The sequence below is a fragment of the Vidua macroura genome, chromosome 3 (genome assembly GCF_024509145.1).
Source record: "Vidua macroura isolate BioBank_ID:100142 chromosome 3, ASM2450914v1, whole genome shotgun sequence".
Classification (NCBI taxonomy): Eukaryota; Metazoa; Chordata; class Aves; order Passeriformes; family Viduidae; genus Vidua; species Vidua macroura.
In genome coordinates, this window is record NC_071573.1 from 479,134 (window position 1) to 548,433 (window position 69,300).

The 69,300-nt window shown below is 52.4% G+C and overlaps 2 protein-coding genes across 4 annotated transcripts; one reads left to right on the forward strand and one right to left on the reverse strand.

The window, feature by feature from the left end:
* Positions 1-5,234: 5,234 nt before the first annotated feature.
* Positions 5,235-16,774, forward strand: DSTN (destrin, actin depolymerizing factor). The gene is made up of 4 exons (XM_053973877.1): positions 5,235-5,343; positions 13,727-14,034; positions 14,266-14,342; positions 15,426-16,774. The coding sequence occupies exons 1-4, from the start codon at positions 5,341-5,343 to the stop codon at positions 15,533-15,535; spliced, it is 498 nt and encodes a 165-aa protein (XP_053829852.1). The 5' UTR covers positions 5,235-5,340; the 3' UTR covers positions 15,536-16,774.
* A 3,750-nt stretch (positions 16,775-20,524) lies between these two features.
* Positions 20,525-44,470, reverse strand: RRBP1 (ribosome binding protein 1). Of its 3 annotated transcripts, XM_053973370.1 has the most exons (24): positions 44,389-44,470; positions 38,228-38,929; positions 35,372-35,520; positions 35,057-35,179; positions 34,125-34,277; positions 33,533-33,651; positions 32,602-32,755; positions 30,816-30,954; positions 30,292-30,479; positions 30,090-30,127; positions 28,835-28,925; positions 28,143-28,235; positions 27,702-27,794; positions 27,520-27,600; positions 27,339-27,428; positions 26,812-26,904; positions 25,836-25,907; positions 25,640-25,735; positions 25,101-25,184; positions 24,187-24,285; positions 22,548-22,631; positions 21,995-22,093; positions 21,403-21,546; positions 20,525-21,109 (listed from the first exon to the last, which is right to left on the reverse strand). In XM_053973370.1, the coding sequence occupies exons 2-24, from the start codon at positions 38,907-38,909 to the stop codon at positions 21,071-21,073; spliced, it is 3,003 nt and encodes a 1,000-aa protein (XP_053829345.1). In that variant the 5' UTR covers positions 38,910-38,929; positions 44,389-44,470; the 3' UTR covers positions 20,525-21,070. The 3 variants fall into 3 exon arrangements, with proteins under 3 accessions (XP_053829345.1, XP_053829343.1, XP_053829344.1); XM_053973368.1 differs by lacking the exon at positions 24,187-24,285; XM_053973369.1 differs by lacking the exons at positions 21,403-21,546; positions 24,187-24,285.
* Between the last annotated feature and the right edge of the window lie 24,830 nt (positions 44,471-69,300).

Genomic DNA, 69,300 nt, shown 5'->3' on the forward strand with positions numbered 1-69,300 from the left:
TGCAGGCTCTCAGGGCTCTGCCCTCCCCCGCCGGCGAAGGGGCTGCACACACAGCCCTGTGTCACGGCAAAAGCTCCGGAGCACAGTCACAGGGAGCGCTGCAACGCCTTCGGGTAATGCGGGCAGAGACGTTGCTTAAAGCTTTACCCACTGCTTCAAGGCCTCGTTGTACTCAACATGAGCCTCCCTTCTCAGACTGACAGGGATTTAAGATTTAATCCCTGTGTATGCAAGGGAAGTATATCATTGTAAGTTCTGTACATTGCCTGTTTTGAGGATTTAAGTGAAAGCTGAGCAGTGGCCAGCCCTTAAGCTGATTCGGGAGCAAGATGCATTTCATTCTCACCATAAAAAGTATTTCAGACTTTAGTGGCAACAAAACCAAAGGGGAAAAAAAAAAAAAAAAAAAAAAAAAAAGCCAGGTAGGAGAGTAGCTTGATGACATTCTTGCTTACTTAAATTAACATGAAGCTGTTCCACCGCTGAGCTGCCTTCTTGTGTTATTTCCTCCTTTGTCTTTCTAGTGGAGAAAATGCCCCGGGTGTAATGAAGCACTGAGCTAATTTCCCCATCCCACTCAATCCAGGCCAATTCTGATGAGGCTGATAAAATTCACCCAGTTTTACAGCAGCAAGCAGGGTCAAATTTAAGTCTGTTTGCTTATGGCCTGCAGTTCTTACCATGCAGAAGTCATAAGGATTGCAACCTGCAGCAATTGTGGAAGTTGACGGCAAATTAAACGTAATATGAGTTCTGGCATTCATCTATAGCAATTTAGGAACAGCCTTTTCATTTCTGTAAAAATAGCAAGTATTGATAAGCAACATGTAGCTCTGATCTGCACTAAATCTCAAATTGCAGTACAGAAAAAGCAAGAACAAAGTTAACACTTCAAAAACAGGAAACTAATGCAAAGGGGGAAAGCAGCTTGTCCAGACTCACTCCGTGGTCTAGGATAGGGCTTTGGACCAAATACCAGGCTCTGGTTCCTGCATCCTGTCTGCTGCACCACCTCCTCAGAAAAGGGATGGAGCAGCACAGCTCCTGGAAATCTGGAAATCACCCTTAGATTCCCCTATCCCCAGATTTCCCTTTAAATTTTTACTCCAGTGCACCTGCTAAGCAGAATGTTTCATCAATGCACAGCCATGGGCTCCTCGTGGGTTTTTTTTCTGCCAGTGAAATAGCTATGACTGTAAGGTTTACAGAGACCTTCTGTTCCCATCTAAAATTATCTTTGCTGATCCTTGCGACGCCAAGACCACAGAGCCAATATTCCACAAGCCCTGAGAAAAAGGCACTGTATTTCAGGCACACTCAGCTAGTGTTGTTACAGCAGCATCCATCAGCCACGACCAAAGCTCTGGGTCACCACCGTGCACCAGGGGACACTGCCTGAACCTTTGCTGCATCAGACAGCGCAGAGAGTCAGGGTCTGGGTGCTCTGTGGCTGTTCAGCCAAACAGGAGCCTCGGCGATCCCTGCTCCAACTGCGAGATCAGGGCAGAAGTGGATGAAAAGACCGCAGGTGGATGCAGGCAGATGGGGGAAGCGAGGCTAAGAGGGAGACAACAGCAATTAGCATAAGCAGCGGCAGCCTCGGCTCACCAGCTGCTTTGCCGATTGTCTGCCTCCCTGATTTGCAACAGCAAAGCAGCAATTTGCCGACGAGCAGAGTCAGTAGCCAAGGCTGCCCCTCAGGACTGAAACTATCAGGGAAAACAAACGATTTCCATGGCACAAAACCATGGCTTGCAGGGCTTTGATGTAGGAGTTTGCCTAAGTAAGGCATGGAGCATGCAGCTCAAAACAGACACCAAATACTTCAGAGCGAAAGGCTAAAAAAGGAAGGTTTTAGAGGAGGAAATGAGTCAGTAGCTTGGAGGACGGGAGGGGGAGTTCAAATAGCTGAGGCATATAAAGTAAGCAAGCATCTCAAAAGCTACAAAGTCAGCAAAATGGATGTATTGATCTCAGGTTTCTGTTGATGTAGACCACGGGTGACTTTTTATAATGACCATGCTGGATTTTGAAGCAATCCTTCATTGGGCAGACATTTGCCAGCTGCAGTTCACACCGGGGTTTCTGACAGGAGCCTAAGTGGTCACCACCAGCTACAGGATTGCTGGAATCTATCAGTCTCCCCTGGCTGAAGGATGGATTTTTTGGGGGGCCGTGTGTGTGTGGGAAGTTTCAGGCTGATTGCAAATACCATTTGCCTGAAGAGCAGGAGGGGGATTCACCTTTCATGATGGTTCATCCACATGTACAGCCTCAGCTTCCAGCCTAGCTTATTTATAGCACTAACACTGTGAGAAAAAGGGGCAAAGCTGGTTCAGTGATGAAAAGCAGAAAAGCTAGTAAAAAAAACCTTCTGCACAATGCAATTCCTGTCTGTCATTGCGACAACCTCACATTGCACTGAGAGGCTGGGGACAAAGAGGTCTCACCCCAAGAAGGCTTTAGCCTCGCTCACCACACACCAGAGGGTGCAGCAGGGTGTGCAACACACTAAGCCAGAGGCGTTGGTGTCAGAATGGAGGAACTTCCTCACCTCTGCCCGGGTCCTTGTCCCATCCAAAGGTGGCACTGATAGAGAGGGGAACTCAGAAATAAAACCAAAATTTCCTCCTGCCCTCCCCAAACCAGGGAGCTCCCCTGGGTTCAGGCTCCAAGGCAAGAGCTAGAACAGCTTTGACAGGACCCTGCTGCAAGCCCGGGCTGAGGGAACCCCAGCACTACAAAGGCTCGGGTGATGCTAAAGGCACATGCGGAGAGGCTGTCAGGTCAGGAGCACTGGGCTGGAGAAGCAGGCTCCCTTTCCCTGCAGAACCAGGCACACAGGACTGGCCCGCGGCAGGGGTTCCCAGCCCTGCCATACACACTGGTAATCCCCAGCAGGCAGCCCTGGGGCAGGGCTGGAGCTCCCAGTGCAGGAACAGCAGGGCTGTGGAGCCCTGTGCTAAGGCAGGCTGGTACCACCATAACCACACACCCGTCCGTGTATTTTGGTGCACAGATCCTGCCTCAAAGCACCACATCCGCTGTTTATCCTCACTGGGCTATGCTGTTTTGTCTTCTGGGGAATTAAACATTTCAAAAAGCCCTTGTGGTTGGTGGTGAGTGAGTGCCCTTCCCAGAGCAGGCACATCTTTCTCATGAGGCAGGTTAAAAGTGCAAGTTTTCTCTTACTCTGCTGGTGAAGGAGTTCTTGTCCCTGCTGAATTTCCTTTAACCAGTTAGAAACTTTCTCAACCCACTGCAACATTTCCAAAACCACCTCTCAGAACAGACTGAGCCAAGAGGCCAGTTCCACCTCATTTGCCCTTATAAGTACACAGCATGAAATAGCCCCAGCTGCTCTCGTGGCCTTGCATCATCTCCTCCCCTCTTCCCCAGGATGTCTCACTTCTGTACCCCTCTGTCAGAGCGAAACCCATCTACAAAGAGCAAGCCAGGAACACTAACAGACAGATTACCCACATCAATTACGACTAGAAAGCTCAGCTGCCCCAGGTTTCTGCTACACACCACCAGAGACGGAGGTCTGCTGTGGCACTGCCACATGGCGCTGACCACAACTGCCTTGATTTCCTCTCCAAGCCACAATCACAGCAGAGGCAGGACCAGAAGTTGTCCAGAGAAACTTACTGACATGACTGAAGCTCTCCCTATTACACAGGCACTTTATTTGACTTGTTTTAGAACTACATTTCAAAATGGAAAAAAAAACCCAAACACGTCCCTGTTTATTTCTTGTTAATACTTCCAAAGTAAGTCAAGATTTGGGGTCAAATTTAAGCGTTCGTTGATTAAATGTATCAGGGAACTATTCACTCAGGCCAGTTGGAGTCTGAGTCATGCTGGTAGGTCTTTTTGCTAGTTTCATTACAAATCTGATGCAAGAGCTTTTGCAAAAAAGGAACCCCTAGCAGAAGTAAGTCTGGACCCAGCACAAGAGCCTAATGAAACAGGATGACTTTTTCAATGCACCCATCTTCAGCATGGAGTCTTTCAGCAACTTCTCTCTCATGTGAACAGGCCTAAAAACATCTACAAGGAGCATCTACTGGGGTGTCCTCCAAAGAGGGGATAAATAAAATAAAAATTAACCCCCTTTAACTAGAACAGCAATATGGATGAGAACTGTAAGGTGTGTGTAAGCGTTGCTCACACCTTTAATAGTGAAGCTTCATGATCATACCCCAGGCCTGCAAATCGAGTCTTGGTTTTGTTTCCTTCTTACAGGAAGGCACATACTCAACAAATAAGCTTTTGATGCTGGCAGCTTTTTGCTCATTGACTCAAGCCGGGAACATCACTGCAGTCAGGATTCGGTGATAAAAACCTAACTTTCTATACATTTCGTACCATCAGCAGATGCCTTTGTACTCTGATTACATGCAGCCCGAGCCTCGCTGGCCAGAAACATTAAGGAACGAGTATTTTCGTCAGGGCGAGCAGGACTGCCATGAACACCGAGGAGCAGATGGTCGGAGCGCCCCGGCCTCGGCAGCAGCGCTTTCTCAGGGCCGCCTTTGTTCCCAGGACAAGCCGCTGGTTGTTGCGGCCGCCGGGTGAAGCAGCGCCGGGAGCCGGGATCCGCGGCTGCCCGCGGGAAGCGCCGGGCCCTGCCGCAGCAGCCGAGCCAATCAGCACCGCCTGCCCGAGATCGCACCAAAGTAGGTAGTGAAAAACCCTCGCAGGAAGGGAAAAAAAAAAAAAAAAGAAAAAAAAAGAAAAACTCCCACACTTCCGCCCGGCTGCCCGCCCCTCGCCGCTCCCGCAGGCTCCGCGCCCGCCCCAGAGCCACGGCCGGCCGCTCCCCGCTCCCCTCACGGCCGCCCCAGTCCCTTCCAGCCGCGCTCCCAGCAGCCCGAGCCCTGCTCGTGCCCGCCGCGCCCGCCCGCCCTCCCGGCTCCCCGAGCGCCCCAGCTCTGCCCTCAGGAGCTTCCCCGCACCCACCGGCGCACCTTGGGGCAGCTAACCCCGCCCGCCCGGCTGAGCGCGCGCGCCATTGGCCGGCCGGCACGTCAATCAGCCGGACTCTCCCTGTGATTGGTTAACTCGGCAGGGGAGCGGGCCCCGCATGGCGACGGGTTCCCGCCCCGCTCGCGCGTGCGCGCGGGGCTGGGGCGTCGCCACGCGGGGCTCCCGCCATAGCAACCGCTTCCTCCTCCTCCGGGCACGGCGGCCGTGACGTCGGCAGCGCTTCCGCCCGGCTCGCGCCCTCGCAGCTTCTCTTCCTGCCGCCGGAGCCCGCGCCGCGCCCAGACAGCCGAGGGAGCCGCCGCCGCCGCACCGCGCCCCGCCGCCCGCCCGCCGCGCCCCGCCGACGCCATGGTAGGCACCGCGCGCCGCCGGAGGGGCCTTGGGCTTCTCCGTCGCCCGCCTCCGCCTTCATCCCTGGGGGAAAAAGGGGGGAGGCGGGCGGCGGTACCGCCCGCCGCATCCCGGCCGGCTCTCTGGCTGGCGGCGCCGCTGTGCCTGGCAATATCGTGCCCCCTTTTCCTTCTCCTTCCCTTTCTCCCGGTCCTTCCCGTTCGCCTTTGAACTTGACGCGGCGGATCCGTTCTCCTCCCTTCCCCCCCGCCCCCATCCCGCCATGAGGCGACGGAAGGTTACTCCCACCCCGCCTTGAAGCGATGGAACTGTCCTCCCTCCTTTTCCTCCCCCCCGCCGTAAGGTAGTGGTACGCTCCGCGTCGCACACAGGCGCTGGGGGCGGGCGCGTCCATTCGGCCCTGGGAGGGGGGGTTGGTGAGGAGGGCGCGGCGGGAAAGGGCCGTGGGGGGGGGGGGGAGCTGTTCGCGGCGCCTCCCCGCACTGCGGGGCGCGGCCCGGAGGGGACGGGAGGCGGCCCCGCCGCTCCCCGCCAGGGGCTGGCCGGGCGGGGGTCGCAGCCTCGCAGGAAGGCACCGGGCGGTGTTGGTGCGAGCCCGCCCTTCCCCCGAGGCCGGGGGCTGCCCTGCTCGGGAGGAAGCGCGGACGCCGCCTGGGTCCCGGCGGGAGCCATCTTCCCACGGCCCGGGGGTTCGGGCCTGGCCTAGCAAGCGGCGGCGGCTCCGCGGGCAGCGGGGCCAGCGCGGGCCCCCCCAGGGCCCCCCGCCGCCGGGCCCGGCCGGAGCCCGCAGCGCTGGCGGCGGACAAAAGGGGGAAGCGGAACCCGCGGAGGGGAATCGCTGGTTGTAAAAAAACAGGGTGTCGCAGCGGCCGCTCGAGGAAGCTGAAATTTTGAGGTAGTTGCTGCAAGGACTTGAGGTTTTTTTTCTGTTTTTCTTCTCCGCACAGTGCTGAAAACATTCATCCAAGGCATAACGCTGGAAGCAAAGAAACAAAAAAGTATTGAGCATCCGCACTGATTTGCTTGTGTTTCGTGGCTTTCAAAAAAAAAAAAAAAAAAAAGTGTTAGGGCTCTCCTTGCATAAGTGGGGCAGAACAGACCAAACGCGTGTTCAATTTCATGGTGGCTCATTCTGTTTGCTTTGCCCATGCTCAGAGTTTGCATCTCTGTTTAAATCGGGAGACAGAGGTTGGCAAATTTGCCTCAATTATTAGCTCATGCAGTTTTAACTGCTGCCCTGTTTTTGCTTGAGTCATGCACAAGCACTTGTCCAGCAACACGCACCTGCCTGGGTTATGTACCTGTATTAGAGGTGTTAAATATTGAGGCCTTCCCTTGGTATTTACCAGTTCATTGAACGTGTGGTATATCCGGGAAATAAATTTTGGTCCGTAGGGGTGGCAGACAGGATGTACTACTAATGTCCCTGCTTTCTCCAACACCCAAGCTGGAGCATCTATGGCTGGTCTGCAGCGTGGAGCAGAGCTGATGAGAGTTGCAGATGAAGCTGCTAAAAAGTCTGATGAGACTCGCAGCTCTTGTTGGAAAGAGGCTTGTCTCAACAAGCCAGCTACCACCTCTGCAGTATGCAAACCTAGTTAAGTGTGACTACTCAGCATGTCAGGCTTCATCCTGCTTTGGAACCAGGGAATTCCCAAGTCAGTCAAAACTACTATTTCTCAGAGTGATCTCCTTTTTGCAACAGCGTTTAGGTTGGCTTTTCTGAGAGGCTGCAAATGAACTTGGTTTTAGGCAGAGTGGAGGCCTTCTGGCAAAGTACAGTAGTGCCAGCAGGAGGGCATCCTTTGGTATCAAAAGAGCTTGGATTTTCAGCTTTTGTGTCTTGCCACAATGTTCAGTTTCTTTGCTGCTGGATTAAATGAGTCCAAGGTCTTTGGAGTACCGTGCAAATGATTTTTCTTGGTTGTTAGTCAGTGCTGTTCCCAGATCTGTGTAATTACAAGGTACATATGCCTCGTATACAAGATAACAGCCTCATGACAATTGGTGCTGTTGATGTCTGGCATGTTCCTACTCCCTTGGCAGAATCACTATCAAGAGGTTCCTGCTGGGCACGATGGCTGACCTAAGCAATCCCATGTGAGAGAGCCTGAATACAACCAGGACTTGCTTGTGAGGCTCTTCTCAGCCTTTTCCTCACCTGGCTGTTCAGTATGCACAGCAGTTTCCTCGGGACAGGAGGATCCCTCAATAACCAGTATCAGGGATGCCCAGAGCTGGCCTTCAGAGCCTGATTTTGAGGGTGACATTTAAGTTTTAGGTTCCTATAAGTGCCTGGAGGGCCACAAGAAAACTCTTATAGGCATTTAGACTCATAACAGCTGATTTGTGTGCTGAATGTGTTTCTGAAAAGGTTTGATTTTCTGCAAGAGTCCTGTTACACAGCAGCTTCCACCTGTATTACCTTAAAAACTTACATTTCAACACAGGAATGGGTGCTGCTCAAAACTTCTGCCCTGCTACTAGTGGCCACTGCAGTTCCTGTTTTTCAGTACTGTTGCTGGGATTGCCTTTTGTGGGTATTGCTTGTTCTGCCTACCTTGATAATTAAATTGGGAGTGAACTTCATGGTGGCTCAGAGAAGGAGATAATTTCCTCTTTGGCTAAAAGCTGAAGAAATGACCTTCAGGAATTCAAATCATAGTGTTTTTTCTTCTTTTTTTTTTTTCTTTTTTTTTTTTTAACAATTGCTTTCCTCCTCATCTCTCCTTGTCTTGTCGATAACCTTTCTTCTTGTTGGGGGGAAAAAATAAAAGCTGAATAGAGTTTTGATTCTCTCCCTCACACTTTCCCCCTGCCAAAAGAGACCAAATAATGCAAAATACAAACTTGAGTCTAGCTGGCAAGATCTTTCTACAACTGATATGCAGATGTCTCTATACTTCTTGCTGGTTTATGGTGTGCAAATAATGGCCTCTTATACAACAGCAGTAAAAGGCTGTTAGTTCTGTTTCCTGTCAGCCTTCAGGTCCAAGTTGAAACCTTGGCCTTTCAGATGTACAGGCTGTCCCCTGCAAATGGAGGTGTCTCTGTCCAGCCGTAGGTAAGCAGGGAATGTGGGCTTTTCCAGACTCCTGAAGTCACTGGTGTTCCCACACTGTTGCTGGTCTCTGGGATGAAGTTAAAGTAGCTACTCCTTGCATTTCCTCCTTGCATTGCTGCCTTTCCTGCTCAGTAAAGTGGGGGTGTTAACATCAGATGTGTTTTCTTGAGTGCTCACCAAGCAGTATTTAATATCTCTATGGTTTTTTGACCACACACACTCTCAGTTGGCTTGTCGGCCTTAGGTGACACCTTTCCAGAGGCCCGATTTGCAAAACTCTTTCAGCCAGGCTGTTACCCTCCCTTTCTGCTAAGTGCTCCCACAACTACCTTGGCTTAGTTTTCCCCTCAAGTTGCTGGTGATGGCCCAGGACATTCCAGTGTGTGGCCGTGCAGGGGACAGCTCTGTCCCTGAAGGGTGCTGTCCCAGACCAACTGGGTGGAAATAGGTTTAATTGAAAAAGTATTTATTGCAGAGATGTACTGTGACACATTAGTGAGTCAGAGGGAAATGCCACATGGCTCCACAGGCAGCTCTGGCAGTGGCAGGGAATTTCAGAGGTAGATAGGAGGGAGGGGAAGCCAGGCATGGGGAAACAGGGTTTGCTGAAGAAACCAAGAACCAAATACATGCCAGTAATGTGACCAGCAAACATGGGAGCACAGCGTTCTCAAATCTGCCCTTGCAGTTAAACAAGGTGTGCTTTAATACATTCTTGGTGTCAGATTCTGGAAAAAATTGATGATGCTTTTCCAAGAAGCAAATGTTTCCACTTAAGTAGCTGTGGATAGTTCACCTTGATGTGTACAATGTTTGTGCGTGGTTCCCAGATAAAACAAGTCAAGAACTGCATCTTGGAATGTCTCTGGAGATAATGCTTGCCCAGGCACCACTATGGAGAGTTCTTGGTCTCTAATCACAGGAGGGAAAACCAACAGCCTGAAATTATCAAGACTTAAATTTAGTCCTTCAAACTTGTCTTGAGACAAACTAAGTCATTAGTTTAAGGTCTTAGCTGTCTTAGAGTTGAGGAAGATGAAGACTCTTCTTAGGTGAAATATTTTAAGTATTCAAGAAATACTGGTCTTCACAGTATTCACTTCCTAACAAAAGAGAAGCTGAATTTCATTGTGTCAAAGTTGTGTTTTAGTGCAGGCTCACTACAACTCCAGTTTATCAGGTGTCTGGCATGTCTCACTCCTGGAATGGCTTTTCTGTATGTGGGGATTTTCTTGAGAAAGCTTTGGATTATTCTTCAGTCTTCCCCAATTTAGATTAAATTTCAGTTTGGCTACTTGGCAATGGAGGCTAAATATTGGGAGCTCTTAGTGGAGGCAGCTGGGTCTGGTTCCTGCAGCTGGACAGAAGGCTCCCTCTTTGGGCTGCCCAGTGGAGGGAGGGCATTGTGCTCTCCCAAGGCTTGTGCAGAGCTTTGCACTCGAGGCAGGAGCGAGGCTCTGTGAGCAGGAGCCGCTGTGTTCCTGCAGTCCTGCTGACAAGGCAGTGAAGGCAGTCCCTGCCTCAGGTGCCTGCAGCAGGCTGGCTGAGCTCCAGGGGGACACTGCCACAAGTGCCACGGGCTAAGGAGTGAGGGGCTCAGCCCCCAGCGTGTGCTGTGTCTGCAGCAGCTGCATGGACGTGCTGGGGGACAACTCACTTGTGCTGATTGCCTCAGAGAAACTTCTTCTGTCTCTTCTTTCCTGAATGTCTCCCTGAGTGTGCTGTCCTGGCATCATTTTCCCATCTGGTAATTAGGTGGCTTGCCTGCTTGCTGCTGTCTTGTTGCAATTAAGGGTCTGTCCCCTACAGTGAAATGTCACCAGCTGGCTGATAGTCACAAATCCCACAAGTGCCTGCAGTATGTGCTGCTCACTGAAGCAACCCCCGTGTCCCAGTCCAGAGCTGGATAACTGCTTCCATCCTGGAAAGGAACAGGACCAGGCTGGCTGCTGGAGCTCTACAGTGTTCAAGCCACAATGCACAAAATAATAACCAATGTGCTGTGTTGACTCCTGAGCAGTGCTGTAAGAGGCCAAAGAGGGAAAATCCAGACTTAACAAGTGTTTACTCTGTCATTACTGGGAGGGTGGAGGCTTCTCACCAGCTCTTCTTCTGGACAAGGCAGCAGGGACAAGGTTAAAATGTCGCTTGAGGACACATATTTAGAGTCTGGAATTTCTCCTTGTTCCAGTGCTCTTAGCAGTCATCCTATTGCTGTTCTACACAGAGTGGTTGCTGCTACCTTAAAACAAAAGCTGCCTGGGGTTTGAGTTTTTTCCTTTTTAAGTATGTTTGTGAAGCCATTTGTGGCTGGTACAGGCCCAGGGTTGAAGAGGGAGCCCTGCAGTTTTCGGAGGGAATTGGTTTGTTGCAGTGTCTCATCTCAGCCCATACTGTAACACAGCTATAGGGTGTTCTCAGATGGAACAAATCTGCATTGTCCCTGGCAACACAATGGCTGCTAATGTCAGCTTGTGTGATGAATCCAGGGGTTGTACAGCAGCTGTGAAAAGGAGTAGCACCAGCTACTAACAGCCTTTTGCTTTGGAAAGCTAAAAAATCCAGTTGTCAGTATTGTCCCTTCAGCTGCTTATCAGCTGAAGTTTTACAGTGAATTTTGAGTTTCCAGACTAAATACTTTCAACATTTTTGGAATCTGAACTGACTTGCCAGCAGTGCTCAGATTCTTTTTAAAGAAACAACTTGTCTCCTGACTTGGAGACATGTTTCTGGCTGTGTAGTACCACAAGCAAATGCACAGTTTGCATCAACCTGCAGCTCTGTTGCTGCTGCTTCTGGCTCTAAGCTGAGCATTAACCTGTGCTTTCAAAGTTAACGTGACTTGGTGCAAGGGAATTACTTGTGTGTTTGAGCAATGCTCAAGAATTTACAAAGGTGGAGGTAGGTGACGTGTACTGCTTTTTCATTATAAATAGCCTCATTTCCATGCCAGTTCAGACTTTCTGTGCATTTTCTAAGAACCTCGAGGGCTTTGTGACTAAAACTCGAGTCTTGCCACCCATTGCCAGCTACTTAGGTACCATTAGTTAGAAAATAAACCTCGGGGAGAAAGAGGCTTCTCTTGAATTCACTGTGGATTTGTCCTTAGTGAATGATGAAATAGCTGTAGTTCCTGCACTGTTTGCTTTATTAGGTTAACTTTGTGTTATTTAGAATCTTCCCAAAAGGGTTCTTGCCCACACCAAACACTGGGACAGGAGGAGAAAGACCTTTATTCCTCATTAGCTCTCAGTCACACTCTGACAAAGTACAGTGTCTGTATGGAGGAGGTGACACTGGAATGAGTCACTTTGAGCCCATGTTTGCACTGTAGCTTGAGTTTATCCTGGAATAGGCTTTCTCCATGTACTTTCCTCACCTTATTGGTGATACACAGAAGGATGGCTGCCTGCCACACAGCTGAGGCATGGTGACTGAATTGCTGTTCTCCTGTCCCAAAGTCAGTGTAAGCAATTCTGCATAGCTTACCACTTACAGACTGATCATGCATTGTAAAACTTGAGGGAGGTCCCCTTGTATTTAGGTAAACCCTGAGAAAGCACTGCTCTCCACCCTAAAGAAAAGCTGTCTCAGATTGCTGATGTATGAGATTGTCCTGGTTTTCCGTGGCCAGCGCTTGGGAGCTCTAGATACCAAACTCCATGGTAATAGATTCTGCCAGCTGTGCCACCTCTCCTCACTGGGTTAGCTGGCTATACCAGCCACTCAGAGTTACAGGAGGAGGGATATTGGTAGAAAGAGGAGAATCTGGGCTTATCTGAAGTCCTCTGTGGTAGGCACTAATCAAGACTTTAAAAAACCCCCACACATTAAAGGAGGTGTCCATTCCATAACCATCTCTCAAGGACAGCCTGAGCACTGAGCAGGTCCCCTGCACCTCTGTCCCCCTGGTTTTGCAGCTGAACTCTGCTGTTCCTTCAAAATGCAAAAGAAATCCCTTGAGCTCACATTTTGGGGCTGAAGATAAGTTTAAAAAAATTACGAAGAGCCTTTAGCCTTTTTGAGTTGTGTATTTCACCTGCTGCTGTACCTGACTTGGTGCTGCTGACTGTGCTCATAGCAGTGACGTGTCGTGGTTTACACAGAGGGAGTAAAGCAGTTTTCCTTCTGATAGATGGATATGAGTAATGTCATTTGAATTTGTAAGACAAAACAGCAGTGAGGGAGGAAGCAGGATTCTAAAGGAATCTCATTGTTTATACTGTGTGTAGCATTTTGAACAGATAGAGTTGTTCAGTGCTGGACAGGCTTCAATTTGGTCTTTACTGCTCTGGCCATGATGTCCTTCCAGCAGTGCCTGCTGGCTTCCCACATTTGCAGTATTCACTCTTGCACAGCTGCTTTTAAACTCTCCAACTTGGTGCAGTCTAAGAACAAAACTCATATGTAAATGCTTCTACTTCCCACTTTTTTTTTTTTCTGTCTCATTCCCAGAAAAGGATCAGACTGAAAATGCAGTTCAGCCTTTTGTCATTCTTGCTAGGTCTTGTCTCTGTATACTGTGCAGCTGCCTTTACATCAGATTGATAATGCTGCATGTGCACCTCTTGTTCCAGCTTACACAGGGGAATACGATACCACTCACTACAATTTCCCAGCTGACTCCAAGGTGGGGGAGAAAGGTTGAGAAGGGTTGAGCTTGCTTTAAAAACTGCTGGAGTAGGTGCTGAGAAGAAGAGACTTTAACTGTTAAGACTTGCAAATTCTCTGTTTGAAATACTGAATTTGGAGCAGCTTCCCAAAGTTGGCTTGTTCAGCTAAAAACTACCACTGCAATCCCAGTACCCCACTACATTTCCCTTGATCTCTAAACTAAGTCCATGTGACAAGTCTGGAATTTGGCCAGCTTTACCTCTGTTCCTAAAGCTGCTAGCAAGCCTGCTGGAAATGGCTGGGAAACTTTGAACAGAAGATCCTTGTGGGCTTGTCCAGCCAGCCTGAAACGGGGAAGAAAATTAAGCTGCTGTAAAGCCAAAGGATCTGCCGCAACTGAATCTCAGAGAACAAGGGGTTGGCGTGCCTGTAAAACTCCCCCAAAACAATGTTGTGGTGTAAGTGGGATTGTGCCTTCTTTGGACTAGTTTTTGGCTTGGCAGCCGGCTGCGGGCAGCAGGGAGACTCCAGATTCTTCACTTGGCTTTGGAAAAGGGGGGCTGCAGCCTTTTCTGACGAGACTCTCATGCCACAAGTGACTGTTGCAAGAACCTATTGTCTTCTAGCCTTGGATTTAAGGCAGTGCCATAATGTAGCTGGGAAAATTAGGGGTGGAAGGCCTGAAGGTGTTTGTGGTCTTTGCAGGCCTCCGGAGTACAAGTGGCCGATGAGGTGTGCCGTATCTTCTACGACATGAAAGTGCGGAAGTGCTCCACGCCCGAGGAAATCAAGAAGAGGAAGAAGGCTGTCATCTTCTGCCTCAGTCCAGACAAAAAGTGCATTATTGTGGAGGAAGGCAAAGAGATTCTGGTGGGAGATGTCGGAGTGACAGTCACCGACCCTTTCAAGCACTTTGTGCAGATGCTTCCTGAGAAGGATTGCCGCTATGCCTTGTATGATGCAAGCTTTGAGACCAAGGAATCCAAAAAAGAAGAGCTGATGTTTTTCTTGTGGTAAGCCACCTTCCCAACGCTCTCATTCCTAGCATGCAGTCCAGGCTCTGTGGGTGAGGTCTCAGCCTTTGTGTTGCCCAGGCTGGAAAAATGGCAGGCTTAAAGCGAGCTGGGCAGCCTGATGATGGAGCCATGAGATGTTCCACTTGTCCGTGGTGGGTAGGATACTGCTTCTGTCTGGGGTGGATGTTCAGTGTCACTAATTTCGCTCTCTGTGATGTCTCCCACTAGGGCACCAGAACAAGCACCTCTCAAAAGTAAGATGATCTACGCAAGCTCCAAGGATGCAATCAAAAAGAAGTTTCAAGGTATGTAATGCATCTAATGCTCCTAACTCTGCTGTGTTCTGGGAGTACACAGCAAGGCTTAATTAGTTTAAGTTTTGGGGTTTTTTTTGTCGTTGTTGTTGTTGTTTTGAGATACTAGTGAGAAGTGAAGTGTCATGTGACAGAGCTAAAATGAGCTTTGGCACAAATTTACATTATCTGACAAAATTTCAGAGGCACTAGGACAGTGCTCAGGACAAGAGCAGGTTTTGCAATGTGTGATGGACAATACGGAGCAGCACATCTGCACCATACAGGCTAGAAACCCTAAGATTTATATCACCACACTGGATTTTGTGCAGGGCTGCCTCAGTGGCAGAGCACTTCCATCCCTGTGTCTGTTCAAATGCAGTCTCATAAACTTACTATGCTGTAGTAAGTCAGTCTGGCTGATAGCCAGGTAGCACTCTTCAGCTTCTCAGGCTGCCCTGGGCCAAAATCTTGCCCTGTGCAAGACTGACAGGATCTTTGTGCAGCAGTGCCAGCCTTCACAGGATGGAATGGCCATGGGAATATGTTGTGTGCTGCACATGTGGAAATAGAGAAAAAGAAATCCCGAGGAAATTCTGCTCTTCACCATATAAGGCAGACATGGGTTGGGCTCCCCAGCCTTAAAAAGGAAAATAAAGCACTGTTGGTTGTGTAGCCCAGCTCAGTCTCTGCCTGTCGGGTTTGCAGTGTGATGCTGTCAGCCACCTCTGCAGAGGCAGCGGGAGCTGAGTGAGCCCTCTGTGTGCTTGCCTGGAGCTCCCTCCCCTGCTGTATCCAGGGCAGCACAAGAAATGAGGGATTTGCCCTAAGAGCCTGCCGTGAAAGGCCAACAGCCTGAGCACTGAGCTAGTGACAAATTTCTCCCTTCATGTCCCTTCAGTGACATTTGGTGTGCAGCCAGATGTCCCCTGGGATGTGTCAGGGAAAAACCGTCAAATTCCCTAAGCTAAGGCAGGACTTGTCTGCTTGAGTGACTGCATTGCTTCTTCTAATATTACTACCAGGTATGTTTCTTTGATTGCTTACCAGCATGTTGAAATACTGCATTATTGAGTGTTTTGCCTCTTTTTTTAGGCATAAAGCATGAATGCCAAGCAAATGGGCCAGAGGACCTGAACCGAGCTTGCATTGCTGAGAAGCTAGGAGGCTCCCTAGTCGTAGCTTTTGAAGGAAGTCCCGTGTAGATGTCATACAGTGCCACAACTCTACAAGCATTCCATGTTTTAATAGATCAGTTATATAAAGCAAACATTCTAGGCAAGGGTTTCACTAACAGTAGGGAAGCTGTCTTGTAGAATAAAGTAGATTTTGGAGATGTAGCTTGTATGTACAAATGACCCTAAATAAATCAAATTAAGGATTTATCTTGGTGTATTAATATTTGCATTGGTTGTCCAGCCCAGTACTGTCCCCAATGGATTAACACTAAAGGTCTCCAAAAATTTGAACAGTGTATCATGAAAGGTGGAGAGGTGAGAACGATCTGGTTCCTGTTCTTGCTTTTCTAAATAGTATCAAGCGAAATTCAAAAACTTTCCCCTGTAACCATTTAAGACAAAACTTAAAACCTGTAGTTTAACTTCAGCTAAAGCAACCTGTTAGCACCAAAACTGGGTTAAATTCTCAGTTGCAGAGCTGTACTAAAAAAGCCTAATTATGAAGCTAGACTTAAAACAGACACACTTTTTTCTGGAGAAGTAGTCCTAATCCACTCTCGTAAACTCACAGTACAGTAATAATATTTAAAGGTTCACTTGTTCTGTAGGTTCAATTTTCTTGTTATGAAGTGTCTTGAGGTCTCTTTCCTCCTGAGTGATTCTATAGAAATTGCTTTTTCTGTTGACACAGTTTAATTTAGAAGTACCTTTCTCTAATATACACTGACTAGTGGATCAGATGCTTCTGAGGCTTTTATAAATGCAGGTTCGTATATCAGAGCTCTCCAGTTATGAGCAGTAAAATGAAAAGGAACCACAACTTAAAAAATGGTATTTTCAGCCCCAGTCTTTGGTCACTTGGTCCATTTGTCCATAATTACTATTGATTTAACTTAGTAGAACCAATCAGCCTGACTAATATGGCTTGATCTGGGCTTTTTGTCTGTTAGCTTCTTTAATTCTGTAGAAATGCATGGAAATATCACCTACTAGAAAGTTTGACCTGAAATGCCTTTTGTATGGGGGGTAGAAAACATTCCTGTGCCAGCTACAGAGATCTTAAAAGCTTCCATGTTTCATCAGTGGTTGATTAAAGCTGTTTCCTTTGTGTAATGTGTACATGGGAGTTGCATAGAGTTTTCTTGTATGTCTGTAGAGAAAAAGAAAAAAAAAAACCAAAACCCTTAGCCTCCAGTGCATTACTGTGATATGTTCTGTGCGTGCCAAATTTGAACAGCCTAAATAAATGGGCTTTCCCTCCCCTGGGTCAGTGACTGATTGCTCTCCAGCCTCGGGATCAGCCCTCGTGCAGGGGGCTGGCACTGCTGGATCTGGGTAAGCACTTGGGAGCTGCTGTGCCTTCTGCAGCGACTGCCCTGCTCTGATCTGGGGAGCAGGAGTGGGGGAAACAGGCTGCAAGGTGAAGCTGGAGAGATCTGGGGGGAAAGCAGGTTTGTCTCTGCAGTGTGTTCCCTTTCGGCTCTGCATCCCCTGCAGGCTGCAGCTCCCAAACAGCACCTCTCTGTGCCTTTGGGCTTTGGGCCCAAATTCCCATGGGCTGGGGCCCGTCCTGGGAGCCGTGTCCCTGTTTGCAGTCTGAGCAGCAGGAGCCCAGCCATGGTTGTTCTGCGCTGCTTTCCCCGCGGGGACTGAGGGGGCTTTCTCTGGCCAGGCCCGTGGAGCCCAGGCAGCCACAGGATGGCCCTTCCTCCCTGAGCTGTTCCCAGCTGTGCAGGGACAGAAAGCTGCAGTGTCTGCTCCTGGCAGAGCAGTGCCAGCGCTGTGCTGCTGTGTCTGGGGGCCAGGGCGATAATGGGCCATTAGCTAACGGGGCATGTGCCCTCTCTGGCCAGGCTGGGTGGTTGAAGCCCTTCATTAAAGACAGGCATTGACTGGCCGCTCTGGCTTGGCACCCGCGGGTCACAGGGCTGGGAGCACAAGGTTTCTGATGCAAAGGGACCCATCGGAGTGCAGCTTCCTGATTCTGAGCAAAGCAAACTGGCCTGGATTCTGCGGGGGCTTCTAGCCTGTCTTTCAGTCAACTGGGGCCTCACCCAAGTGTGTAATGATCCTCATAAACAGCTCCTCCTTGCCCAGGTGTCTGCAGTACTGATCTCTGTCCGAAGTCCAGGTGGAGATAAGGAAACCAGTGTGACACGCCGGGAGTGGTGCTGCCTGACAAACAGGCAGCTCCTAGCCAAGATCCAGCTGATAGCTGGTGCCTCCAGGCTGCAGGCATCTCTTTATCTAGCCCAGGTGATGCTGTGGTCACTTCTGCCTGAGATTTCCTTCCTTGGTCAGAAAATGGAGCAGAAGACACTGCAAAAGAGGAAGGATGTCAGACCTGTAAGGTAGGAGAGCATTTCCCACAATCTGAAAGCCCTTGGATCAGAGACTTGGGTTCAAAGTCCCAGAATCTTAGTCCTAGAACTGAGTGATAAGAGGTGGCACTTTGGGCCTTGGCTGGGTGTGGTGCTATAGCTTCAGGCAGCTGGAGAGCTTTCAGGATTCTCACAAGAAGTCCCAAAGTGAATTGATCTTTATGCTCCAGAACTAACAGCAACTCAGTCCTCAGAGCTACAGTGCTGTGGGTTTACACACATTGTGGGGTTTGCTGGCCAAACTTCCCCTCAGGGTTGTTTTTCCTGCTTTTTGAGGGGATGAAACTTGTGACTGTTTTTAAGTTTTCTCCCAGACCTTCTAAAAAGGCAAGACAAGCAGGGAGAGACAACATGATGAATGCTTCCTATAACTTGGCTGGTTGCTGGTGGAAGAAATCACTTCCTAACAGGGGCACATGAATAAATAGGTGAAGGAGTTCGGGTGAGGGAGGCAGCTCAGTCACACAAGCTCAGCAGGACTCGCTCAGGTAATGTGAACATTTTGAAGTACACATGCAGGCAATGGTTTCCCAAGCCATTTTTGTCCATTTGGCCTGTGAGAAGATGAGAACAGGAAATGGAGACTGATAATTCAGGCCTAAGTGTAAACAGCAGGCAGTGTAAATGTAATTTACAAGAAAGGTTAAATTTGAGTGTCTTCAGCTGTGCCTTGATAAGCCCAGGTACCCAGGCTGAAAGGTAATTGCCGGCATGGCTGAATCAGCAGAAGGATCCAGTGTTCTTATTCCAAGTCACTCCAGCTGAGCAACTGCTTGATCTTTATCAATAAAGGTAGCTGCCTGCAGTGCTGGGGCTGCTCTGAGTCATGGGCACCAATGCCCATGCTCTGAGACAAGCACCAAGCCTCTCCTGTAGGAAAGGAGGTGACTCTGGGTGGGCACAGGGCAAAATCCCACCAGCTGTGGGGAAAGCAGGGGCTGGCCAGGCCTCAGCTCCGTGTGCTCTTGGGCAAGCTGTGGCTTTCTCCTGGCCCCTCAGGATGTCCTTCTCCTTCCATCAAGGTGCCAAGGGAATTAAAACATGGCAACAGTACCATTCCAGGGGTAAAAAAGTCTGATAAACGTCTTTCCCCAAAAAGAGTTCTTTTATTTCAGCTTTGCTTCACAAGACTAGTCCTTCTCTCTCTTCCTAAAACAGCCAGCTCGGTGTTGTGTGCCAGAAGGGCATCGTGTGCCCCGGGGCTGGGGACACTGGACCTGCTCTGGAGCCTTTGGAGCCCCCCTGGAGCCAACCTGCTCCGTGGTGCACTTGGAACACCGCCTGCCCTTCCTGCACTGGCTGTTCTGGGGCCTGTTACTGCTTCTGTGGGCAGGCCTGGCTATCTGCTGTCTGTGCACAGCAGCTCACAATAAAGGCAAGAATTGTTGCAAAAGCATAAAAACTGCAAAACCAAAGGACCCGCGTCACTTCCCGGCACCTGCGGCGGCTGGCCCGTCCTCCCCGTGGCTCCTGGGGTGAGAGCCACCCTGCCATGCTCAACAGCCCCTCCAGCCTGTGGGTTGGGTGGGGGTTTTGTGCAGTCCTGACACGATGCAGGCGTTCCCTCGCCTTTGGGGAGCTTCCATCCAACAGGCCAGGCGTGCTGGGCTGGGGCAAGTGGCAGTGCTGACAGGCTGGGGTCACCAGTGGCCCTGGATTCACGCGTTCCTCTGCGTGTGCCACAAAGGCCAGGAAGGTAATCCACAGGCTAACCCTGGCTGTGGGGCAAAGGTCTGCTTCCTGAGTTTGTCCCTCCAGGATGGGGAGAGCAGCCCCTCTGCCACCTGTGCTGGGGCCCGGAGTGGGGGCACACACACAAGGGTGGCTCTCAGCTCCCCCTTTTCTTGGCCCTTTTTCTTACCTGGTCCCAGCTGAGGCACACAGTCCTCCCCCACCTTTCATCATGGCCCCAAAAGCCACAGTGTTGGGGAGGGACAGGATGTCCCAGTCCTGTGGAGTCTCAGGTGTGCAGTTCAGGGGTTGGTCACACACTGGCCTTCCCCAGGAACAAAATGGAAGCAGCTCTGCCCCTCATCCTCCTTCCTGGCCTTGGCTCTTTGCAGGGGCCTTTTCCTGCCCTCTCTCAAAGTCTGCTGATGCCAGCACTGGGCTCAGCAGCTTTATTGTGAGGAGACAGGCACCAAGCTGTCACGTGCCTCTGCCATTTCCTAAGAAACCAGCTTGAAAATAAAAAAGAAAGGGGAAAAAACCCAATAAAATAAAATTTAAAAAAAATGAAAAAAAAAATAAAAAGGAAAGCAACAAGAAGGGAGAGCAGAGGGCTAAAGAGCCTGACAGTAACCAAGGGCCAACACCACCACACAGCACCCACAGGGACAGATTACAGGGGAGCATTAAGATTTAAAGCAAGTAGGAGGAATGGTCCCTGTCCCCACCATGCCCCTACTGCCATGGCAAAAGTGTCAACCCCTCTGCCAAACCCCACACAGGGAGGCCAGCTCTGGACCATCAGTGGGAAAACACAGTGGGAACAAATAGTTTCTCTCCTTTGTGTGTAGTGAATAAAAACCAGGGGATGGCTTCTGTGAAGCAGTGACCCCAAAGCCCTACCTGGCTTGCAAACTCAAAAAACACAAACTAACCTCCAAGAAAAATAAAGCAAGGACAAGCTCTCTTCACTACATCATTTTAATTGCATCGACAGCCAGAAATACACGTGCCAAGAGCCACCCGTCCAAGAGGGCATCCTTCCATGGTGGGTCTTACTGTCACACTCCTTTCACTCAAAAAAAAAAAAAAAAAAAAGAAAAAAAAAAAAAAAGAAAAAAAAAAGAAAATAAAAGAAAAAAAATAAGGAAAAAAATATAATTATAATTGCACTGGTTGACGTACAAGCACAGTCTTCCCTTTTCACACACTGGTGGGTTCTGCTGGAACAGGAGGGTGAAGCCCCAGCACGTGCCCAGCGTGGCCACAGCAGCTCCCCAGGAAACGAAGAGTTGTACAAAACAGAACGAAGATTTTCTTACAAACTGCAGTGTTTACTGGTTGGTTTTTTGGATTTTTTTTTTTGTATGTTTTCTTGTAAGTTTCAAAACTAGGTTTTGGGTCACTAATGGCTTGTATCTTTTATCTACAGTAAATTTAGCATAAATTTTTATTTTTAGGAATGTGTAAGGCATTTTGGTAAGTTAACTGTAAGGTCCAGGGTGAAGACTCATCAAACTGAAGTCCCTTCCTTTGAGCTGTCCTCTTTCCCCTGGAGAACAAAAAAAGAAGTGGGTTACTCAGCTGGGCCTCACCCTTAGTGATGCTCATGGCAGCTCAAGGCCCAAAGCATTTCACAGATGGGCCAGGTCCTGCCTGTGGGGCAGGGAGGACCTTGACCACCATCTCGTGTGGGCTCAGCGTTTCCCAAAAGCCACCCAAATGGCTTCTGGCAGCAAGGACCACCTTGCCCCCACTGTTAAACCCCTGCCGACCCCTGCCAGCTGCACACTGCCCCAGGGCCTCCACCAGCACCAAGGGGAGGGACATGGCCACCACCAGTACCATTTCCTGAAGCTGTTCTTTCAACTTCTTCACCATTTCTCTCTCTTTGGCCAGTTGGTCCTGGGAAACCTTCAGTAGCTCCTGTAGTTTGGTTGCTGCCTGGCCCAAGTCCTTTGTTAATTTTTTTTCTTTTTCAAGCCTTTCCTACATGGCAGTCAAGAGAAGGCACCTGCCTGAGCCTCCCTTTGCAACCTGGTGACCTTCCCCCCTTCAAAACGCCTCAGGCCACCTCGGGTCTGCACCAAGCTGTCTCAGTGACCACAGGCCAGGGGAACACTCAGTCCCCCCCTCAACAGGGAGAACAGGCACCCCCCAAAGCTCTCTCTGGCTCCCTGGAGATGCCGTGGGCTAGGACTGGATGGTTTCCCAGTGTGTGAAAAGCCCAGCCTGTGAGTGTTTGCTCAGGGCATCACACTGATCTCGGCCTGCAAGGATGCAGTGGCTGTGGCCCTGCTGTCCTTCAGCCACGCTGGAGCTCTGAGCCCTCTCCTGCAGGGTAACCATGGGATGGGCCTCGCTCCTCAGAAATGATAAATCGTGCTCGTGGTCCTGCTCGCACGTGACTTTTGCTGTCGTGGCACAGCCAACTCACCTTGAGATGCTGGGCCTCCTCCTTGTCTGAAGCTGCTGCATGTTCAGCCAGTCTCAGCTTTTCCAGCTCTGCTTGCAAGCTGCGTGCTAAGCTCTGGGCCTGGAAAGGGACACGCTCGGTGAGCACAGAAGCCAACAGTGCCAGCATCTCCCACACATCCTGCTCCAGCCATCCCCGAGTGCCCGCTGGGTGTGTCCTGCTGAGGAGCTGGGTGGTGCAGACACACAGGGCACTGCTTCCACCAGGGAGATGGCACTTCTCACTTGGAGCAGCAGGAAACCCAGCTCCAGCCCGTCACCCTCCAAGGAAAAGGCTGGCACAAGACAGGGGGGAACTGGGAGAGCTGAATTTGGGGGGCCAGTGATGCCACATGGCTTTAGCACAGCTGCTGTAAGAAGTTCTTCAGATGTGGGAGGGAACGCCTCACAGTGATGTCTGAGGTGTGGGCAGTGATGGGGAAAAGCCTTCAGATTAATTAATTCCTGGGCTTCATTAGCAGCCAAGAATCCAGGAAGGCTTTGCAAACCCTGGTGTCCTCCTCGCCCACACCCACCTCCTCCAGCTCCCGTGCCAGCTTTTGCCGCAGCATTTGCTCCTTCTCTGCCAGCGTTTCGTTCTGCTCCAGCTGGGTTTTCAACTGTGTTGAGAAGAGGGGAAAACACCCAGAAATAAAATTTTAAAAAGATTCAAGAAATGAGCTAGCAGGGACATCATCAAGAGAGCTGGGCTGGACAGAAGAAATAAAACCAGAAGCTTTCCCCACAGCTCCAAAGGGCAACAGGTACAAGCATCCCCCCTCTGCAGGGATGCCAGGGCTCACCCCCAGACTGGGGTGACCCCGGGAGGTGGAAAAGTCTCCTCCAGCCCGGGTCTTCAAAGAAAGACTCAGCAGTCTTCAGTCACCCGGTCTCAAGGCAGTTTATTGTATGTTATCTAAAAGATTTTCTTCCTGAACTGCTGTGGTTCTTTCAGCAGGTCAGACAGAGGCACACACACACACTGACACTGTCTCAGACTCCTTCCCTCTCTGCATCTGACCCTTTCTGCCTGCCCCAGGGGCTGGTGCCATCTTTTATATCACACATTACCTATTAAATGTTTATAGTTTTTCCCCAATGCCTATCACCTATATTGAACAGTGACTTTCTACTCTAAACCAATCTGTGAGTGCCAACATCAACCAAGAACATGGGGGATAGGAAGGAGAAAGAAGGAGGACAGGGCACGCCCCAATCCCTCCATCTCAGAACCTCTGACCCCCATGTACAAAACTCAGACCCCTCTGTACAAGGCCTAAAACCCCCCTGTACAGCACTCAAAGATTCTTCCTTTCACTTTGTGACTACTTCTACTATAATATCTAAACTTTTGTGATTTCTTGTTCTTCCTGCAAGGTTGGTAAATTGTTCCATGGATCAGATTCAAAGCCACAGGGGTTTCTGGCTGCCTGCCAGGGTCTCAGAGGCTTCTGACCTGGGCCTGGAACATCCAAGAGTGTCTGAAGGACACTTTGGGTTCCGACACAGGGAGATTGCTGATGCCAAGCCTGGGGCCTGCCTTAGCACTGCCCAATTCTGCTTGCTCCTCAGGCAGCACCAGCTGGGATGTGGGACGAGAGGCATGCCATAGAGCAAGATGTGCCTGGCAGGCCCCCATGACTGGGAGAAGGCTCCACAGTTAACAGGATTGAAGGAGAAAGAGCACTGCCTCTGGTGAGAGGTGTCAGCCTGGAAGGGAACAGCTGCTGCTAATGCCCTCAGCCCAGCTGCAGCAGGGTTTATGGAGCCTCTGTAATCCTAATCCTCCCTGGCTGGGAAGGGATCCTGGCACAGCTCTGTCAGGGTGTTGTCCCCTTCCTCTGAGGAGACTCTGAACCCCACAGGTCACTGTCACATGGCAGTGCTGGCCCAAGGGCTCTCAGCATGTCCTGCCTGCATCACCCAAAGCTTGCCAGAGGGCTCCCAAGGGGAACAGCCTGGTGAAATCAACTGCTACGTTCCCTGTGGGAACAGGACACATGGTTAATGGGGGGGTGCTGGGCTGGCTGCCCCCCAAAGCAGGATGGAACACAACAACACAGCTGTGACAGCCCTGAGCAGAGCTGTGTGCAGTTCTCCATGCGCCGAGAGATGGTGACACAGGACGTGGGACGTGGCTAAGGGTCAGAGCCTTCCCAGGAGTGGCCTCCCCACCGTCCCCTCGAGGGCTGCAGGCTCACTTGGCTCAGCTTGTAACCCCACTACTTCTCCCTCCTGTACGTGGCTCTTTGCCTCACTCAGCTGCTGCCTGACCTGAGGGATGAGCAGCAAGCCTGGCTCAGTGACACATCCCTGTGCCACAGCCCTCACACGAGCCACAGGGGCCTACAGACAAAGCCTGCCAGCTCTTTGGCTTGCACACCAGCTGGAATGCTTGGAAAACCACCTCAGTGTCTGCCAGAGCAGCAGAGTGGTATCTGACCTGGGAGCTGCAGGCTCAACAGCTCCCAGGGGTGCAGAGCAAATGATTCTACCTCATCTGGAGGGAGGAAGGGAGGGAGGGAAGGAGGGAGGGAGGGAGGGAGGGAGGGAGGGATGGATGGATGATGGATGGATGATGGATGGATGGATGGATGGGGGATGGATGGATGATGGATGGATGATGGATGGATGATGGATGGATGGATGGATGGATGGATGGATGGATGGATGGATGGATGGATGATGGATGGATGGATTGATGGATGGATGGATGGATGGATGGATGGATGGATGGATGGATGGATGGATGGATGGATACCCAAACCCCTGCCCCAGAGTGTTGTTGTGGTGACAAGTGCCCAGTGGTGGGGCAGCTGGGTTTTTTTGCTACACACCACTTGAGCAAGCCTTGCTGCTCTCCCTTCCTTCCCACCCCACCACAGGAGGAAAGACAGGCAAATAAAAATCTCCTCCTGGGTCCCAGCAGTCGGCTCTGACCGTGAGGAGCCCAGCAGCACCAGGTCAGCCCGTGCAATGGCTGTGCCTTCCTGCCCTCCCCCAGCCCACAGGAAGGGTGCTGGCCCCACAGCTGCTTTGCAAGCCAGCCCCAAGGACCCAGCAGAGCATCTCCCAGGGTCCCTCCTTACCAGGGCCAGCTCCTTGCTCTGCTTCTGTGTTTCAGTCTTTGCTGCCTCCAGCTGCTCCTGGGACTCTGACAAGAGCTGCCTCAGCTGCCAAGGAGGAAAAGAAAGGAAAAAAAAAAAAAAAACAACTCCTTTTATGCACTTGGTTTATGAACTCTTTGGCCCAAGGAAGTTTTTTTATGATGCAACATCTTCCCAAAGAGGTCTTGGTGTCATCACATGCTGACCTGCCTGCTGATGCCTGCTGAAGCAAATACAGCCATGGGACAGGTCTGTCTCACCTGAGCCACAGAAACCACACAGGCTACCTAGGAGCAGCAGACAGCACCTCCATGACCCATCACCTTGCCCATGACTCTTAGCTTTAGGAGTCTACAACCCAGACTGGAGCAATCTCCATCTGTTTTCCTCTTTCTTTGCAAAGCTGCAGATCCCTGGGGCACTTCCCAGATGCCCAGGATACTCCTCAAATCCTCAAAACATGCATGGGTGGGGAGTCAGGGTTAGAAAAAGCTGAAGAAGGCAGCAGCCTCCACACTCACAGCTTCAACTTCTTTTGTGTAGTTCTGGCGCTCGGAGCTGGCTGTCTCCAAGTGATTTTCCAGTTGTGTTTCCAGAAGAGAGGTGTACTCCTTTAGCTGCATTAAAAGAGAGGAAAGCAGGAGGCGGTTGATTGCTTGAGGTCCAATATATCCCAAACATCCTATGGCTAAAGTCTGCCCTCCCCAAAAACCTCACCTGATCCGTGCTCTGCAGATCTGCTTTCAACTTCTCCACCATGCCTTCCAAGGATTTCAGCTGCAGGTGTGACTGAAGCAGAAAGGATCAGAGAAGGACACTGAGCACCTCTGGCTCAATCAAAAACTGGCTGCTGTTTGACTCCCACCTTTCCCACTTCATCCTGTACCCATCCAAAGGTAGGATGGAGCTCTCCTTTCCCAGGGAGGACAAGTCTAACATACACAGGCCATAAATGGTGGAGAGCAAGGCAACAGCTGTTGCCTGCAGCATTTCAGGTGGCTGCAGTTGGGTTTCAACACCCGAGAAACCAGCACCAGACTCAGCACAAGCTTCCTGCTGAAAGCACTTTTTGGTCTGGAAGCAGCAGTTTTCCAGTGAGGTGGCAAGGACTTCATTGTAAAGGGAGGCCAAGCTGCCAGAAAAAGCACTTAAACCCAGGCTGGTTTTTGAAGAGGACTCTACAGATGCTGAAGTTTTTGGAAAGGAGGAATTCACCCCCTCTCCACTAAGAGGCAGGATTGCTCTGGGAGCTGCCCTGGGCACCAGATGTTCTTCCCATCACGAACACCACCAGTGGCCACGTCACCCTGTGCAATCCCACACCAGCCCTCAGCAGTGAGCCAGCAGTGGGCTGAGAAATCAAACATCTCTTGTACAACAGCTTCCCCCACCTCCCTGCAGTCCCAGTTAACTCCAAAACCCCACGTGATGGATGGGGAGCAGCCAGGCCATGGAAAACAGCTCAATCGCAGCTCTGCATTCAGGAGGGAAGATTCTACATGAGGTGGGCTTTTTGTCAGCTGGCTTGGTGACAGGAGGGGTAGATTTGGGAAGAAAAGGAAGCTCCTGTGTGTCGGTGTTCACAGCTGGCAGGAACGCTGAGGGACACCAACCAATTTATAGCCAAGAGATTCCCCTTCTCCTGAAGTCCAGCTCCAGGAGCACCAAACCCAGCTGGGTCAGCAACACGCACCTTTTGGAGCTCCTCTTCAGAGGCTGTGAGCTTTGCCTTCCACACCTGCTCCTCCTCCTCCACGCTCTTCTGCAGGTTTCGCAGCATCCCTTCCTGTGGGCAGAGCCTCAGCTGAGCCCCAGCCTCCCTCAGCCCCCACCAGCTGAGCAGGGCAAGGGCTGGAAGCCTCGGCACACGCAAAGCCTCTCCAAGGATTTGGGCCAATCAACAGGTGACAGAATTAGGATCAGGTGGGGCTGGGGGCTCCTCATCCCTACTCTGGCTCAACCACCCCGGTCATCAGAGACCCTGCTGTGTCTCACCCCATCACCACCAGCAAGGTTTCCAACACAGGCTGAAGAAGAGCTCTAGAAATTCTCCTTTATCCTGTTCCTCTGTCTCATTGACAAATACTCTACCACACAGCAGCTCCCCCAGCGCACCAAGGGATGCCCACCCTGAGCTCATGGGCAGCCTGGGCTGACAGGAGACCTCTCCAGAGGGGTTTCCAGTGGGAAGCCAACACAGTGCAAAGAGCAGGAACTTACGGTCTCTGCGAGGATCGTTCTGTACTGCTCACACTCTGCTTGTAAAGTGCTTTGCGCTTCCTCTGCCTCTTTTAATTTAAGAGCTGAATCCTAAAAGGAGAGGGAAAGGAAGGAGAGTTGAGAAGAAGACACGTGACCCTCCAGCACACCCTCACCCCTCCACTTTCCAGCCATCACTTACGGGTGGCTCTGCTGTGACCATCTGCTGCTTTAGCACACCCACGGTCTTCTCCTTAAACTCCTGTAGCCACATGTCATAATCCTGAGTTCGGAAAAAAGAGAACAAGAAAGAAGGAGGATGCTGAGACCTCTCTCCTTGCCACGTGGGGAGGCTCTGGGGAGGTCTGAGGAAGGCTGTCCCACCTGCTGTGAGGACACGGTGACTCCCGGGAGGGCGGAGAGCAGCGTCTGCTGCGTTCGCGTCTGGAGCGCGTCCAGCTGTTGGGCCAGCTCCTCCTGAAAGAGAGACAAACTGCAATGGATGGGGGCCTTGGGCACCTGCTGGCCAGGCTGACAACACTGGTCCTGCTTTTCTGTGCCTACGGGCTGGGGAAACCAGCCAACACAGAAAACTGCTGGTGCTGGGAACCACAAAAACGTCACTTCCAGTTCAACCATGTCCCCAGTTCCCCAACCATGACCAGTACCAGGGATGCACTGCCCTCAAGAAAAATTTTGGAGAAGCTTGCAGAAGAGTTGGGCCAGCACTGTTCCTAAGCAGGCAGGCAACCCAGGGCAGGCCTCCCCGGTGGCTTGGGGAAGCTGAATGTTTCCCTTCCAACAGCAGGGAAATGCCAGGCTCACCTTTGCCTTTGTAGCAGCGAGCAGTTTTTCCTCACACGCCTTCTCCACCGTGGTCAGCGCTTCCATTGCCTTCCAGTTCTTTTCCCGAAGGTCCTGTGGAGACCACACAGACAGGGCAATAAGCCACATGCCATGCCAAGGGCCACAAAGCTGCTTGCTGGCACTGCAGGGGATTTCAAAGCCTCTGCTTAGGGAACTGGGTTTGGTCAGGAGTCTTCCATCCCATGCGCACAGGCATTCCTTTCTCCCCTGGCTTTCCAGGGGCTCCACACCCCACATTGTTCTGGCAGTGCCCTGGATGGGACAGGAGCTCCAGAAGCAAGCTCAGGATGCCTGCAGGGGACACAGGCCAAGTGCAGGGATGCAAGGTGGCCTCCACACAAGTGACACCGCCTTGCAGTAGAGGGATAAGGAGCAAAGGAGCAGGAAGGTGTGAAGGAGCCTTCTCAGAGATTGCCTCGGCCCTACCAAGGCAGGATCTCTCTGGCTTACCAGGTCCTAAACCTTGCAAGAGGACAAGGGACAGACGTGTCACCTCAGGCAGCCCACCAGCTGCACAGCCTGCCAGGGGTATTCCTGCTCTCTGGCAGATGAGGCAATGCCTGCAGGGCTCTGTGGGGCTGCAAGAGCCTCTGGCCACACCCTGGAGCCACCAGGAGGTGACCAAGATGAGCTGTCTGACACACACTTACGTTGTTTTTCGCCTTCTGTTGCTCCACTGCCTCCCGCAGCTGTGTGGCTTCCCTTTCCAAGGCTGAGAGCTGGTTTGTCTTCTCCTGGAGTCTGGAAGGGCAGGATGCAGGAGTGAGCCTGAGCAGTCACCTCCCTCACGGGCAGCAAGCTCCCGAGATGGAGACACAGCCCTTCCTATCCTGGTCTGCTCTGGGATCTACACACAGCAGGAGGAAGAGGGAGCAGGACTGAAAACCACAGCCATGGTAATACTGGAGTGGGATCTGGTCTTCTACCCCCTTACCAGCAATAAAAAGCAATCACTTTACTGGCTGGCTGTACACACACAAAAAGAGGAAGAAGCAACCCAACACAAAGGCCAGGAATTCTGGCTTGCACAACTGGGGCTGCTCCTGTCCGTGGCTCATTAGGCTGAGAGAGCCCACAGCTCTGCATTTTGAATGTATCATCCCACTATCTTGAGTAACCCTCAATCAGGGCTGCCAACCAGACAGCAAAGAGCTGCAGGTTCCCTCCACAGCCTCATATCCCCCATCTGCACTGAAGGGACCCTCAGTCTGAGCAAACCAAGGTTCAGGTCTTTGAGAAGAAATACACACGTCTCTTGGGGTCTCAGGACAGCTCAACAGTGCTTTCCTTTAGAGGGATGCTGGATGCTTGCTGGCAGTGGGGGCATCTGAGAAATCTTCCCCCACGCAGAGCCTGGGCCTTCTTGGAGGTGCCCAGCACATGGACAAGGAACAACAGGCAGGACTCATGACTTGGGAAACTCCAGTTAAATGCCAGGAAACCCTTCTTTCTGTGCTGGGGGGTGGGGGAAGAGGTTATCTAACACTGGAATAGGGACACAGAGTGGTGGTGAATCTCCATCCCTGGAGATACCTGAAAACATCTTAAAAAAAACTTCCTCTGGCTGGCCCAGCCTTGAGCAGGGACTTGGACCAGAGACACCCCACACCCAGCACCAACACCAGCAGAACCTCCTGTGTTGTAGGAGTGGCCAGGCTCCATGTGCCTGCCTGCAATTCAGTCCTCCTTCAGAATGGACTGGCTGTTGTATGGGGCCAGCACCAGAGCCAAATAATATTTTACACAGCACTGTTGGCCAGGATTGACCTTGACTCCCCAGCTGGGTAGCCCCAAGCCTGCCTGGAAGGCAGGAAGCCCTCAGCCACAGGCTCAGTGCTGGAGGAAGCCTGGGGCACATGGACAGCAAAGTGGAGGTGCCACTGCAAGATGTGCACCTGGACCCACCTTGACTGCAGCTGCTTCATTTCTGCTTCATTGGCTGCCTGGAAGAGAAGAAAGCACTTTGATTACCTGCCCCAGGCATGTGATACAGGTCAGCCCTTTCTGTGGCATCCCAGAGAGGATCCCGGAGCAAAGGTAACTCAGGGATTGTGCAAGCAGCGTCACCCACTCCCCTCCTCCCGCCCCAGCTAAACGAGCACACAACCTGCAGGTCTCTGTCTTTTTCTGCCTCCTGCATCTGGCCTGCCTCCAGCAGAGCTTCGATGGACTTGATCCTCTCCAGAAGCTTTGCATTCTCCGAGCTGGCATCCTGCAGTTTCCCTTTCACGCTGTCCAACTCCAGCAGCTTACTTTTAACCTCTGCCTCGGAGCTCAGCAGCTTGGCCTGCAGCTCTGTTGGAGGGAAGGGTGATAAACACAGTCGGGCAGGTGCAAACAAACCTGGAGACTCCCCACCCTGCTCTGGATCTTAGCCAAAGAAGCCTTGGCCATGGATGCTTTGAGGAGGCACAGAAAGGGCAGGCAGGGATGCAGGCCAGCACAGGAGAGAGGCACAGGAGTGACACCCTGGGGTAGAACCACGGACCAGCCCGTGTCTTGCTCACAACCACACCAGGCAGCCTAACTCATCCCTGGATCTACCCGTCCTGCCCCAATGGCTCCTCCAAGCTCTTTGGAGAGCCTCCAGTCTGCCCTACAGCTCTCCCCATGCTGATGCCAGTTCCTCACCAGCAATGCTCTGCTGCTGCCCTTTGGTCTTTTCTGCGTCTGCCAACAGGCTCTTGTAGCTGCTCTGGGTCTTGCGGAGCTCGTCGCTGACCTCATCCAGCCTCTTCTGCAGCATCACCTCTGCCTCCCGTTGGTAAGCCTGCAGGGCAGGAAGAGAAGGCTTCCTGGAGCACGACAGACACCCCAGCCAGTTTGAAGCAAAGCTTCATGTGTCACATAATCTTATTTTTAAGCTGTGTTTCAGGGTATTAAAGTCGTCCCCCCGCCAAGCTCCCCCTGTGCATGAAGCACCACGCGCTGGGCTCACATCTCATCCCGTGCCAGCCCTCACATTGGGAAGCAGACAATACCCAAATGTCTCAGTCCTGGGCCAATTCCATGGCCAACCTCTCCTCTGGAGAGCTCTGAAAAACCTCCCAGAACCCCGGTTCAAACCACCCCAGCCCAACAGGGAGAGGTGCTGGCACAGGGCTTTGCAGAACAGAGACACCCGACCACGTTTCCACAGGAGGAGGAATTGTCTCTGCAGTTTGGGCCAGGCAATACTTTTTATTTTCCATCATAGAAAGCAGCAAAGAAGAGGCTGGCAAAGCGCAGGCCTTTTGAGGGGGAAGGCAAAGGAAGAGGAGGATGAGTTGCAGCTTTACAAGGGGCACCCTTGCAGAGGGAGAAAAATTGCTTTGCATGGCGGGGACAAGAAGAGGTAAACCAGTAGGCCTGCCTCTGTCCAAGGGATGCTTTCAGCATCACTAGGAAAGCAGAGCTGCTCTGGTTTTTGAGGATTTGACTCAGTATCCTCAGCTCAGAGCTCCAGGTGTTGCTTTGGAACACATTCTCCCTAGCACCTTAAGCACATTCCTGACTTTAGAGTCAGCTAGTGTGATTTATTTAATTAACATTTAAGGTGTGCAGCGAGCTGACAGCCCTGGAGTTCTCCCAAAAGTATGTCTAGGAGCTCCTGCTTTGAGCCAGAGAGGCAGCTCCTGCCTTCACACCAGCTGTGAGCTCACATCACCCTCCTAGCTCCTCACCTGCAAAAGCAGAAGGAGCCAAATGCAGCCCACCAAAAGGAGAGCTACATCCTCAGGCACACAAAAAATTAAGAGCAAGGATATGGAAGGCCATTTGCTCTAGGAACTCCTCTACAAAACTATTTTGGCATGTGCAGATAAAGGTCTCTTCCACCACAGCCCCTTCTTGAAGAGGCCAAAGCAATTCAGAGACATCCCTCACCCTGCCTGCTACACTGGGATTAATGCTCCCAGCACACAGCATAGCAACATCCTAGCAGGATCCCAGCAGGAGCACTGTCACATCCCAAGAAGATGCTCTTCCCTGTGTGAGTACAGCCTGCCTGCCAGCAACACACCCGTGTGCTCAGAGGCTCTGCTTGCGAGGTGTCCTTTCAACACCCCTCAAAACCCCAAACCCAGCCACTCCCTGCTGGCAACCAAAAAAGCCACAAAGTCCATCTCCATCTCCATCTCTCTCCAGGGAGAGAGAGCAACAAGCTTAGAACCCTCTGAGTTTGAGAGAGAGAGCACCTGCAGAAGAATGGCTTCAGCCAGGGCACCCTGTGCGCTGGGCTCTGACGGTGACGCTACACAAGGGCCACAGGGAATGTGACAAGCTAACGGAGGGGAGAGCAACCAGGAAGCCTGCCAGGCAGCTTCCTTCCCAGCCATGGACATTCCTCTCCCTCCTAGCCCTTCCCACGTGCACGGATCCCCTGCCACTGAGCCACCCAGCCCTGCAAGGGGAGGGGGTTTGCCGGCGCCTGCCTGACCTGCAGCTGCTCGATTCGCTTCTCCGAGGCCGTCGCCTTGATCTCCCAGCTCTTCCTCTGCTGCTCCTCTTGCTGCAGCACCTCTGACTTCTCAGACAGCTCCTTCATCAGCTTGCTGCACTCCTGCCTCAACTTGGCCAGCTCAGCGTTTTGCCTGCAGCAACAGGAGCAGGGATACTTCAGCCCACAGGCCAGCCAAGCCTCCCTGGTGCTGGCAGGGGGAAACACATCCTCCTGTGGGCCTGATTCAGGACTTGAAATGGTGAACTTTGTTTGCCTGTTTCTAGGACACTGCTGGTCCTTCAGGGAGGGGGTGGAAAGAGCCAACAAATCACTTTTTAAAAGCCCTGTTTCAATCACAGGAGACATTCCTTTCTTATGAAGTAGAGGACACGTGGATCTGTGTTCCCAGACACAAGAGGAAGCACTACAGCTGGAGTCCACTCTGTAATTATTTGCCTGCTGTTAATCACCAGTCATTTCAGACTGTCTATAAAAAGGAGTGTGAAATTCTTCTACCTAGCTCCTATTTGTTCTGCACCCGCTGGGCTGGGCTCTGTTCTCTGCAGCATCACTCCCATCAAAGAGCTGCCTGCATTTCTTCTCAACTTTGAGAGTAGGAGCTCCCCTATGGGGGAAAAACACCACAGTGCCTTCTGATCCCCTCTGCCCCCTCCACTGCCTGTTGGATATGGCATCTGCATAGGTGACCCCAAAGGAGAGAGGGTTTCCCTGCCCTTTCACTTAGGAAGAACACCCTTGTTTCTCCTGGTGTACCCCCAAAAGCCATTTGGCAAGCTTTTCCTCCCTCATTCCCTCCTCCACCTCCAGCTAGTTGGGGTGTCTGCAGAACTACCTTTGGGAAAGGGGGTGGTCAAGCCAAGGTCTGCCAGAGGGCAGCCCCAGGCTCTGCCCCTCCTTCCAGCCTTACTTGCTTTCCATCTGGCTGGTAGCCTGGTTCAGGGCATCCCTCAGGATGGAGTTCTCCTGCTGCAGGCGAGCCAGCTGCGTGTTGGGGCCGTTCTCCAGCTGTTCCTGCAGGGTCCGGATCTAGAGGAGCCCAACAGGGGTTAATGCCACCACCAGCCCTTCTGCTGCCCTTTTTTCTGTCCCTGTAGAAGCCCAAGAGATGAGCAGGAGGGACTGGCAATGCAAGGAAGTGTCTGCTGATGCTGACAGTCCTCAGGGGTGTGACATCCCATGAAGATGCTCCAACGTGCCTCTTCTCCAAAGACATCTGGACAGAGGGTTGGGGGATATTTTGGGAGTGTGGGGGGTATTAAGTGGGTCTTAGAGGGGTGTAGGGGGACCTGAAGGGGTTTGGGAATGGATCTGGGGGAGTTTAAGGGGTGTTTAGGGGGCCCTTAAAGGGGTTTGGGGGGGAAATTCAGCACCACGGCCCAGGAGCACCACAGGGCCTCGCCCCTCTCGCAGCTCAGCCTTCTCCAGAATGTCACACATGTGCCACCAGCAGCCACCTGGCAGAGGAAGGAGGCAGGTGCAGAGCACAGCCTGGGACTCACCTTGCCCTGCAGCTGCTGGGTCTCGCTGACGTGGTCCTGGTAGCTGGCCTGCATCCGTGCCTGCACGGCCACGATCTCCCGCTCGCGGGCCAGCAGCTGCTCCTTCAGCTTGCCCTCCACGGCCACCGCCTTGGCCCGCTCGGCCGCCAGCTCCTTCCAGGAAAGGAGGCCCCCAGTTAGTCCTCAGAGCACAGGTTTCCCCATTTTAAGAGGATGTGGCCTCCTAGCTCAGCAGACTACAAAGTTTAGCCCTTTCATTGCTGCCCCCACGCCCAGGTACATTTAGCACTTACATTTCCTCCTGCATTTTGTTTTGGGCTCTGTGGCCACTGGATGCCACTGTTGTTCCATGTTGGGCCAGCTAAGAGAAAGGAGTAAGACAGCCTGGAATTTTATTTTCCTCCCTCAGGATAAATAACATCACACAACATTTGGGGCAAAGAAGAAAAATGAAGCAGATGGACTCGACAGCCACAAGTTCAGCATGGCAGGGATCTGTTCTGCCTTCAACACCCAAAAAGACATGGGGGCGGGGGGCTGAGTCAGGGAAGGGCACTGTAATTAGGATCAGGTTCCTTACAAAGGCACCATCTCAGCTCAGGGGAGCTGAAATGAGGCAGGATTTGCTTTTCTCCCTGAAGGAGGAGAAAGCTGCAATCTCTTACAGAAAGGGTTTTCCCCTCCTTCTCCCGTGGCTGCCAATGGGCACTGCCCTGTGGTTCTCTGGGCTGGCACCTCCCCAGACTGGAGCAGGCCCAAGAGAGGAGGGCACAGGGGAATCTCCTCCTCTTTTTGGGAAGAAAACAGCCAGCAGGTGAAGGGTCCAAAGAGCCCCAGCAGGAGGGCTGAGATGTGGGGAGCAGGAGGCACATGGAAAGCCACCCTGAGCAGAGGCCACACCAGAGATGCCAGGAGAGCCAGCCAGGGCTTACCTTGCTCAGCTCCCGCAGTTTGTTCCTGACAGCAGCTGCATCCTCCTGCTCGGCAGAGAGCTGCTTCTCCTTCTCCTCCAGCTGGCGTTTCAGGACGGCAACTGGGTCACCCTTCTGCGTGGCCTGGCAGCACGGGGCGGCACATCAGCGGGGAGCAGCACCTCCAGAGCCATCCCCTGCACCCCACACGCGACATCCTGCCCTCTGCTCCAGGGACAATTCAGCTCTGTTCTCCCAGACGCCCCCAGGGCCAGCCTGCCTGAAACGGGGGTGATTCCCTCCCCTTGCACTTCCTGAGGCTCAGCAGAGCCCTACCGTGTGCCAGGTGTCCTGGATGATTCCAGCTTTCTCCGTCAGGATCTCGATCAGCTGCTGGGCCTCCCCCTCACTGAACACCATGCTGCTGACTGTGGACACGAGTGTCTTGTAGGGCAGGTACAGGGCCCCATCCAAATCCGTGGGTGCTAGGGAGGAGAGAGGAGGGATGGGGACTTCTGGGGACAACAGCAGAAATATTGTACCATCTCAGCTGGCTTCAAGCCCGCAGCTGCCATCTCAAACCATCATCCACCCAGATTTCCAGAGTCACATTTGGTACCTCTCTGAGGCAGAACAGTAAGAGAAGTGCTGGAGATGACACCACACACGTGTCACCTCTGCCTGGCTCAACAGCTGGTCCCAGCACCTGCCAGCACCCTCAACCGAATGGAGAGACCCTCAGCAGGAGCTGGGAGTGCTTTGCCAACGCCAGGGGACTCAGACATGTTGGGCGTCAGAAGCTGGACCACACCAAAATACAGCCTTGCTGAAGGATGTCACTCCACGCAGTGGTGCTGGTGACAGCGAGGTCATCTCCCACCCTTCACCAGCCAAGTTTGTTCCAGCTCTTTGCTAAGGGAGCAACATGGCTCCAACCCTTGCCCTGCAAAGCTGGGAAAGCCAGGGAGCATCAGGGACCACGATGCTGTGGTAGGACCTCAGTGAACATGGTCACGATAGAGGGTGGCAGGCAGGTTTAGGGGTTCCTGCATGCATCTATGGCCCTGTGGGCTCATCTTTCTAGGAAACCACAGAAGGAAAAGCAGTTTGGAGTCCAGTAGCTCCAGAGCCCCTGAAGTCATTAACACCAGTGTCTCTTGAATACAAAGCTTTGCAGCAAGGCCCAAAGAAGAAGGAGGAGGAGGTGCTGCAGGTGCTGGAGCAGAGATTCTCCTCTAGAGAACGGACTCCACGCTGAACAAGGTTCCTCCCAAAGGACTGCAGCCCATGGAAGGCCCCACACTGGAGCAGGGGAAAGGCAGGAGGAGGAAAGGGATGCAGAAGGTGGTTGTAACAAACTGTCCACAGTCCCCATCCTCCTGCACCACTCAGGGATGGGAGGCAGAGGAGTCAGGAGGGAAGGAGTGAAGTTGAGCCTGGGAATAAGGGCGGGGGGGAAGGCATTGTTTTAATTTCTAAAAAAAAAAAAAATCTGTTTCTCATCTATTTTAATGGGGAATAAATTATTTTCCCCAAGTGGAGTCTGTCTGGCCAGTGACAGTAAGTGCTCAGTGATCCCTTTGGCAGGGCAGCACCAAGCCCTGGCAGCAGCCGTGTCTGTCCCCAGCCGGGGCAGCTCCACCCCCGTGTGCCCCCGGGCCCGAGGCTTGGCTCACACTTCACTCAGGCTGGCAACTGCAGGACAGCACACGGCATCCCCTGCTCAGCCCTGCTGCCTGCAGGGACACACCAAGCGGAATTCCGCCCCTCTCCAGGTGGAGTCGCAGGAGGAAAGTACCCCAAGCCATTCCTGTCAGTTTTGCCATCTGTTTCAGCACTGAGGATGTGTCCTTGAACACTCTGAACACCCACTTTTATCTGCCACAGAATAATGTGTTCCTTTGCATTTGAGGAGGAGAGACCACGGCTGCTTGAAACACCTTGGTCGGACTGCAGTTGGCTTCATGGCACAAATCCTACCAGGAGCTTTCCTTTGCAAAATCCCACGGGAGCAGCTAAGACATCACTCTTCACTTTCAGGACATGAAGGATTGGCACTTCACACCCAAGGGAATCTAAGCTGGAGCACCCAAAAACCTCCCAGCTTAACAAATGCTAAAAGGTCACCTCCCAGCCACATTCCCTCAGCTCTTACAGCTCGGATTTAGGGCCGTGCTTTTCACATGGGTGCACACAATAAACCAGTCACCTCCAGTTTCCCCAACACCACCATCCCTGCAATACCCTCCAGGAGCACCTTCTCCAACCATTCCAAACCCCATCACTGTGTGGAGATGGCCTTCAGTAAAATCCTTCCCTCAGAAGAGCAGGTTCAAGGGGTTTAACCCAGCAGCTGCAAATGCCCCACTGAGTGGCAGGCCCTCTTCCAAAATGTGGGTGTGGAAACTGCCAGGCTGCACAGCAGGCTTAGATGTGCTGCAGAAGGGCAGCAAGAAGGGATGGCTTTTAGTTTGGTGGGTTGGAGTTTTTTCTGGTAAAGAAAGAAAGAAATCCATGCACATCACATGACATCTTTGAGAACACCTGAGAGATTTCTGCCATGTGTCCACATGGGAACCCTTCCACAGGTCTGAAAGCATTCACATTTTTAGTGCCTGTAACTATCACTTAATCAAAAATAAATCCCAAACTGTTCCTACTGGTACAATGAGAGGCAAGAATCCAGCAAGAGAGCTGATTTTCCCCTCCCTACACCTTTTTTATACTCTGCAGAGTTCAGGACCACCTGATCTTTTCCATCTCTGAATCAATCAAGTAAGGCACAACTGATGACGGGCCAGTTTTCCCTGTGACAGACCCAAAGTCACCTCCCTCTAATTACGATCAATCCCCTGCAGTATGGAAACTCCATCCATCCTCTCTGCTTGAAGAATCCTTCTTCACCTCCACCAAAGGAGGAGGAAATGCTAGCGGTGACCCAGCTCCACTGAGAAGTGTGGGAGAGCTCCTCTGGACTTTTAACAGTCAGGGTTCTATGGGGAAAACACCTCATCCTGGCTTTCCACCCCGATGTGCAGCACCTTGGCAGCTGTCCCTCTCCCAGGACAGGGACGTGTAGCTCCCACTCACTCCCATCTGCAGAGCACGTACCACAAATCCCAGAGGAACCTGTAACTCTCCAACACCTGTGTGCTGGACCAAGGGGATTCAGGCAGAGGAGTCTGGCCTTACCTGGCTCGCTCTTCTTCTTGGATGCAGCCTTTTTCTTGGCAGGTCCATCATGCTTCTGGTCCTCCTGGGCTGGAAGAGCCTCGGTTTTCTTGACGGTGACCGAGCTGATGACCGGGGCACTTTGCTGAGTGCCAACTGGGGGCACTGCCACAACGGGCACCTCCTTAGGGGCCACCTCCCGGCCGGGAGAACTTTTGGGGACACTGACAGGGGGCGGCGCCAACACCGGGCTAGGAGCAGGCTCTACCTTTGCCACTTTCTTCTCCTTCTTCCTCTTCTCCTTAGGTGATGGAACAGGTTTCTCCTTTTCCTGGGGGACAACTGCCACGGCTGCAATTGGAGTCTCAACGGTTACGGGCTCAGGCACCACAGCAGGCTCAGGAACCACCTCCTTGGGAGGCTCCGTCACTTCCTGAGCAAGCTGCTGCTCTGGGATCTTTCCATTTGGTTTCTCTTCCTTTTTCTTTGCTTTTCCTTTTTTCTCAACTGTTTTTTCTTTCTTCTTTTTCTCTAATTTCTGCTGCTGGGTCTTCTCAAGCTCCTTGCGTTGCTTGGCCAAGGCTTCCTCGTAAGAGGTCTCCTTCATGGAGAAGGTGGACACCAGGAAGATCCCGATGGCCGAGATCACCATGAAGCCTCCGAAGACCATAACACCCAGCGTCTGAGGGTCGTACACATCCATCCTGCCTCACTCTTCTGTGCCTGCAAGACACCAGGACAACAGTTAGGGGCAGGAGGGGAGGAAAGAAATGCAATGGCTTTTCTGAGAAGGGTCTTCACATGGGCATCTGTGCCTTCCAATGGCACCGTGCACTGGGAACACTCCAGATTCACGTGGCTCAGGCTGACCCACCTGCACAACCCCGAGTTTGTGCTCCTCTGCTACACTGCCCATGCACAGGGGTCCAGTTGTACCTCAGTGACTCAATTTCATCTCCACAAGAACCAAAGAGAAGGAATTAAAAAACAGGGATGCAATCAGAGACAGCCACGAGCCACATTCTACGTCCAGTGGGGTGGTTTTGTACGACCTTAAGCCATACCCGCAGCAGTAAGAGAGCCCACTTTCAGACTGCTGGGAGCAGGTTGGCCAATATCTGGGCTTCTCCTGGAGCACCTGGCTTTTTCACTGCCCCCAGATGCATATCCAGGTGTCATCTTTGGGATAAAACATCCCCCTGGGAGGAGAAAGCTTTGCAGCAGCCCTTCCTTCTTGCCTTTCCCAGCTGTACACTGCTGCTGAGCAGCAGCAGAGACCACACCGTGTGCTCTGAGCCCTGGCAAGCAGGGCTCAGCCACCCCTGGGGAAAGATGCTGCTATCTCCACCCCTCTTAATGGCTACTTGAACCTATCCTGGTGTCAAAGCCAATTTTTGCTGGCCCATCCACGTGTTTCATCCACCAGGGCATCACTTCCCCGTGGCTCTGAGGTGGCTCACAGTCCCCCAGCTGTTGGTGTCAGGCAGTTAATCTGGGAAGGGACATTTTCCAGGAGTTGCCATGGCTTCATTGTTACTCAAAAGAGAATTAGCAAAATGCAGAAAGGCCTCAGCTACCAGGAGTTCTCATCCCCACATTTAACTGCTGACATTATCGAATTTCCGCTTTAAGGGGTTGTGGGTCGAGGAGGGAGGGAGGGAGGAAGGGAGGGAGGGACAGGCTGGAAGGGGAGGAGGCAAAAATAAGAATAAAACTAAGGAGATCAGCATCTTTTCAAACCTCAGTGCTTGCAGGGAGACACCTCAGAGGCCCTTCCTTTCTAAGAGCTGGAGCAGCAAACTTGAATCTGCAGCTCAAAGCTGCTCGAGGTGGGGACAGTGCAGTGAAAACTCATTTCCAGCACTAAAGCAGGGGGTGCAGAGCTGGGAGGAGCTGCAAATCTCCCACTGGAGATACCCAATCTGCCTGGGAAAGGATGCTGCAGCCCAGCTCTCCCTGCCTACCTCTCCAAACACCACAGGTAAAGCAGCAGAGAGAGAAGCTGGCAGGCAGGAGGGCTCTCCATGCCAGCTGGAACCAGCCAGCCCTGTCAGGGCCAATTTTCTACCCCAGGGCACCGCTGGAGATCGCAGCTGATACTGCAGGCATCACTTATTACTATTTCACATCTCCCTGGCCATCTTGCACCTGAACGGCCTCAGCCCACTCTATCCCAGCACAGCTGGTGCCAAGTCACGGCCTCCTGACTAGGGAGCATTGCTTTGGGAGGGTCCCCACCAGGACAGACAGGTAATTCCTAACCCACAGTGTGAAAAGGACTGGAATTCCTCTCCCTGTCAGTAAATAAAAACTAGGGCTGGAGAACACATACCCCCGATCTTGTGCCGGGTTTAGGGCTACACCAACGCACCCAGGAGCTGTTTTAGGGCCAGAACAAGGTGACCTCACCCAGCAACCCCAACATATTTGTAAAAATAAGCCCTTCCTGACCTCACAACACCACAGTTTCAAATCTAGATAAAAATCTGCTGCTCCAGCTTGGGGCAAGGGCATCCCCAAGGGCTGACAAGGGGCAAGGGCATCCCCAAGGGCTGACAAATGCACTCCAACCCCATCAGGCAGTACTGCCACCCTCCAAAGCAGCTTGATGGAGCCCACAGGGGATGGGAATGGGGCAAGAAATCCTAATCTCCACTAGGGATGGATGAGAGGACAGAGACAGGGGTGGTGGGGTGGGTGAGATGGCAGTGCTGGATGGGGCACCATGGCACCAGAGCCGTGTGTCTGCCCACTCCTTAGCCCACAGGACTGTGTCCAGAAGCCCTTCCAGAGCCCCATACCCTCTCTCCCTCACAGAGAGCCTCACCCAGCTCTCCATGGGCTGCAGTAAAAGCTGCCTGTACCTTGCCTCCTGCTTTGAAGGCAGGGTGAGATAAGGATGTAAATGAGCACTAAAGTCCTTCCGAGCGAAACAAAAGCACCCCAGCAACCCCCTCCAGACCAAAAGCAATACGGGAACAAAGCAGCCCAGAGCACCGAGGAGCTGTGGACCTGCAAAAGAGCCCTGGCAGCTGCCAGAGCTCCTGAAAGCAGCCGAGATGCTCAGAGAGGCCATCCAAGCTCCCACCCAAGCTCCCACTGCTGGAGCAGGGGGACCCCACGCTGCTCCCAAGGACAGAGGTGCCGGCAGAAGATCCACAGGAGGAGCAAGAGGTGCCAGCCAGGGACTGACCCCTGCCAACCTGGGTCCTGTCCCAGCGCTCGTGCCCCGCAGCCCCAGCGCTGACTGCGAGGAGCGAGTTCTACCTGCAGGGCTCCTCCTGTGCTGGGGACTTGGCAGCACCAGCCCAACAGCTCGTTCAGGGATGAGCCCATCCCTCCAACGGGGCAGAGACAGCCACACGAGCTTAAATCAAGCCAGGCTGGCCTTGGCATTTGGGGGATAAGGAATAGTCTTCCTACGGGAACTTCCTGGTGCACAGATGCCAGGAGCATTTATCCCACAGTGCTAGCACCCAGGAGAGAAGCTCTGCTTTGACATTTCCTGACCTTGCCATGTCTGCCCTTCCAAGGGCTGGAAGTTTGCTCCTGGATTTGCACAGCAAGACACCATGCCCCTCGCAAGCACGTGTGCCCTTTGGCAGGAAAGCCCTCCGTGGTTATCACCTGGACCACGTCGTAGCCAGGACATGGCCAAATAGGGCACCAAAGGTAGTCTCACGTGTTCAGCTTGACAGCCATGCCTGGGAGAGGCTCAAAGACTTCAGGATCCTCCCTCCTGTAGCTTCTGGTCCTCCAGGGGCATCACTCCTATGATGGCATTTTTCCATCTGCCTGGGAGAAGGCTGTGTGCCCAAGAAGTGCGTGAACACCAGCAGTCATCAGAGTCCACGCTCAAAGTATCAAGTTCACATCCAACACTGAGCACATTTACTTCCATGACATTTCTGGAGCATCCTCCACTCCTCTCCCAGCCAAAACAGCAGAAATCATCTAATACCTCCATACACAAACTCCTTTCCCAAAGCAGCTGGTCCAGGTAAAGCCTTTCCCCACCACGAGAGCAGGAATATGGTGAACTTCACTTGGTATTCACTTGGCCTTCTCATGTAAAGGAGCTGGCTGAAATGCTGTGCTCTGACTCTTCCACTCCTGCGGCTTTTTCTTGTTATCCCCCAAGCTTCCCAAATTCCCAGATAACAGCCCAAGAGACCTGACCTCCCTCACCTCCCTGCACATGCAGCCACCTCTGTTTGACCTGAGCAAAAGTCCAACTCGGCTGAAGGAAGCAGAACCAGAAAAGCACTCAGCCTCGCTGGTTTTCCAGCACTAAACAACTTCCAGGATGAACCAACCCAGAGACATGTGACATGACAGCACCAGGGCCACACTCAGTGTCTTGTGGTCACATTTGTCACTGACAGCTGTGGCAAAAACCAGGCTGGAGCCGTGCCACCTGTTCAGCCCGTCCTCCCATACATGAAATCCATGGGAATTGAGCATCTTTAAGACCCAGCCCTCCACCAACCCTTGTTTAAATCACCCAGGCCACACAACGAGCAATGGAAGAGTCAGGTTGTGCAGTAACTACAGACATCTTATTTCTTCCCACAGCCAAAGGAAAACACATGTTATCTCCTCCTGGCGTCAACAGGTGCTGCAGATAGGAAAAGATGCTCTTTTCAGGCAGGACACTGACCCCCTGCAATCCAAGGCTTCCACTTTGCCATGGTGTGAAGGCGGCATCTCAGTTTAGAGCAGTGCAGCAGGGGTTATGAGGGGCCAGAGGGCAGAGAGAGAACTGGGTTCGCACAGGCAGGCTCTGCATAACCCACAGCAATGCCTGCCTGTGAAGCTCCTGCAGCTTCCCTTCCTCTACATATCCCAGCAGCTTAATAAAAAGGAGGGAAAGGGCAAGGACGAGGGAACTGGGAGGCCTGATCAGCAACAGCACTGCCAGCAGATAAAAAAACCATCACCAGATACTTCTCCTGGAGTTTTTCCTCTCCACTTTGTTGCAATAGAGACAAAAATTAAAAACAAACGAGAAAAGCCTGCACGCCGTGAGCAGATCCTGCCCACGTTGCCAGCAGCCTCTGTTTAAATACATTTTCTGTGTAAGTGACTGTGCACTTCCAGCCTCCCAGCAGCATGTGCTACTCCACACAGCAACTCCAGATCAGCCCATCGTCAACAGTTATAGCTCGACTTAATTGAACGTGTCTTAGTGCTCCATTAGCTCTGGCAGCAGCAGCCAGCTGGCTTGTGCTTGCCAGCAGCGCTGCCAGCTCCCTTCCTGAGCCCGGGAGTGAGAAAACAGGCAGAAAATACGTGTATATATAGGAGAAGAGTGTAACAGCACCACAACACAGCTGCAGCTTGACTAAACTCTGCAGCGGCTATTAGAAATTTTCTCTCCCCTCGCTGGCCCGAAGAGGCATTTCAGCGCCGGTTCCCCTCAGCTCCTCCCTGGGGCTCACATCCCGGGTAGCCTCGGCTCCTTCCAGCCATTTCCCGCCGGTGCGGGGCCTCGAGGCAGGCGAGAGCTGGCACTGCGGGCGCGGACACCTCTCGGCGCCGCTCAGCCACGTGTGCAGCACACGCTCCTCCGCCGCACCGCTCCCCCGGCAGGGCGAGGAGCGGAGCCGCGGGGAGGCTGCTCTCCTCCCGGCCGGAGAGAGCCCGCGGGGCGCGGGGGTCTCCGCCCGGGGGGTCGCTGCCTCTGTCCAAAAGCTGCGCGCTGCCGGGGGGCTCCGGGTGCCAGCAGAGTTTCGTGGGGGGGGGGGGGCTTAGTTAAGGAAAGAAACCGGACAGGGGGGCAGCGGCCCGAGCGCCGGGACCGTGTGCGAGCGCGGTTAATCGGATTGGGGATTGTCACCCGGGACGGCGGCGGGGGCAGCGCGGGGCCCGCCGCTCGCCCTGCCCGCACACGCCGCCATTCCGCGCTCGGGGCCATTCATCCGCCCGGCCCCGCCGCCCGGAGCGGACCCCGCGCCGGGACCGCCGCCGCTCCCCGCGGGGCACGGGGGCGGCCCGGCCCGGCCCGGCCCGCTCCGAGCGCCGGGGCCGCGGGCAGCGCCGGCCGGGGGTCCCGCGGGCAGCGCGGGGCGATCGCGGAAGCGGTGCTCGGGGCAGGGGCCGGGGGCAGGGGCCGGGGGCAGGGAGGAAGGGAGGGAAGGAAGGGAAGGAAGGGAGGAAGGGCTGCCGCCGCCCGTACCCACCCGTGCCGGGTCGCGGTCCCTCCTCGCCGCCGCGGCCGTGTGGAGTCGTGGCACTTTCCGCCGCTGTCTCGCCGGGCTCGGCCGCCGCGTCCCGCCCCGCCCCGTGGCGTCCCGCCCGCCGCTCCGCGCTCCGCCGCGGGGCCCACTCAGCGCGCCGCGCCGGGCCGGGCCGGGCCGGGCCGGGCCCTCCCCGCGGGGCAGCGGGGCTGCAGCGCGCTCCCTCCGCGCCTCTGCGGAGCTCTGCCCCCGGGCTGAGCGTGCCCCGGCCGCGGCTGCCCGCCGGCCGTGCCCCGGGTGTCAGCCTCGTCCCGGGGCACGGCGGGGAGAGCGTGGCTCGGGGGTCCGGGGAGCGCCCAGCCTGCGGCAGGCTGCTGCTCCGTGCTGGGGACCCTCCTCAAGGGCTGGCTGTGGGCACCGGGGAGCAGGTGGCACCCGAGAGATGCCTAGCCCCAGCGGGAGCCTTTATTCAGGGTTTGCAAACGCCGTGCGGTTAAACAGCGCCGGGGCTGCTCCATCGCCCACAGCCTGCGGGTCGCAGGACAGGGAGAAAGCCGTGGCCACGCAGGATGGCGGCTGTGCTCTTGGCACATGCCTTCTCTGTGTCTCCCGGCCTGGTTGTGACCTCCCACGGCAAGATTTATCAATCAAGTGCCTGTTCACACCAGAGGGAGTTTCCTATCTGGAAGTGGGTCAGAAGGGACTCCTCTCACGTCAGAAGCAGCCGCTAGGCTGAACCATTGGAGAAGAGCCAGAGCATCTTCAGGAGATGCTGCACCCTGCCAGCCTGTAATCAAAATGTGAGAACCACCTCAGCCCCATCTCCTCAGGAACGTGCGTCCAAAACCAACCAACACCCCGACACCCAGCCGAGTGGGAGTGTGAGGCTTGGCAAAGAGGGTTGGTGTGACAGGGCAGAGGTTTGCTGCCTACTCTAACACACAGGTGGCATTGGCTACACTTTTTATCCCAAAACAGACAAAAGGGCTGGTCTTGTGTGGGAATATGTCTCCCATGCCTCCATACCTTCAGCCAAGCTCAGAATCATCTCTTTCCCTACCCTGCATTCTTCTTGGCCACGTTGTGGTGCACAACCAAGCGTCTGCACTGGCTGTGGAGTAAGAAAGGAATCTATTTAAAAACTGTCTGTGAGGGAGTGATAATTCACCATCACAGCACAGGCTGTCGGGACCTTCCAGCCTCCTGGCTTGGCACATCAACGGTACTGTATTTCAGTGGCCAGATCTTCTCAGGAGGTGGCCACTGGGGCTGCTCTCAGTGGTGTTCCTGGGACTGACATCAGCTGCCACTGGATTGTCACCCCCTGCCCGGAGAACAAGCCGTGCTATTGAGGCCAGGCTGGGGAGGACAGCGGGTCCTGCCCGCAGCCTGGTACATCTCGACACAAGGGCAAGGGGAGAATAAGTGACTGTTCATGAGGGCTGATGTGGTGGGAGAAGAGGAAAAATATGCTAATGGGGAAACATTTCAGCTAAATATGATAACACAGCTTCTGCAAGGGGACCTGAAATGGTCCCCTTGCCCATGGTGGCACTCATGAGGACTTGGAGGCTCTTCTGGGTTTTCTTTTGGGGCAGGGTGGGGCTCCCCACTTTAAGCAGGACTTGCACTGGGAAAACCCATGATGATCATGATGCCTCCAGGCAAAGGCATAAAGGTTTGGGATCCATCCCTGCCTCAGTCCACCTGGGATCATCAGCTCATTAGACTCCGCAGGGACCTTCTCCAAACCAAAGCACCTGGCTGCAGGGACGCAGGGGCTGAACAGCACCGATGGCCTGAGTCCCCATTTCCCTGGCTACTTTTGTGGTGGAGCATGCAGCCAGGCACCCCTTCCAGCCCCCTGCCATGCCACGAGCATCCTGGGAGGCCATGGGTGCTCTCTCATGCCTGCTGGGTGTGAGAGACCCGAGGCTGGGCTCGTTCGAGCTCTCTTAGCAAGGCACTGAGCCCTTCAGTGGGGCAGGGGCAGGCACACGCAGCCCCAGCCACGCAGCCCGGCCATGGGGAGCTGGGCTCGCTCTCACCACCTCCAGCCAAAGAACAACTGAGTGTCTGCTTCAGCATGGAACAATAATGAGGGCAGAGCAACGGGGAAAGGCACAGTGTGGGGTGACACCCCAGGCAGGCAGAGCTGAGATGTGAGCCTGGGTGCCGCTGCCACCCATCAGTGGCACAGACGTGCTCAGGGGACCGCTCCCTCTGCTCCTTCCCCAGCTGTCTTTGGGGTCTGTACACAATGTCTGAAACCCTTGCTTGCCCTCAGTTCCCCAGCCCCTGTGTGGCTGGAAGTGGTCTCATTCCAGAGTGTTCTTCCCAGCACCCACAGTCCCCGTTGGGCTATTCTCAGGTCTTTCCCCTTTCCCCTTTATAAGACATCAAGTGGATACCTCCCATCATGGTGTTTCCCCCTGCACGTATGCTGTTCTTCCAGACCACTGGGATAACATCAGTGTAATTTGATTTCACCTTCATAATGAAGGCATTCTCCTTAAATACTAAATTCTCCTTAAATTCTCCCAACTCCTGCCCAGAGGCAGAATCCAGCCTAAATCCAGAGGTCTGTGTACCCTGTTGTTAAAACAACCAAAGCACTGACAATTTTCCACAGTCGTCTTCACTACTAGAAAGTTTTTTTTGGGTTCAGTTTGAAAATCGCTTGCTCCAGCTCAAGTTTTTCAGTTTCTACTTATTTTTGCATCCACAAGTCTTTGGCTGTTGGTGAAGAAGCTGTTGTTTAGCCCTGGAATAGCTCCAAATCTTTCCACTGGGTGTATTAGTTATCCTGAACTCCTAACCATAGCTGGTGTATTTTTAGCTCTGCGCAGCAGTCATCAAACAAACGTTGCCACAAGGTCTGCAGGACTCCCTGAGGTCCCCCACAGCCCAGCTCCTTCTGAAGCTCCAGGCTCAGTTGTGCAGAGATGACCATGAAATCCCACCTGGGGAGCCACCCAGGACTGTGACTGTGCCACCCCCATGAGATCCACGCCCAGGCTGCGGCTGAGCACATGGACAGGCACAGCTCGTGCTTGCTTACAGGAGAGCAGGGAGCTCTGCCTGGCCTTGTGGTGCCCTCATGGAGGTGTAGAGGTGCTTGCCCACCAGGGAATACTTCCTGCTGCAGAAATACCAAAAAGCTGGTAGGAACAAGAGCAGGGCAGCCCCTCGCTCCAGACTCGGCTGCTGCCTGCTCTGTGGACGTGATGCTGCATTGTCTCCTGGCCAGGCTGATCCTCCGAGCAGCATCACATCCACACTTGTTCTTTTTGAAGACTCTGGAAGCAACCTCCCTTTTTCATAAAAGAAGGAATCAGTCTGTCTGGCCTCCCCTTGGCTCCCTGGCAGTTCCTCCCAGCCTGCGTGCCTTGCCAAGCCCTTGCTGGTCTGGGTTTAATAAGCAGCGGCTCTGCTTCAGGGATGGAAATTAGAGGTGGATGCTGCAGCAGAGCAAAGTGCAGGGACGTGGTGGCAAGAGCTTCTGGATCCCTCCTTGCCCATGTTTCTGCCATGGCACAGCTGAGGCCTGACTTAGAAAATGCACCGTGCCACAGCTGGATTTGCTTTTGGAGCAGGGTGTACCTCCTGCACAGCCTCCCTGTTTTTCCACCTAACACCACATGGGATTGGAAAATACCACTGGAATATGAAATATGAACCAGGATCTGCAGGATGACCCCACGTCAGTGGGCTAGCAGCCAGAGAACAGTGGGACAGCCCAGTTCCCAGCAGACACTAAATCCCTGTGTCTCTGCAGCTGGGCTTTGCCCTGGGTGTTTGTAAAATAACACTTTTCCAGGAGCACTCCTGGTGTTCACGCCTTAGATCTCTGTTCTGCTGTTCCCCTGCCCCAACAGCTCCGCTGTGTGAGGTGCCCCAAATGCTGGCAGGAGGAGTGCAAGTCAGGCAGTCACCAGAAGCCAGAAGTTCAATGAGTTCATCTTTGGGTCCACCAACAGTTGAAGTGTTAGAGAAGTAGATTGGTAAGGAGCTTGGAGTTAAACCAGCTGATGAAGGGTTTGAGAAGGGAACCTCTTGCCTTCCTCCCCACCTATTTCCCATGTTGCCCACTGGCCTCACTGTGGCATCCTTGCTTCTGCCCTCATGGCCATAACTGAGCTCCCATTCAGGTGGAACCCCATCTGAAATTAGTGAATATTGCTCTGGGCCATCTCAAGGCATGAATAACAAATGTGGTTTGTAATGGGGCAAGGTCAAATATCCATGTGCTTCATCTGTTCCTCCATCCCTCACTGGAGATGTCTGAAGCAGAACTTAAACCTGTTCTCTGGGAGAATTTACTTAAACAGCTTCATCTCCACAGAGGGAGGGTTGTGAAGCTGCACCACCCCTGTAGCTCAGCCAGCAATGAAGGAGTGTTAAAACCATCTGATTTCAGACCCCTAGATGAATCTGCTGTGGATAAGGCTTGACACCAAAGAGATCTTCCAACCAGTAGCTTCATGCAAGCAGCTCCTGCTCTCTGTGGCACTCAAGAGCCATTAAATCAGGGCCCCTGATTATTTTCTCTCTCTCTCTCTCTGTGTGTGTGTGTGTGTGTGTGTGTGTGTGTCTTGTTGGCACATGGAAAATATTTTGCATTCTCCTGTTAACTCTTTCCCAGAACTTTGCATTGTTTCAGCTGAGAACAATTCCTGGCAGGAGGAAAGCAGGAACAGGTGAGTGCCTGGCCAAGGACGTGGCTCAGACCCCATTTAGGATGCCTTGAGGTACCAGGGATGTGCACCTCAGCCTGTGCCAGAAGTTAACATTCCCTCTGCCACGATGACAGGGAGCGGGATGCACCCGTGTCCTGTCTGCTGCTCGTCTCCATCCAGCACATACCACGGTCCCCCAAAACCTCACCAAAAAATTTTGGGCTGTTTGGGGTTTTCCATGCACTGGTGGCCTGCAGGGCTGTAGGACCAGCTCTCTGTAGCCTCAGCATCAGCCTAAGGTTACTCAGAAAGGGCAGCTGGTGGACTGAGTGTGGCTGGATCTGTCCAGATGTGAGCTGTGATGCTGCAGTGGAAAACTGTATCCCTGTGCCAGGGCAGGCTTGTAACAGGAAAAGCCAGCCTGAGGGCAAAGCAGGAACACGAGCTAATTTGGGAACACAATGGTTATGCTAATCAAAACACCTTCCAGAGGAGAAGGGAAGGAAATTACCTAATCCTTCACGTGCAGCCTGGTGTCCCTGTGCCCAGGCTGGGGGACCAGGGCTATGCACAGCTTGGAAGAAAGGGCATTTCCATCTAGGCAAGGAAAAAACCCCTGGGACCTATTCCCTCCAGACCCTCTCCATCCAAATGGGATGAGAGAGGAGACTCCTCCTCTTCCCATCCCCAAACTGGCTTTAGGTCCCAAAAAATTCATGCTTCTCTTGAAAGTTTGGCTGGACACAAACTTATGTGACTCAGAAGCTTAGCAAGAAACTTCATCAGAATTTGGCAGGTCAGCTGAGAAGGGCTGAAGCAGTTCAGGGACGTGCAGCCTGCCTTGCTCCACTGCCAGCAGACTGGGATGGGGCAATCACTGGCTCTGTCAAGGGAACTCTTCCCACATCCCATGGATGATCTTAGCAGGGTTCATGCTCATTGCCTGACTCAACATCTGGAAACTGTAATCCAACTTAAAACAGCCCAGGAAGGCTCTCCTAACAAGCCAGGAACAAGCACAGCTCCCAGCTTTGAGAAATCCCGGGCCATGGCCCCCAGTAGAGAATTTAAGGTATTTTGGGGATGCTCGTGCTACAGAGCGTGAGTAGAGGACAACAGTGCACTTTCAGTATTCAATAACAAGCCACAAAGTGCCTCTGGCTTAGAAGAAACACACCTCAGCTGAGGACAGGTTGAGGCTCTCCCACATTTCCAAGGCTCCTCTGCCTACTGCACCCACACCTCCAAGTGAAACCTGTGCAATGCCTTTTCTCACCTGGCTGAATCCAGGAGCCAACGGGGGAGAAGTGTGAGCCAGAGCCAGAGGTTTGGATGCACTTGGAGGGACTGCAAAATACATGCATGACAGCCATGAAGGGAAAGCCAAGAGCTGAAGGGGTTTTTCTTCTGTTCCATGAAAAAATACACTCTATAAGTGGAATATTTTTCTGGATGAGAAGAACCCCTTCATAGAATATGGATTTTTATTCTGCCTTCATCACTCCAAGTTTTGTGTGGGGGGAAAAAAATTAACTTGCCATTTTTTCCCCTTTGTCCTGTTTGAATGTTTCTCCAGCCCGCAGATGCCAAAGGGACACCCCTGGGAGGTGGCACTGGTCTGTGTGACAGCAGTGGAGGGGAGATGGGGAGCCATCCCTCCGGTCTGATGGGGGGACAGGAACCTTCACTGTGGGAGCTCAACACCACCTAGGCTGGCACAGCTCCCGCTGCTCATTCCTCTGCTCCTGTGCACCAGCAGAAAGCAGCCAAGCCCCCCCCCTGCATTTTGTTAAATCTCTTTATTCCCATGTCACTTCTCTGCTGCACATGAATCTTAGAGTGAAGGTCTCTTGCTGGGTACAGGCATCCAACACACCCCCACTGTTGCAAAGAGGACTTTGCAAAGGGCCAACAGCCCCTCTCTGTTTTCTCTGCAGGAAAAAACCTTACTTTGAATGTCCTGGGATCTGCCACATCAGCACTGAAATGGATCAGAAGGTCTCTAAAATAAACACACCTAGGGATGGTTATTTACCCAGAGAAGCAGGAGAAAAAGAAGAAAAAAAGAAGATAAGAAAGAAAAGGCTACTTTTTTTTTTTTAATTGTAATTTTTAAAGCAGTTTCTCTTCCAAAAAATGCAGCTGGAAACCTCAGGCTTGGGGTTAAATCTGTGTGTGAGGTGGCACTGCATAATGCCAAGGTAAATCCTAGCTCTGAATTAGTCTCCTTAGAGCAGAGTCATGTACCTGCACATTGCTGTCCAAGAACATGCTGTGCTCTCTGGCTGCACACAACACTTGTACTCAGAATCCTGTCTCTGAGCAGAAAAGGGATTTTTATATTAGCAAACAAAAAACAAACCAATAAATAAATAAAACAACTCCTCTCCAAGTACACATACTTACATACAATTACACGCAGGTGCCAGGCTGGCATTTTGGCCAGGTGAGGGGCTTGAACCTGCTGCTGAGTGAGGGCCAAAGCAAGCCCCAAATCTTGCTGCAGCAGCACGGTGTGAAGGCTCATGTTGGAGTGTCAAAACATGGTGTTTGGGACTTGGGGAAGGTCTCAGGGTGTGCAGGGGGAAGCTGCAAGTTGTGGGAGGAATCCAGAGTCCAGTTTCAGGTTTGCCAGAGGTGTCTCTGTTGTCCCCCCACCAGGCTGGTGTCAAACTGACACTCCAGGGTGGTTCTTGTGCCACCCCTGTGCTTGGCTCACTTGTTGCTCACATTTTGAGCTCCCTGGGTACTCCTGCACCAGCTGACACAGCAGTGACTCCAGCCTGGCCTGCTGCTATCCAACCTCGCTGCTATCTCCTTGTTTTTCAGGTGTGCTGGAACAAAACCTGCCCTGGAGGGGAAGGCACATCCCCAGCCACTCACACGTGGGCTCTGCTCTCCCAGCACGGCCCTGAGCACTGGAAAACCTCCGGCTCGCATTCAAAGAGGACTTTTGGCCAGCAGTCACCTTGGCAAGGGGCAGTGTTATTTGGTGTTTGACAAGGGCCTTAAAAGTAAAACTGGAGCAAAAGAGGTTGAATGGGAAAGCTGGGAACCAGGTCACCATGCCTCTGGTCAGTTTGAAGTGCCCTGACACAGCAGAGCCGTCCCGTGGACAATGGCCTTGGGTTGCTCGTTCCTCCCGGGAGCTGAGCATGGATCCCCCCCAGGCAGCAGAAGTGCTTCCCATTTCCACTGCCAGGGGCAGAGGCTCTTGTAAACCTCTTCATACAGCCCAATTAACCTCTGGGAATGGCTTATAAAGAACAACGTGTTGTAAAATCCAAACATTTAGATGTGCCGTAAGTGCCAAGATTATCTTTAAAAGCCCCTGCAGCGAATCCTTTCAAATAACACATTTTGGGGTCTCCCTGACATTGCAGCACATGCTTAAAACTTCACAGAGGGCAGGGAATTACACTTCTCAGACTTCTCAGCTGTCCTGGTCAGACACACACATGTATATTTACACTGCAAGCTGTACTTTGACTCTGTGTACTGAGAGAAAGACAATGTAAAGTTTGTATGCACTGCTGCCTCCACTCCTATTTGGATTTTAAAGACCTGTCTTGACTCCTGGATGAGATGCATTCTCCTAAAAGTGTCGCATTTCCATCAATGCCTAAAAAAGCAAGAACAGGTACTTGTCAGCCTGCCCTAGTACAAATGGAAAAGCAAGTACCAGACTTTTTTCCAATAGCCAACTCTGTAGGTATGACTGAGGGCACTCTCGTGATCATCAAAGCCCTGCTCAACCATCAGCGCCTGTGCTGCTGCCTGGAAGGCTGGTGTTTCCAGTGATGGCTCTCCACCATCCAAGGAGGAGGATCCATAGGCTCCACAGTGGCTCAGACCTATCTCTGCACCAGCCTCTGCTCTCCAAACTACCCCCTCGCTCTAGGCTCCTCTATTTTTAAATGTCTGGCCACGTTCTTCTGTTCTTCAGAAGGTGCTGAACACCTACAGCCAAGACTTTTGCTAGAAAATTTTCCTCATTTAATAATAGCCAACCAGACCATTTGATTTACCCATGCTTATTGATTCATCGACTCTACTGATGAGGCTACATTTGTTAATTCAGCCAGTTGAATGTTCTGCCCTCCTCACGTGAGCAAACAAATAAAGAGGGAATAATCTCAGAGCAAACATCCATTCCAGGGAGCCCATGTCTTTGCAAAGGGCTGTCTGAGGCTCAAAAACAAAGGAAAAATATTAATAATGCTGCCTGACGCTGCTGAACCTTCCCCAGCTGCACCAAATAATTTGCAAGGGGCAAGTCCACAGTGGATCTTGTGAAGTTTTAAGATTTACTTGGGGCCTGCTGGAGAAGGGGACACCCAGGGACGTGCACAGCCACTTTTGAGAGAGCTCCTGTACCAGCAGCTGCTGGGAACAAAACGTTTTTGCAATCGGCCAGCGGGAGTTAAAGAAGAAAGCAGCCTGGCAGTAAATATACTTAGCAAATTCAAACAGCGAAAGAGTTCCAGGAAACTGAGATAACCCTGCAGGCACAAAGATCCTGATCCAAAGCCCACGGAAGTTGGTGGAAAAGAAAATCCTGTTGGCTTTTAGATGAAGCTCAAGGAAAGTGAAATAAGAGGTCTGGTCCCAGTGAGTCTGTAATTCTTGCCAATGAAACAGCCACCCAAATCTCACACACCTGCCCTGGCAGCTCCTCCCTTGCAGCTTGGCCCCCACAATGGGAGTTTGTACTCGTGTATATACCTATACATACATTTTTTACTCACAAACTGCTCCTGGGTCCTGCTCCCCTGGCAGCTCTCTGGTGTCTGTGACTTTCTCACAAGACTGAGCATTTGGTGTTTCTCCTTGAGCTTCCTGTAGTTACAAGGGTATTTAAAGATTTCCAAAGGCAGGAAGAAAGCCCCCGAGCAGCCCCAAAAGCAGCACATTTCCATGTAACCCCACAGTGCTCAAAACCAGGGTGTGGGATCCGTGGGACCAGCATCCCACAGCATGAAGAGGACACATGGCAGGAGCAGCCGGAGTTGCCAGGCTGAAGAAGGCACACTTTGCACAAGGGTGCACAACGCTGGCTTAAGCAGGATCCTTGCTTTGGCTGGACCTGGTGAGCACTTTACTTTTCAAATAAAGCATGGGGGTTTTACTTCACTCCTTTTAACTGCAATTGCCTGGAATAAAAATTAGCAGTTACACAGAGCCTGCTCCAGAGACCTGACATCAACAGCAAATTGTTCCTGCCTTCAGTGGACTTTGAATCAGATTCTAAAAATGCAGCCCAGCCCATCCACATCTGCAATACCACAGTCAGAAACGAGTTCAAGCATCCCAGTAATCCAGGGAGGCGGGGGAGGAAACCCCCAAGGTGACATCCAGGAAAAGAAATGTGCCACAAGCCAGCAGCTGCCTTGGAGCTCCGAGGGGGATCGGGAGAATGGGAGGAGATTGCTTGGCAGGGCCAAGTTAGAAAGACAATTGCCCTCTTAATACCAACATTATCCAGCCTGGCCACTCAGTTTCTCCATGCTGACAACTTTTACTGTCCCTGGGCTGTCAGGGCAAAGCTAAGCCATGGTTTTCCAACCAGAAAGACCCTTGTCAAAGAAGAAAGTGTCTTCCTGAGAACGATATGTTTATATGAGAAAATACAGACATTTGGTTTTTAAGTGTCCCCTTCCTCCTCTGGATTTATAGCATTAGAATTAATCAGAGAAAAGATAGGAATGCTGGGGTTTTAATTACAATCTTTATCAAAGAACAGCTTTTATGACACTGGAAAGGAAATCAAGTTGAGACTTTGGACAACTTTTCCTGGAAACAACTCCTTTATTTTTTTAGTGTGATTTCTTAAGGCCATCAAAACCAAAGCAAGAGCTCAGCATTTCCCCTCTTTTAACATTTTATCCCACTGAACCCTTTCAAGCAGATTTTTTCAAGAGTGATGGAGTTTTCTGGGGAAAGGACTGTGGAGAAGAGCTCCTACAAAGCCTTCCCTTCCAAGCAGAGAGGCAGCTGGGCTGGGAGGGCATCCAGCGTGGCACAGCTCGGCTACCACAAGACCCAGTGGAAGGCCAGTGTGTGATCAAGGACAAAAGCCAAGCCTGCTTCGAGGCAGAGGTGCCTCAGGTTCTCCATGACTACCAGAGGCTCTCTGGAGGTCAGGTCCCAGGGAATGAGGCAGGCAGTGGTTTGCAGCCCACGTGCTTCCCACCCACCACGCTTTCACCTCACAGCAGAGCCAGTCTTGCCCTGCTTGCTCATATTCACCCACCATGGAAAGCATCCCTTGGCTGGCAGCAGGGAAAGCCCTGGCAGACACTGTGTCCTGGCTGGGGGTAGCCCCTCCTGGCTGCTGACGTGAAGAGGATGTGAGCTACAGCTCTTCTGAGGGGACAAGCCCTGCTGCAAACTCACCTGCCTCCTTCCCGCTGTTTTCCCCCCACCTCAGCTCACCCCTCACCAAACCAGAGGCAGCAGGTCAGATCTTACTTGCCCTGGCCAGGTCTGCCTTGTTTCAGTGTTCCCTGGTCACTCTCCACTCAGAGCTCTCCCTCAGCACACATGGATATCAGTAAGGCTGCTCTTTGTCTCCCACCTCAGCACTGGCTCAGACCATGTGCCTGCCAGAACTTCTCTGAAGGCCAAGACCAAAGGGCCCCATCCCTGAAGGAGATTGCTACAACTCCTGGCCAGAAGAGCTGAGCATGGCACCTCCTCCAGCTTTCCAGGCTCACATTTTCTATTGTAACCACCCCCAGAGGCAGCTCACATTTAACAGATGTTCAGCTTTGATGCTGCCTTGGTGCAATCCTGGGCTCACTCTTGCTTTTTGAGCACATTCCTGCCTGAACACAAAGGTTTCCAGCTGCTTGCAGCCTCTCAGGGAGCCACACCAGTAGGTGCTAAAAATCCTTGGGCCAGACCACCTGGAGCTACATCTCTGCCTCTCCATAAGCTGATGTGCTTCTGCTCATCTGCCAGAGCACCAAGGGAGGCCTGGTCTGCTCTATTTTCTAACAGTTATTTCCTTTTTCCCATGGGATTTTGAAGGGTTTTTTTTTTCTCTACACAAAATGCTTTTCCCTCACCCTTGGGCAGCTCAACACCTAAAAGCAATTCCTTTACAGAAGTCTTGTGGGTTAAATTATGTGGTGTCTGTTCTGATTTTCATTAATAATATTGGATTATTATGGTCCTTAATATGTCCCTATGGAGATTCCAATTCCCTGGGGCTCTCTGCTGAACTCATGTGCTCACAATTTCCTACTGGAAAAAATCAGGACAGGGATATAAAAAAGGTCTGAGAGAAACATCCTTCCCTCCTCACCAGCTAGCCAAGAGGAGCTGGCAGTAAAGACCAGTTATGGCTGCTCCCCAGTGCTCCATTTCATTTGTGTTTCCAGCATATGGAAGGAGACTTTTGGTGGGCACAGATGTATTTTGAAAGGCTGAGCTTACTGCCCATCAAGCAGGCACTGTTCAGAGTTTAAAAAAAAATATCAGTGGCCCCCCAGAGTATGCAAAAGGGAGGGGCTGGCTGAGGTCAAGCTGCAGCACAGAGCTTAAGATGGGGAATAGGAGAAGAAGCAGCTGTATTTTCAAATACAGAGAATTGGTGATCTGTGGACTTCACATTGCTGTGTTAAATTATGTTATTTAAGCTGTTGTCTGAGACCAATCACATCCAAGGTCCTGTTGCAGGTTCTCCTCACTCATGTCCAGCCTGAGCACAACTCTTCCTGCAGAAAAGGAGCATTGCTGCCCCTTTCTCTGACAAGTTCCCATATTAAAAATAAATCCTGGGGAAAAGATGCACCCTCTGGGCTTGGGAAGGGTGTTTGCATGAAAGCAGCACCTCAACAGCAGAGCACAAAACCAGCTGAATTCTCATCAGCACTGCCAAAAGCCTTGACCACCAGAAATGCGTTAGCACTGTTGCTGGTAATTCCCAACTGGCACATAAAGCAAGAGCCTTCACATAATCACACAGCCAGCCCAAATCCTGGCCTCTGTCCATATCACTGACAGCTCAGTGCTAGCAATCTGCCTTTCTGGAAAGAGGAAACAGGAGCTGACACGAGAACCGCATCACTGCTGGTAGCTGCAGCCCTCAGCAGCTGCAGAGCTCATTCCCTTTCTCTGCCTCAAAGGAGCACGCACGCCCAGGCTGGCCAAGAAAGCCAGGACCAAGTTCAGCTAAGCCTGAGAGCAAGCAGGTTACCAAAGCAGCAAGGCCACCCTGCAGAAGAACTGTGGCACCCTGCCCAGGAGCAAGAGCACGTCAGGCTGGGGAAGGGAGTCCTGAGCTAGGAAGAAGAGAGGTCTGGGATCAGGGGAAGCTTCCTCAGAAGCACAGAAAAAGATATTGTCAGGAAATAGTCCAGTCAGCAAGGCAGCATTTAGGCAGTGAAAAGCACAGAAATGGTGCTGCCCACGTAGCCAGAAGCAGCTGGGAGTACTGCCAGGACAAGGGACCTTCACTGTGACAGCTCCACCCCACTCACCCCAAACTCCCCATGAGGGGCACTCAAGATGTATGAAGGGAACAGTGGTGTTCACATCAAGACATTCATGCTTTTCTCTCACTGGAATGATGACCTTGGCTTCAGTAAGGAGAGTCCAGTCTCTGCTTGCTTGCAGAAAGGGGGTGTCCCAGCAGGGATAAACCTCTGCTCCCCGCTGGTGCTCAGTGGCAGTCATTTCTGCAGCTGGCAGCAGGGATGGCCAAGCCTGGATCATGCAGAGGTTTCCCTGGCACCTCCTTTCCTCAGAACAAATCTTCTGAAAGGAAAGACTGCTGGTGAAAGCCTTGTCCCCAGGAGACGGGTGGGCAAGGAGCTCTTCCATCCTGCCCTGCTCTTGGCCCATACTGGAAGTCCAAGTGGCTGCCAGCAAACCTGCAGCCAAAACCATGCCCATGATGGGAAATTCTGAAGGTCACAGATGTAAACAAATATTTGATGAGTTGATAAAATGCAGCCTTGACCAGTGCATGCCCAGCATCAGGAGGACCCCGCTGTGCCATGGCTGAGTGTGAATGCCCTCCAGCAAACCACCCACACTGTGTTTGAGCTGCCCCGCTGTGTGCACGCCACTTGCTTTGTTAATGTTTAGACTTCCCCCAGAAGGCCTGTCTGGGCTCAATGAGCAGGAATCAGCAACATGAATTACCAGGAGACAAAGTGTCCCCAAAGGCTGCTATTATCTCTCTTCTCTAGGTGGAGGAGCCACGCTCCTCCTGGCCTTGTCTAGGTGACCTTTCCCTTCTCAGCTCTCCTTCCCCTGGGATCATCTGACCCACGTTTCACCCACTCTGGTCACCAGAAACACACCTGGCCACCTTCCTTCCAATCCTCCCTCTGAGCCTGACCGGCCACAGCCCAGCTCCTGAAAGAATCTGAAGGGCATTGAGGGGGAAAAGGCATCAGCCCTGCTGTGATCAATCTGCGGTGCTGCTGCACGTGGGACTTTGCCCTAGGATGCAAGAGACTGCTCACTGCTGCATGAGGCTCCAGAGTAGTCTCAGGGCTGTACTTGAGCTACTGTTGTGAAAAACATGGATTTTGTCCCTGCAAAGTTGTACGAGATGCCAGGAAACATGATTTTGGCATGCTCAGTAACCTGTAACCTCAGTCTCTCCTTGTACCCAGCTCTCTGCCTCTCCATCTTTGCTTTGCCTCTTCCCTCCCTTGTCTCCTTCCCATTTCAGTGGGATTTCTTTCAGCCCAACCCCAAGGACAACCAGCAGCCTTGGATCCTGATGCAGGAGTATCATCACTTTGGGTGTGCCTTCTGCTCCCTCAGGACCTGCAAAATAGGGAAACTTTTCCTCCCCTCTACATTTTGTTGTGGGAAGCCTACAAATCGTATGTCACAGTGTTCTCGCATGAAGGAAACCTCCCTCATGACATGAAGAAGAAGAAGCATTTTCCTGAAAGAAGAGACTTGGTGGGGTGGAGTTTAAATCTTGTTTCCTGACTCTGAAAACTTGGGTGAACCAAAGTGTGGATGTGCCTCGAGCGACGGCTTGCTCTGCTGGGAGTTTTGTGGAAAGCTAGGAGAGGGAAGTTTTAGAGTTGCTTTACTCCCCGTTCCTCGTAAATTTTCATATAGAAAAATAAGCCTGACCATCCCACAGGCCCTCCACCCAAGTTTCCTGCCCCCTCACAGTGTGGTGACAATGAGAGCCACCAGCTTCTTCCAGCTCCCCACCCAGCACCTCAGCACAGCTCATCCAACCACAGCACAAACCCAGGGTTCTGCTGTCCTGAGGAAAGTCCAGTTTAAAAGGAATTAAGAGGATGCTACAGTATTTTTAGAGGATTAGTTTAACTGATATCTGTACCTCAGACAGCAACAAGCCCCAGGGCTCTGGTGAGCTGTAGCACCCCTTGCTGCAGGACTTAGACATTTATTCTCACTACATCCCCCCAAACCCTCCTCAGCTCAGAGGTGCAAGAGGAACAAAATGCCCCTTGGACCATTTTTTTCCCCTGGCCCTGCTGCCTCATCTTCTCAGCAAACCAGGTTTGCAACAGACTGTGTTTGAATTCTCCAGCTATGTGGCTTTTTCTTTTTTAATGCCTGGCTGCCCAAGCACAGCTGTGGGGCTCAGTAAAGCAAGTTTGATTTTCAGCCTTTGAGGTGGTTTCAGACTTAAACCACCAAAAATTTTGGTGCTTAAAATACAGCTTGACACTTTCAAGAAATGAAAAAAGTGGCTAGTAGTTGTGTTAATTCACCTGTTGCCTGGCTTTAGCATCCCCATATGTCTGCAGGGAGCTATTTCCCATTCTGAGGAGGCGTGTTCTCGTGTATCTTTTTTCACTTTTGGTATTTGTAATCTGTGATGGAGAGGGCATTTTAAAAAGCATCCTGCTCTTCTGCAGCAGTTTTGGGTGATCCAGCTTGTCCAAGCCATGCAGCTGCATGGGGTTCTGGGCAGAGGCCTGTGTATAAGAGCTATTTTTCTTGAAAGCTTCTCAAAAATGCCAGTGGGCAGCCCAGCACCAGGATTTCCAGGCTGACACATGGGTGTGATCCCAACCTGCCAGCCTCGGGCACTCTAGGGCTGCTGCTTCCCATCTGGGTTTGGGGCAAATCTTTCACTTATGGACCCTGCCCAGTCCAAAACCATCAGGACTGACTAAGCTGAGAGAAGAAATTCCCAGTTTCCCTCTGTGTCACAACCTGCCTGTACTGCCTGGTCCAGCCAAGGCTTGATGCACCCAGCTGCAGGGCACAAGGAGGATGTGAAACCTGGCTCAAGGGCTGGATTTGTGAGCAGGAGGATCCCAGCCTGCAGATCACCAGCATCTCCCACACCCCTCTGGGCACCACCTCAGCACCAGCAGCCCCTGCAGAGCTGCTGAAAGCATTGCTGTTGTCACACAAGGCTGGTCACAGCACTTGGCAGCCCCATCTTCAGGGTCACTGGCATACCTAGAAGACAAATGATTCAGTCTCAGCTGTTTCTACACATTTAGGCCAAGCTCATCCTGCATCACTCCAGGATTTGTGCCATGGGAATGCCCTGCAGTTACTGAGGTGACACCACAGCAGTGATGGAGCACTAAAATTGGAGTCGTGCATCAAGGGCACTGGCCTGGCTGCAAACAGTGTTTTAACATTCTTGCATTTTAGCTCCTTGCCTGGCACTTCTTGTGTAGCTCAGCGGGATTCAAGCAAGACTAGACAACAGCTGCAGAAGGGACATTTCCCTTACTCTGCAATAAACCCCACCAGCAGGTGGGAATCACCCCGACCTGGTGCAGCAGAAACGTGGAGTAATTCCCCTCCTGGAGACCCTCTGGCACGGTGCAAGGTGGGTCGCAGCCTTTGCCCCTGCAGCCCCGCTCTGGTGGTGGGCTTAGGTCCTAGGTGGCCTTACGAGGCAGCTGAGCTGCAGAAGCTGTGTGCGTTTGATCACTGTCTGGAAAAACAGCAGCAGATGTCTGTCTGCTGAGGCTGAGGCAGAGATCAACGTGCTCAGGGCCAGGGGAAGGCAGCAAGGGGGACTCTGGCCACTCTGGTTTCCCGGCAACACGCCTTGCATGAACTTGTGCACCCAGTCACCCGGGCAGAGGCAGCGGCGGAGCCGAGAACATCCCCTGCTCTCGTTACTCGCTGGTGGAAACGTGTGAGAAAAGGGGGAGAAACCATTTAGCTCGAGCAAAGTGAAAATCGATATTTTGAGAGACAAATGGTAAAAGCAATGGCTCCTACAGTTGTCCCTGTGACTGAGAGAGGAGGAGGCAGCTGCAGAGGGTTTGGTGGGGCTTTTTTAACGTGAAACCAAGCGGAGGAAGTGTGAATCCAAACCTCGCAGAGCCGAGATTTTGCATATTTACACGGAATGGCAATACACAAGGTGTGCTTCTCTAAGTATTCCCCCATCTTTCCTGGGACCTCTGACACCAGCTTGCAAGAGCTGCTGTCTTCAACAGCCAACCATGTCACTCTAAGTGACATCCAGGGACCGCCATCAGCTCAGATCCCTGGCACGCCCTTAGGGCACCTACCTCCCCTCTGGACTGACCAGAATTAGGCACCCTGGGCTCTTGCTTCCCTGTCCTGGCTCTTCCCTTCTCCCAGTCCCAATCCTTTCGAGGGACCCTGCCAGCAGTGCTGTTCCCCACCTCCTGCTTGGCTTCGCCTCCACGCCGGGGCCACGTCACCACCCACAAAGAAGGGCCTGTGCAGGAGCTGGGGCTCATGCTGTGCTCAGAGGAGTCATAAAGCTCCTTTAAGATGTCCAGCACAAAGCTGAGCCTGTTCAGCCGCAGGTTGGGGGCTGCTGCCTCCCCTCCCTGCCTCTGCCAGGCACTGAGTCATTGCCCTGCCCTGGTGCTGCCAGCCCAGCGCTGGAGAGAGGGCCAGGGCTGGTGGCCGAGAGCAGCAAAGCTGCCCCGCTCACGGCTGCGACAGCCAGAGCCTGTGCCTCAGAATACTGCTGCTTTCCACGGCTGCACACAGGAAATGTTATGGAAGAGACCTGGGGAAAGGGGCAGTGCCATGGAAGGGGGTCGGCCGTGGGGAAGGGGTCGTGTGGACTCTTCCTGGGGTTTGTGTTTTCCACCACAAATCGCTCTCGATGCCCTTTTTGGCACAAGGAAGGACAATAAGGTTTCTTGTACCTGTGTCCTTTTACAAGGCAAGAGAGGGAAAGCTGGAGATACTTCCCAGCTTCCAGGACTCATGGCTCTTGTGGTGTGGGCTTCTTCCTCAAAGACCAGAGCCAGGATTGCAAAAAATCTCTTACATTGTGTAAAGCAGCACAAGAGACATACAACCTTCTGCCCACAGAGGAAAAAATGGTTAAAAGGTGGATCCCAGCACTCTTTCAAGTTTGTAAAGCATTTTCTTGACTCTGTCATTTTTATGACATTCTGAGCTGGCAGGAAATCTCACAGTGGTGAGATTGCTGATTACTGGTGCCCAAGGAATTAAGGTGCTGGTTCTCTAACTCTCTCAAAAAGTAAAGTCTGGTTCCTTAAGGGTAGATGGAGACGTCTGCAGAGATGTGATGCCTATCATGAGCAGACAGGAAGCAGAGCTGGAGATATACACTGAGACTTCAATCTGCTGTTAAGTCATAGAAATACAAAAAAAATAAATAAAAGGCAGGATAAAGCTGGGAAAGGGCCCTGCTCAGGGCCAGCAATTCGAAGTGTGTGGAAGAAATGCAGTCCTGACTCCTTTACCCTCCCATGCCTGCAATCCAGGTACATGCTCCCTTACAGGCCAGTTAGAAACAGCAGGAAAGTGCAGCAGCCAGTTTAAATTGAGGGAAATAAGAGACTTGGAGAGAAGAAAAATAAACTCCTTGAGCACCTCACCTGTGCCCAGCTGTGCACACAGCAGCTGGGAGCCTTGGGCACTCGCTGTTGCAAAGGCTGAGTCACACCCCTAAGAAAATCCCAACTGCCTGGTTTCATTGCCTTTTCAGATCAAAGAACTGAAAGCAGGAGGTGAGGGGGGAGACAAGTCAAGCAGCTTAGAATCTGCAAGTTGAGAGAAAGTAACTTAAAAGAGGGACTCGATGCCAGGCAGGAGATCCATCCTCTCCATTCATGTTTGTCTTCCTGATTCTGCTTTTCCTCTCTCTTTCTCTTCCAAGTTATTTAAGACAGGAGAGCCTCTGCCAGCATCACCCCGATGTCCTTCTGAAAATCTAAAGGCAAGGCAAGCCCCAAGGACCAATTTATAAATTGGCATCAGTGCTGCACAAAGGCTTCCCACACTCTGCCCTGCTCTGTATCCAAATCCACACCATTTCTGGGTTCACAGATACCATGGGTGTTCTCTGGCAAACAACTGGGGGTTTGTCTGATGCCATGATCCTGTCTGGACCCAAGTACAGGTCCTTCTTACAGGGATCTTCTCAAGATTTTAGTGTTGACCTCCCTGGTCACAAGAGGTAGATAAGCCTTCACACACACCCCTTCTTGTACTCCTAACTGAATTAACTGATTTTTAGCCGATTTTGCAGGGATACAGGCTAGAATAGGACTCACCAACAAAGCTGTTTTAAACCAGGCTTTCCTTTGCTTCCCACTGCTCAGCAATTCCCTCCTCCCAGGAGGATGCTCTGCCCACGCAGCCCACAGCGCACTGGAGCACTGAGGCACAGGGAGCGGGCAGGGCTGGGAAGCCACTGGACCATCCAGGACTCCCAGCAGCTCCTGGCCCAGCCCCAGCCCCACTCTCTGCTCAGAGCCCTGGGGATGCTGGCCCTGGCTGGGAACCTCAAGCTGCAGCCATGCCAGCAATTCTGCCTGAAGATGCCTCAGCCCTTCCTTCACAGCCAGCCAGGAACGGCCTCCCCTGAAACACATCCAAGCTGGATCATTTCAGGTGCTCCAAAGCTGGATTTGCCATCCAGTGAGCTCCTTCAACAGCACTGCACAGTGTTGCAGACTGTCAAGAGCAGAACAACCAGCTGAGTCACTCCCTGCCACCCCCAATTTGCCAGAGGTCCAAATTAACCTCACTGCAGTCCTTCCCCCTCTGCAGCTTCTGGAAGTCACTGCATCCTGCTCCCTGAGCCCTGGCATCCACCTCTCCCAGGCCTCCTCTGAAAGGGCATTTCCTTTCAAGGAAAAGCCCAGGCAAACCATATCCTCCCCCTTCCTTGAAACATGCTCCCGTTTAACCTCATAACCTCGTTGGGGCTGGCTGTGCTCCACAGAAAATCCATGTGGGTATTCCCACCTCTGGGCAATGCTTCACCCAGCAGGAGATGTGTAAGATTTTGTGGGGTGGTCTGTGCTACTTAGAGCCACACACCTGGTAGGGAAGAGAGAGAGAGAGAGAGAGAGGGAGGGAGGGACAGAGGGTGGTTTCTCAGTTGGTTCCAGCTCACTGCAGGTCAGCACTTGGCCATCAAGTTTACATTAAGAGCTACTTGATTTTGGTGGCAATCCTTTCCTTTCCCCAGCCATAAAAAGCGAAGCCAAGCCTGCTGCTCATGGCAGTAACTCTGAACACCTTTCCTTAGAAAAGAGCTTGAATACGTATTCCATTCCAGGCAGGGAGTAAACGCACAAATCAGACGGGAGCTGCTCAGGGAACCTCCAGGCACCGACGTGCACCAAGTCCTCGCCTGGTGGAGCCCTTTGTGAGGGCCTGAGCCACAGCCTCCATCCAGCACCTGCATGGAAGCACGGCCAAGCATCGGGAGCTGCTCCTGGCAGCCCTGCACAGAGCCCTGCTCAGGGTGCCAGCACCAACGAGCGCGCAGCAGCCAGGGCAGGGAGCACTCCCCGCGTGGGTGGATGCAGTCTGCTCCCCAGGCACCTGCAAAGGGACCAAGGGACTGTGACCCTTGGGAGGGGCTCCAGTAGGGCCCTTCAGCAAGAAGACCCTGCCCTGTCACACTTTGCCAGCAGGCAGTGGGCAAGGACCTGCAGCTTTGGCTTCCCTCACGTGATGACCGAGCTTTGCAGAGTAAGAGCCACCAACAGGCACAGGTCTGACTTGGAGAAACTGCAAAATTCCTGTCGAGGCAGTGCTAGAGAATGAGCTGCCCAGGCTTGGCATTTGCAGAAGGCACTGAGGTGAAGAGCTTAATCCTTGCCCTGTAAAGGCAGCTAAGGAGTGACACTGCTCCACTCCCCTGCCTCCCCGCTTTCTCTTCAGGAGACTTTCCTGAAGCCCTTTCCCCAGTATAAAGGTCCAAGCAAAAGCAGCCCTGACTTCATGGATGAAGAAACTTGGTCTTCTGCATCTCAGTCACTCAGGGAGTCACAGAAAGTCCCAGAAATTATGCCCAAGGGAGATAAGAAACTGCCACCCAAAGTGACTGAAACATTCCTCCAGATCCCCTCCTCCATCCCCCACATCAATTGTTTCCCTTCTTCCCACATTTTACCCCCTGACCTTCACTTTTCACATAGTCTCAGCCATGCTCACTAGGGATGCTCTGGCTAACCACTCTCATGGGAGTGGGAAACTCCACCTCAAACAGGACCAGGATCTGAAAAGAAGCCACAAGCCCCTCACAGGGGTGTGGAGTGTGATGGGGCAAGAGTTCAATGTTTTTCAGAGTAGCTGGTATGTGCTGCCTGATGAGGTTCCTTGGCCTGCAGAGACCTTCCTGCTCATCCCCTAGGACAAGGAAATCCTCCTTGAAATCCTGCTTTTGGGCAATGAGCAAAGCAGGGTGGACCTCTCTCCAGCTCTGATCCAGTTGGGAGGGTGAGGCAGTGGTCCACCGACCATGAAGGTGTGCCCCATGCTGCTCTCATCTCTTGCTGGCTGCAGATGGGAAGGAAGGACCACGGTGTCTGTCTGCCAGGGATCCCTCCCTTCCCATCACGCTGACATTGGCAATCATCCTCAGCCTCCCTTCCTCCCACTTCCCTTAAGTTTCCTTTCACTTTTAAAGATTTTTCTCACCCCCCTGCCTGCCCTTCCATCAAGCCCCAGACTGCCTCTGTGACTCCTTGCTGGGTGCCAGAGGTGGCTTTTTTCTGCATGGAGGCAATTTTGCAAAGCAGCCCTCAGGTGTGTTCTGCAGGTGGCCGACAGCCACCAGCGAGGGGTGCAGACAGTGCCCGCAGTCCTGGCCCAGGGAGGACAGCACAGCCTGTTTGGCTGCAGGAGGGTGACAGAGTATCTTGAAAGAGCTCATTAAACTCGCTTTGGTCACGCTCCAAAGCACGTTGGAAGTCAGGAGAGAGTCCCCCATTGACATGCACAGGGTTTGGATCAGGGTTAATGCCATTAACCAGGGTGTTTGGTAGCTGCTGAGCCCCGGGGTTATTACTGTGCATGTAAGCTGTCCCTAATAAAATAAAGAAGACAAACTGGCCACCTGTGTTTAATAATCCATGGTGATTTATGAATCATCTGTGTTCGTTAAGACCCATCTCGTACACAGACTCATTCTGTCGCTAGCACCCAGCTCACCCTTCCCTATGGAAACCACAGCCAGCTTTCCTGCAGGAGGTGAATTCCTTCCAGAGTTGCATTTAATCTGCTGCAAGCTACCCCTTTAAATCCAGGCTTTTACATCCAGTTACTCCAGAGAATAGGAGGAATGCCTCTGCTGGCTTTTCACTGAGCCTATTTAGCCTTTTTTGGACAGAAGGAAGCATCTGAGAGGGAGGGTGCATTTTTCCCTCTTTAAATCACAGAAAGAACACCACAGCTCATTCCTCGGCTCCAGCCTGCTTAACTCTTCCCAAATCCTAGCAGTCCTGAGCTGCTGCTCTGATGGCACTGGAGCCCCTGGCTGTGCCCTTGCCTCCTGGTTGTCCTGGCACACAGCTGAGCTGGCCTGGCAAACAGAGGCGTGGGCTTTTCCATCCTTTCGGGGCTGCAGCCAAGACGGTTGTCCCCGTCTTGATCCTGCCACTCAAGCCACAGCCCGACACGCAGCCCCGCAGCTCCCTGCACTGCAGGGCCCCAGGCAAGAGAGATTCTTCTCTCTCTGAAACAAGGAAAGAGTGTTTTCTCCCTTCCCACTCGTTCATGCGCTGCCACAACAGCTGCTCTCCACGGGCTCACTGCAGAGCCCTCAGGCTTAGCTCGGTTTTCAAGAGCGCTAAATTTGCATCCATGCCACATGACCCAGGCTTTAAGCCTGCCCACATGGCTGGCAGCGAGCTCCTGACTGTAAGTTTGGCCGCAGGCACCGACTTTCTGATGACCATAGCATTACTAACAGATTCCCACCCTCCCATGGGATGGAGTGCCATGCCAAAATTCTGGGCTGGAGAGCACAGGGAAGGGCAGAGCACCAGTTGTGGAGCTCCCATTTTATGTGTGCACAGAAGGTGTATACATAATTGTAATATATTTTTTTTATTATAATAAATAAATATATATTTTTTTTTTTTTCCTAGTGTTTGAGTAGATGTTAAATTATCCATGCAAGCAAAATTACGAAACAGATCACATATCTCTGCTGGGGCCTGAAGCTGGCCACATTCTATAATCATAGATTCTGGGGGGGTTGTACACCATCCTTAAGTTAAAGCATTCCACAAGATGACTTCAGGTAAGTTTACCCTGAGATGTACTTTTTTAACCAAGATGGTGACCGAGATGCTTGTTTGGTAAAAGCCCTGCTCTTAATAAATAGAAAATCCAACATGACAAAGCACTGACAACATGAAAATCTGACAGACGTGCCTGTTTGAAAGGCTGCAAAGTGAAATGGTGTAGCAACAGTTTTACAGCGAAATGAACAATTGATTTCAGATGCTGCAAGCTGTGGGGACTTAAAGAATTCCCCCATCTCAGCTGTGCCACATCAGCACCTGCACTCCAGCAGCGGGGAAGACCCAGGGATGGAGCAGCACTGCCTGCTGTGAGACACGGTCACGAGCAGCCTCCCATCCCAGCAGGCTGTGCCAGGACTCAGGGACAGCATCCAAGTGCCAGGGCTGACCGTCCACCAGCAGGAACACAGCATCTGTGCACCAGTCCCCTCAGCAGCACACAGCTCATCTCAGGTCTGCATAAGCAGAACACCCAATTTCTACCCAATTAGCTGTGGTTCATGGAGTTTATGTTGTCTCTGTGCAGGAAAACAGGCAAGCTGTGGTGCACATGGGACACAGAGACACGCAGCTCCTGATGTGGCACAGGGCCTTCCAGTCAGACAAAAATATTTAACAAATCTGAACCAGAAAAGTGAGTTTGCACGGGTCATTAGTGCCTTGCATCATGGGGCTGGGATATTTTCTGATGTGGTTCCCAGGAGCCTTGAAACCACAGCCTGCAGCTCAGGGAAGGAGCGTGGCAGAGGACAGGAGGTGTCACGGGACTCACCCTGTGACAAAAGAGCATGGCTGTCCTTGCTTCGTTCTGGAGGGCAGAGCCTTGGAATGCCATTATGGGAGGACCACACAGATGAGCAAACAAATTTCAGCTCTTCCAATGTGCTTCCAGAAGAGCCTAAGAAACTTAAAACAGTAAAAAAAAAAAACAAAAAAACCAGCAGGAAAAAACACCTACAAGGTTAGAGATCCCCGAGATGGCAGGACAGCAGCTGTGTGAAGCACTTATAGGCTGGCCAAACCTCTGCAGTTGTGATGGTTTCTGCAGGTGGCCAAAAGGACAAGAATAGTCTGTTTCCCGTAACAGCTTCATCAGCCCAAGGCCAGGACTCCTCCTCTGACGGACACTGAAGTGTGGTGTGCTGAGGGAAGGGGCTTTCCCAGCACTTGCCCTTTCAGGAGTAGAACAGGTGTCCTGCAAACACCGAACCAGCGATGTGAGATGCAAGTACCCAACAGGTTCACACCTCCCCCGTCGCCAGCTTTTGTCAAGGATGGACACCCCGCAACCAAGGAGAACAAGAGGAGGAAATGTGACCTCCAGCATGCTCTGGAATCTCCTCTGGAGGAGGAAAACCTGCTAGAGAACAGCAGCAGCACTTCCAGCTCTTCTCAGGGGTTTCCACACTCCCTTAGGTTCTAAATAAAGAGAGGCTGGAGAGTGTCTGGCAGAGGCAGAGATGTGGCTGCAGCTGCATGTTCCAGCAGGCAGGAATTGTCCTGAGCCCCCCACGGTGCTGCTGTGGCCCTAATCACCCACTCCTCAAATCACGTGAAGGCTGCAGCCCTTCTTGCAAGCAGGTTTGATTGCCCTGCTGTGGGGTGGCCGTGACCCTGTGGCTGTCACACGTGTGCCACTGCCCTGAGCCGCCTGCTGCGTGCCACCACCTCCACCCACGCCCCAGCCGTGACTGGCAGAGCACTGCTGGGCTTCACTGGGCTACAAACCAAGCCACATGGGCAAC

Bases quoted from the DNA above. Each gene is read 5' to 3' on its own strand.
- DSTN (XM_053973877.1), top strand. The intron at 14,035-14,265 runs GTAAGCCACCTT...GTCTCCCACTAG, and splicing joins GAGCTGATGTTTTTCTTGTG to GGCACCAGAACAAGCACCTC. The intron at 14,343-15,425 runs GTATGTAATGCA...CTCTTTTTTTAG, and splicing joins AATCAAAAAGAAGTTTCAAG to GCATAAAGCATGAATGCCAA.
- RRBP1 (XM_053973370.1), bottom strand. From the start codon at position 38,909: ATGGATGTGTACGACCCTCAGACGCTGGGTGTTATGGTCTTCGGAGGC. The intron at 30,480-30,815 runs GTGAGGAACTGG...TCCCTCCAACAG, and splicing joins GCAGCAGCAGAGCATTGCTG to AGCTGCAGGCCAAGCTGCTG. The intron at 27,601-27,701 runs GTGGGACAGCCT...TTCCGAACTCAG, and splicing joins TCACCGTGTCCTCACAGCAG to GATTATGACATGTGGCTACA.